Genomic DNA, 72,089 nt, shown 5'->3' with positions numbered 1-72,089 from the left:
TAAAGGACTACTGTGATTACATTGGGCATACCTGACTAATCCAGGATAATCGCTCCATTTCAAAATCCTTAATTTAATTATGTCTGCAAAGCCTGTTTTGCTATACAAGGTAACATGCTCAAGTTCCAGGGTTTAGGACCTTGTTATTCTTTGGAACCATTATTCAGCCTACCACCCCTTCACACTGCTCTCAGGAATACTTCAGGGAACTCTTAAATCTAATAAGGTTACCATCCACCCACAAACAGTGGTAGTCAGAGAGGGCTGATTGCCAAAGAAGATTCACAGGATCTAAAATAATAATGCTGTTCATCTACAGATTATTGCAGGAAAAGGGTGCAATGGAACAGTAATATCAAAGTAAGCATATGCTTCCTGGTCAAAGTCTGCCTCACAATTAGGGGTTCAGGGAGATTGAGCACAAGCTCAAACTGTCTTCCCTCTGCAGAACCACATCCATGTGTTCTCCCTCAGATCAGGAACCACCACCAAGTGTATTGTATTAGTCCATTTTCATGCTGCTGATAAAGACATACCTGACACTGGGCAATTTAAAAAAGAAAAAGGTTTAATGGACTCACGGTTCCACATGGCTGAGGAGGCCTCACAGTCATGGTGGAAGGAGAAGAGGAGCAAGTCATGTCTTACATGGAGGCAGTAGGCAAAGAGAGAGAAAGAGTTTGTGCAGTGGAACATCCTTTTTTAAAACCATCAGATCTCATGAGACTTACTCATTATCTTGAGAACAGCATGTGCGAGACCTGCCCCCATGATTCAATTATCTCCAGGCAGGTCCCTCCCACACCACGTGGGAATTCAAGATGAGATGCTGGTGGGGACATTACCAAACCATATCATACATGAAGCATTACAGGAAATGCTTATGATTTTATGATTCCTTAGCACCAATTTTGGGTATAGGTTTGACATTCTTATATCAGCACAGGGCTTAGTCACCCTTGACAGTTTCCATTTCTCTAACTCTTCCCAGTTCCTCAGGGTGGTTGGTCCAGATATCTGCCTTATAAAACCTCCTCCCAGTAACCACCTCCAAATGGGATAGCTGAATACAACCTATTTGATGTGGCCACTGACCCCCAACCCCTGCATGGACCATGCCGATATGCCACAGTAACCACTTCGCAGTCAGGGCCAGACCTCCTGGAACTCATACCTGCTTGCTTTAAACCCAGCAATTAGAATTGCCTGAGGGGAACCTCTTTAGGTAATGCCCTGGACCCCTGCAGAGGTTTTGTTTTGGCCCACAGACTCCTAGCTCTCTCTCTCTTTCTTTCTACCTGTTGGTTTAAGGTGCATGTCCTGGCCATTCCCCAACTTCCTGTTGGTCCTGTGAGGGATGCTCCCCTTTTCTCTCCAAAGCTGTGAGTAGTACAACTGCTTTCATTATTCCATGTGATTTGTTGTTCAGCATCTCATGTGTGACTGAAACACCTAAACCTATGTCTTTTCTGGGTCAGGGGTATCCTAGAAAGTGGCTATCTTGGCTTATGTCCACGCTGAAGTGAGAGACCTCAAAACCAAATTAGAGGAAAATAAAATAAGCACCTTGAAACAAGGGCACCCAAAATTGAATCTTGGCTAAGGCTTCTTATACCCTACTGGTTACATAGGCATACTCTTGGAACATAACCAGCCCCAATGTCATCAATAAACAACGCTAATAACCTGGTATAAACTGCCTCAAGTTACTGTGGGACCCATGCTTATAAGTAACACTACTAATTTTATGTCATGATCATGGTTCAGTACTATGAAGATAAAACTTCTACTCAGCAAATATCTCATGGCTAATCCCAAGCCTACAAAAATGAATCCTCAAATCCCAAACCTGCTGCCATGTGTGACACACCATAAACAGACTCAGTGACCAATCCCAGGAAGACAGGAAAAGTGATTATTCATATCCCCTAAAAGACCATCTGAAGCAATTTAATATGGCTGTTTTCCCACTTCAGGTCATCCACCATTTCCAGGACTTTGATTTCAAATTATCTGTACATTCTATAATGTAACTCAATTTCCCACCCCTCCCCAGAGCTTTCCTCTGCCCTCATAGGAGCTCAGTATGACATTAGTAAATTTATCTATATTCTAAATATCTTCTAGGAATGTTCTCTTCACTTTCTTATTGTATCTGAAATATGGATATATCTTAAAAACTTTGTCCCTACCCAGCAGTCCTCTCAAATGGGGCTATTTTTTCTCTTATGAATGGAAGGATCTAGAGGTAGGAAAAGTTTGTTTTTAAGTTTTCATTGTCACTTTTGATCAATGTCAAACTCTCCATACTAAAAAATTCTAGCTTCAAGTACCTTCTATTTTCATTCTTCTTGCAGTGTTTTTCCCATATCCTGATTAGGCTCACTTTACTTACCCTAACTCTTCCCTCCCTTCCCCACCCTTATCCTCCCCAGCCCCCTTCTCCACAAACTCACTACGTGGTCTCATTCAGTACTAAATTTGTATTCTTTTTCCAAACTTCACATCTTCAATTTCCTATATTACATTTCTGCTTAAATGTCTATTGAGCATCTCAAACATTACTTGCTTAAACAGAACTTTTGATCTCCCTCCCCACCCCCAGCCAAATAAATAACTGTCCTCCCTGAGATTTCCCCATTTTAGAAAGTGCTACTACTACTTAACAAACTCCTTGGGCTGAAAAGCCTAGTCATCCTTGGTTCCTCATTCTTCATCTCCCACATCTATCAGGAAGCACTATTTGCTTTATCTCCAAGACACATTCTGTAACCATGGCCTTCTCTCCATCACCACTGCTGCTACTGTAGTGAGATCCACCATCTGTCTTCTCTACATTAGTGCAACAGCATTTTAACAATCTTACTATAATGACTTCCAGTCTTGACCTCTCAGAATCAATTCGCCACACATTTAGTAAAATTACTTTTCTAAAATTAAAATCAGATCATTCATTCCTCACTTATAATTTTTCAATGGATTCACATTACACTCAGAATAAAACCCAAACGATTTTCTAAGTCCTACAGGTCACAATATGCCTGGATGCCTGTGTAAATTGACCAGGCTCATCTCTTGCTACTTTTCAGCATACTTAGTCCATGGGTCTTCTTGCTGTGCTTCAAATGTATCATGTATGTTTCTGCCTCAGAATCTTTTCATTTGCTCCTCTCTCTTCCTGGGATGTTCTTCCTCCAGAGATTTGCATGATTGGATCTCTCATTTGGTTTGGGTTTCTACCTGTTGGTTTAAGGTGCATGTCCTGGCCATTCCCCAACTTCCTGTTGGTCCTGTGAGGCATGCTCCCCTTTTCTCTCCAAAGCTGTGAGTAGTAAAACTGCTTTCATTATTCCATATACAGAACTTGAACATTTAATTATTAAAAAGTGAACAGAAACAGGAAACTGAAAATGCTTTTGGAAAATTTTATTTAAATTATGATGGGTTGTCAAGGGAAACTAATGGGTCTGAATTATGAGACAATAGGAAAATTTTCTTTTAGTGCTGCCAAGCACATTACTTGTCAGGAACAGTGCTAAGTGCTTTCCATACAAGGTATGCATTATCTTATTTGCACTCATAACCTGTTTTTCCTCGTCTTCCTCCCAGTAAATGGCCAGATTATCCACTAAAGCCAGATTTGGGGGGCATCCTAGAATTCTCTCTTTCTTTACCCCAGTACCCCATCTTTCATCAAGTTTTATTTATCCCGTACCCAAAAGACCTGCCTGTCTTACCTCTAAAACACCGTATATGAAAAACGTGTGCCTCATTCTCCTCCAGTGCTACTGTCCTAGCTCATGGCCCTACCTTCTCTTTCTCATCTGATATGATTTGCCTCCTAACTCATCTTTCCACTTTTACTCTTGTTCCTCTGCTGTTCATACTCCAGACAGAAGCTAGATTATTAAAAAACGTAGGTCAGATAAAGCCCTTCTCAGGCTTGATACTTTCTACAGCCTTGTTTCACTCTCGCAATAAAATGCATACTCTTCTAGGATCTGAAAGTCCTGCCTGGTCTGACTTTGACTTCTTTGTCTAACTCACCTTGTGCTTCTTCCACCTGCCCCCTGCTATTCAGCACCCTGGCCCTTGTATAGAACTCACTATTTCTAGGGCTTTGGTGTTCACCATTCTTCCTGCCTGAATCTCTTTCCTCAGTGGGTGCCTCCTCACACCCAACGTTTCAGATTCAATGACAGCTAAGAGACTTTTCATGACCCCACTGTCTAAAGTAGTCTCTCCAATTATTTTCTATCAAAACTTAAAAAAAATATTTTCAGAGTATTATGGCATTTATTTGTTGCCTTTTTCTTGTGTACTTCCCATCTGGAAGGTAAACTCCTAAAAGATAGGGATCTTGTTTGTGCGTCTAAGCTCCCAGCAGGGCACCTGGTGTAGAAGTTTGCCAAATGCATTGACTCTTCCTTTCACAAAAAATTTCTCTAGAACATGTGATGCTGTTTGATAGCATTGTAACCATAGTCAAACTTCTTTCAAAATTGTAGTCAATTCACTCGAATCCTATTGTTGCTTTATCAATTAAGTTTATGTAATATTCTATATTCTTCAATATGTCACATGAACATACCAACAATATTAACGATATCTTCACCCAGAGTAGATCCCATCTCAAGAAAATTTACTCTGCACATCCACAAGAAGCAACTTCTCGTCTTTTAAAGCTTTATCATGAGATTGTAACAATTGATTCACATATTTAGGCTCTACTTCTAATTTTGGTTCTCTTGATATTTCTACCACATCTGCAATTACTTCTTCTACTGAAGTCTTTATCACCTCAAAGTCATCCATGAGGGTTGGAATTAACTTCTCCCAAACTCCTGTTAATTTGATATTTTGACCTCCTCCCATGTATTGCAAATGTTCTTAATGACATCTAGAATGGTGAATCTTTCCATAACGTTTTCAATTTACTTTGCTCAGATCCATAAGAAGAATACCTACATATGGCAGCTATAGCCTTATGAAATGTGTTTCTTTCTTTCTTTTTTGAGATGGAGTTTTACTCTTGTTGCCCAGGCTGGAGTACAATGGCATGATCTTGGCTCACCGCGACCTCCGCATCCTGGGTTCAAGGATTCTCCTGCCTCAGCCTCCTGAGTAGCTAGGATTACAGGCATGTGCCATCACGCCCAGCTAATTTTGTATTTTTAGTAGAGACGGGTTTTTCCATGTTGGTCAGGCTGGTCTCGAACTCCTGGCCTTAGGTGATCTGCCCACCTCTGCCTCCCAAAGTGCTGTGATTGTAGATGTGAGCCACCGCACCCAGCGAAATGTGTTTCTTATGTAATGTGACTTGGAAGTTAAAATTACTCCTTGATCCCTAGACTGCAGAATGGATCTTTTGTTAGCAGGCATGTAAAAAGCATTAATCTCCTTGTACACCTCTATTGAAACTCTTGGGTGACTAAGTGCATTGTCAATGAGCAGTAATAGTTTAAAAATAATCTTTTTTTTTTCTTGAGTAGTAGGTCTCAATAGTGAGCTTAAGATATCAAGTAAACCATGATATAAGATATCCTGTTAACCGTCATATAAACAGATGTGCTGTCATCTGAGCTTTGTTGTTCTGCACAGGCAGAATTTATTTAGCATCATTCTTATGAGTCCTGGGATTTTCCAAATGACAAATGATATTGGCTTCAACTTAAAGTTTACAGCTGTGTTAGCCCCTATTAAGAGAATCAGCTTGTCTTTTGAAAGTTTGAGGCCAGGCATTGACTCCTCCTCTCTAGCTATATAGAGCCTAGATAGCATCTTCTTCTAAGAGATCACTAATTTTTTTCAACTGAAATTATGTTGTTTAGTGTAGCCACCCTCATCAATGATCTTAGCTGAATCTTCTGGATAACTTGCTGTCCTTCTTCATCAGCACTTGCTGCTCCACCTTGTACATTTATGTTATGGAGATGGCTTCTTTCCTTAAATCTAATGAACCAGCCTCTGGTGGCTATAAACCTTTCTCCTGCAGCTTATTCACCTCTTTCAGTCTTCATAGAAATGAAGAGATGTAGGACTTTGTTCGGGATTAGGCTTGGGCTTAAGGCAATATGTAGCGGGTTTCATCTATCTAAACCACTAACACTTCCACCACATCAGCAATAGCCTGTTTCACTTTCTTATTATTCATGTATTCATTGAAGTAGCACTTTCAATTTCCTTTACAAACTTTTCTTTTATATTCACATTTTGGCTTACCGTTTGGCCTGTCTTGGCTTTTGACATGCCTTCCTCACAAATCTTAATCATTTCTAGCTTTTGATTTAAAGGGAGAGACATGGCCCTTTCTTTCATTCAAACGTTCACTGGCCATTGTAGAATTATTATTATTATTGTTTGAGATGGAGTCTTGCTCTGTCGCCCAGTGCAGTCCTGCAATCTCGGCTCACTGCAACCTCCACCTCCTGGTTTCTGGCTTCCCACACCTGATTAATTTTTGTATTTTTAGTAGAGACATGGTTTCATCATGTTGGCTAGGTTGGTCTTGAACTCCTGACCTCAGGGGATCTGGCTGTCTTGGCCTCCCAAAGTGCTGGGATTATAGGCATGAGCCATTGCACTCAGCCCCATTGTAGGATTATTAATTGGATTGATTTCAATATTGTGTCTCAGGGACTAAGGGGGCTTGAGGAGAGGGAGAGAGACAGGAAACAGGTAGTTGAACACACACAAGATTTATCAGTTAAGTTTGCTATCTTCTATAGGCACAGTTCATGGATCTCCAAAACAATTACAACAGTAGTGTCAAAGGTCACTGATCACCAATCATTGTAATCAATAAAATAATAAGAAGAAAGCTTAAAATATTGCAAGAATTATTAAAGCGTGACACAGTGACACAAGATGAGCATATGCTAATGGAAAAATAACATCCATGGATTTGCTCAATGTAGGGGTGCCATAAACCTTCAATTTATAAAAAACACAGTATTTGCGAAGTACAATAAAATGAAGCACAGTGAAAGGAGGTGTGCCCATATTTGCACCGTTCCATTCTGGAGCACACACCTTCTGAGTCATCTGAGAGGGAACATGGGGGCCATTTTGAGCATAAGTTCATATTAAGCAGAAAGATGAATGTCAGAATCCATTTCTATGAGTAGTATGTGCCTTTTAGTTAACATTTAGGAAAATATATTCAACTCTGAGCAGGGCTTATGCTAAAATCAGAGCTTAGAAGGAGAGTGTTTTAAGGCAGATGTCTCTAGAATGGCGATGAGAGGTTGTTGCAGCCCAGCTACAAGATGACCTAACTGCAGTGGGTGCAAGGTGGAATTGCAGATACATCATGATAATGGTCAGTAACAAGGAGACCTTATCTATATGCCTAATTCTCATACTAAGTTCTCCTTCAACATTTCTGAGTGACCTCACTTAGGTAACACCTATTCTGGATATCAGTAAATGGCGAAAACAATCTTGCCATCTCTAATCTGCTTTGTTAAGACATTAGATATTGATTGAGAAAGTGCTTTTCTTGCTTTTTGAGAAGTGTGTTAACTTCTTTAGATCTCAGTTTCCTGATCTGTAAAATGACTGTATAGTGTTTTATAAGATAAAGGGTGCAAAACATTTAAAATTCTCATACTAAGTGCTCGATACATAGCAATCAAATACATTTCTTACATTGCCTCTCTCAACTTCTTTGCTCTTTTCCCACAAAGATAACTAAACTAAAGATGTTGACCATGTCTCAGCTTGAAATGACCTGGATGATTAAGGCTTGCCCTGGGGCTCCTGTTCAGGAGTCCACTTCTAGGTAATGGTACACAGAAGTACTAATTTGGTTGTAATATCCAGGACTCCAGTTCATAGAGAAATCAGTATCATCTCACCTGCCCTTGGTAAGCAAGCTCCAGAGATCTATTCTATTACCTCCCTTTATTAACAAAACATGCAAGATTCAGTGCCATGAGCTGTTAAAGCAATAGGATTTGCTTCAGGTGCTGGAACATTGCTTTTCTAGGAGCACTTTCATTTTGCTTCAATTGCGTATAGGAAAATTCCCAAGGAGAAGACCACCTTGCTTGCCCTAGTGCCTGATAGCTACTGGGGAAAGTGTCCAGAGTTTAGAATTGGTTTTCTTCCAACTCCCAGCTCAGCCTCTGATGAATGGTATTTCATGGTCATATTGCTGTCCTCTTTCTGGGCTTCAGTTTCTCCAGATGAAATATAATAAAGTCAAAGCAGTGTAATCACCTCCTCATTCACAATAACCCTCCCTAAAGACCTTAGCTCAGGACTAGTTCCAGGACAGGGACTGGGACAGGAGTGGGATGAAAGGTGCAGAGGGCCACAGAGGAAAAGCAGAGCAATGAAGAACTTAGAACTTTCGTTTCCTTCCTCTTTAGCGTGAGGGGCTGATTTTTTGTTTGTTTTGTTTAATTAAGGAAAGCAGTGAGTCTAGGAGATATACCTGCTGCTTAATGAGTTTTTGAGACTCTGGGTCCCAGGAAAGCTGCTTTGGGATCTATACTGCAAAATAGAAGACAGAATTGGATGACAGCCCCTCCCAACCCCTTCCTCTGGGTTCCAGAATGCAGCTCTGACACCTGGAGAACCCAGGAAGCCACCAGGGCTGCAGTGCTTGGTAGATGGCACTACCCGCCAAGAGAGGTGTTTCCTTCCCTGAAAAGGGACAATTGGAACTACCCTAAGCACATGTGAAATATCCCTGAAAAAACTAAATAAATATAGAAGGCTTTGAGTCAGGATTCTAATATAATTCAGGAGGAAATTCAAAAACATTGCAACATAGGCATTGGTGTTCTTTTGTCTTACTTGTGTACACCTGCTGGTGAAGCCTGGAAATATTCAGGGCACAATTTTTAAAACTTTTTATTTTGAATAACTGGAAACAGGCACACAAACAATAATGTAATGAACCTGACTCCCTCACACCTCTCTCATATTTAACAGTTAGTAACGAATGGTTAGCCTTGCTTTATCTATACCTTCATGTGTTTCGTTGCCTCTAAGTCATCTTAAGAGCAAATCCAGACATCATATTATTTACTTGTAAGTATTTCTATATCTATGTGTGTGTGTACATACAGACAAACAAATCCAGACATCATATTGTTTTTAAATGTTACTGTATATATGTATAAATGTATACACACATATGTATATATGTACATGTATATATGCACATATATATGTAAAAATGAAGACTACTATTTTCATTATGTCCATAATACTAGAATTATAGATTTAGCAGATGAAAGACATAGGATATATTGCATGGAACGTACTTATACAACAACTTATATGTTGTTTATTTGAAATACAAGTTTAACTGAATATTCTGTATTTGATCTAACACGCCTACAAAATACTTTTACTTTAAGAAATAACAATTCCATAATGTCATCACATATTCAGTCAATATTCTAATTTCTGATTTTCTCATAATTGCCATAAATATTTTGTTTTACTTGTAGATTGTTTTACTCATGATCCAATGAAGGCCCACACATTACAGTTGGTTGATATAATTTTTAAGTCTTTTTTTAATCTGCAGATTCACTACCCATGACTATTTTTTTCCTTTGCAATTTATTTTTTGATGAAACCAGACCATTTATCCTACGGTCTCCTATTTATTGATTAGATTACCCTGTGATATGTTAAACATAGATCTCAATTTCATGGCTTCTTTTATAAACCTGCAGCTGGGTCTAGAGGATTAACATTTAGATTTGAACTTTTATTTGTTCTAAGAACCTTTCATAAGAGGTGTTGTGCTTTTCCTTCAGGAGGTACATGATGTCTGATGACTCTGTTTTGTTGTCATTGGCTTTGAAAAACAATTCCTAGATTCATTAATTAATTAGGAGTTGTAAAATGGTGACATTTTAATTTTGAATTCTATTATTACTTTTCCATTATTAGCTGAACTACAAAATAATGATACTACCAGAGGCAAGAGATCCAGAAACCAAGCAAAAAGCAGAAGTCAAGAGGCCAAAAACGAGTCCCAATTTTCAACAGTTTCATAGATCTGGGTGGGAAAACATTGGATTTTTGAGCCCCGGAGGCAGAGTAGTAAAAATTTGCTGATTAATAATCCAAAAGATCACACTAGATATGATCTAAATTTTAATGCCAAAAAAGATAAAATAAAACCACATGGCCCGATATAAGTAATTAAACTTTTCTGATACTAACTTTAACAAATCCATAAAACAAGGTAAAAAGCACATGCTGTTTGTAGAGACAATGAATATTAAATTAGTATGTTTACATCTTAAGTAAATATGTATTAAATATTAAATATTTAATCAATAATAGTTATTTTTGTCACGATTGCACCTGTCTGTGATTCTGGGACAGGGCACTGTAGAGGGGGGAGCTGTACAGTGTGTACAGAGTGTACAGTGTAGACAGGGTGTTGCAGAGGTGGAGGGCTGGGCCAAAAGCCTGTGTGGAGGCTTATCACAAATTCTTAGCTAAGGATTGAACTGCACATACATGTGAAGACATTTTATGAGATTTTCCAGAGAGTAGCAGCTATGGATTTGCAAGTAGACCAGACAGCCTAGCAATTTGTCAAGGTTAGGGAATATTAAAGTTTTTGTCTACCAGAATGGACAGAAACTCTTAATACCTCATGAACACCATAGATATTTAGCTGAGATACCACAAGGGGCTTGCCTAAGGAGCAAGTATCAGATTCAACAGAAAGGTATGTTTTAGGTCCACCTTAAAACTGAAATTAAGGCCTGATAAGATTTATAGGAGATGCGGAGTTTGAAGGTCAAGTCCTAGCAAGTTAGAGGGAATACCGTCATTACTACTAGATGATTCACTGCTTCCTGCAGTCCAACTCTCTGTCCTGGCCCCCAAGCAACCCCCACTCTGCTTTTTGATACTGTAGAAAGATTGCTTTTCATATAAATGAAATTACTCTCTGTGTGGGGGGGGTGCATTTATATACATATGGTTTTAAACATGTGAATTTTTTCATGTGTTTGATGTGTTGAATCTGTTACACCTATTATATAATTAGTGCTCAAATTAGTCTATACTGGGGCAGTGAAAACGTCTTTAAATCAGTTATCTGTCCTTTTGACACAGCTCTAGTTATCTTTCATAGCTTATTTGCTTTGTGGCATGATGAGTACTCTAAGCTCCTCTTACATATTTTCTCTCCCAGAATTGTTCTGTTTTATTTTGGTGTAAAAGGAATTTAAACACCAACACAATAAAAAATAGGCAAAATACTTGAAAGGACACTTCACGAAGGAAGATACACACGTGGATAAATGAGCATTGGAAAAGTTGGCCTATATCAGGAGTTGGCAAACTTTTTATGAAAAGGGCAAGGTGGTAAAGGGTTTATATTTTGCAGGCAATACAGTTTCTCTTTCAACTACTAACTCTGTCATTGTCTAGCTGTTGGTAAAAAATGAGTGAGCATGGATGCATTCCAGTAAAAGTATTTAAGGATGCTGGAATTTGAATTTCTTCTAATTTTCCATTTGTGGTTTTGATGGTGTGGCTTTGAGAAGACCACTGTTCCTAAGAACAACTATAAAAGCCAGATAAAATATTTCTAGAGGGCTTCCTGTTCCCAGAAGCCATTGTCCTCGGCTATCCAGACATCCCTAATAATCTTGCTTCCTTCTGCAATGTTAGTAATGCCTTAAGCTGACAGTTGCTATTTTGCAGAACAGTTTTCCTCTGCTTAGCTGGTCACTTGCCTCTGAACCTGGGCTGATTTGAGAAACAGGTGTGAGAGCATGAACAGAGGTGCACCTGGGGCAGTTCCCTAATAAAACTGGTTTGTATAGTCAAAAAAAAAATCAGCTAATAAGCTTAGACCAACCAACCAATAACCAAACAAGTACAATGAAATGGAACAATATCAACAGAAACAGAACACTTCTGAAGCCACTGGATACTAGCTACGTAGCCAGTATGTGAGGGACAGATACCAGAGGAAAGAGACATGAATTACGCTGCGGCCACCTTTCCATATGTTACTCCCCACTTATGGCATTTGCTGATTTTTGGCCTGGGAAAGACTTTGAGGAGCCAGGGAAAGGGCAGTGGCTAACAGCAGGAAAACCAGAAGACCTTTGGGCAATGCAGTGGGGCTGGGGAGACATAATGAGAGTGGCCAGGACTCAGGGGCCAAAATGGTAGAATGAAGGGAGGTTCAGATGAGTGAGCCTGCCTCGGCACAGTTTTGTTCCCTGGAGCAAGTGCCTTTACACCCTCAGGGAAAGGACTAAGAGGCCAAGCAGAAAGCTACTGAAAAGCAGAGAGGAGTTTTCTGTAGTCTCATGAAGGCAAGCACCCAAAACTTGTTGTTCAAGGCTTCCAAGGAAGACAGAGCCTCAAAAGCACTTCAGTCTTTCCACTGGGACCTGCTGGAGGGCTCTTTCCTTAGCATGAATCTAATCCAGAAGTAGAGGGAGATGCACAGCACTGGGTCGGCTCAGGCGCTGGTGGAAGTGATGGGGCCCCCTGCTGCCTACAGGACTTCTGCAGTTTATAAACTCCTGAGAAATACTCATTTGAATATATCCTGAGATTACTCTGTTTATCCCTTTGCCAGTTTTGTAACAGTAAACGGACACAATATCATGTTATATTAAAATTTTAATTATAACTCTGTAATACACCTATTCTTAGCCCCATCTCATAAACTCTGGTGAAGAACAGAAAAACACTGTGGGAATCTGCACATAAAATGATGGAATTGGGCTGGGTGTGGTGTCTCAAGCCTGTCATCCCAGCACTTTGGGAGGCCAAGACTGGTGGAAGGCTTGAGTTCAGGAGTTCAAGACCAGGCTGGGCAACATAGTGAAACCCTGTCACTACAAAAAACTAGCCAGGCATGGTGACGTGTGCCTATAGTCCCAGCTACTTGGTGGGGCTCAAGTGGGAGGGTCACTTGATCCTGGGAGGTTGAAGCTGCGGTGAGCCGAGATTGCACCATTGCACTCCAGCCTGAGTCACAGATGGAGACACTGTCTAAAAAAAAAAAAAAAAAAAAACAAAAAAAAAAACAAAACAACAACAACAACAACAAAACCAAGATGAACACATCTAGGGTTAAGGAGAGCAAAGCATTAGACTTTCCTTCTTTGAGTCTGCGCCTTTAACTTTCTACTTTCTGACTGACCTCAGTCATGTCACTTAGCCGCCAATCATCAGAGACATTATTTACTTTCCATTTTCTTTCACTGTGTTGGGGCTTAATCAGCTAAGACCTGAAAAGGTATTTGAATCAGCTAAGGCCTGAAAAGGTATTCTGAAAAGGTATCAGTAGAATGGGACTGAGTTTGCCTGGAATGACATATTCAATTTCTAAGATGACACTTAGATATGCTTGATTTATAGCCAGGCGTATCTAGAATATTTCCAGGTTGATGCCTTTCAAAAGCAGCTCAAGCCTGGACTCCTGTAGGAGTGACAGTTTGCCATGGTCCAATGCAGTGCAGAAGTACACATAGCAAAATTTATGTAGAATTTAAAACATGTACAGCTCCATTTCTGGATGACTCTTTGGTGTCATCTCTCTCCCTGGCTCTATGTGTGCAGACGCCCACTCCCACGTCTGCTCTCTACTAGAAATCCCTCTCCAACAACACCCTCTGGTCTAACACTTCATCTAATGTCCTTCTTATCTCTGGCTCATGCTTCCTTAGTCCTATTTCCCTGCATAGAGGCTCAATTTAGATTTAGATTCTCCTAAGACAACCTCTCTTTTGTGTTGATCAAAATCCACCTTCCTTCTCACTTCTTAGCAGTAGCCTTAAGCATTCACCCTGTGCTCATGTTTCTGTCTGGTCATTTTATTTTTACAAGGTATTGTGGGTTCCTGCTCCTCTGTTCTTGCCCACCACTCAGTATTCCCAAGCATTCTGTCCTGGCCCTCTTTTATTCTCTCTACACTTCCATTCCATTGTTTTAGTTCATCCTGTACACTGAAGGTGCCATATCCATATCCCCAGCCCAGATTTTTCTTCTGTGCCTTAGGACAAAATATTTAATTGCCTGAATCCCCATTTGTAGGTTACACAGGCAATTCCAGCTCAACATACCCCAAACTAAGCTCCTCATCTCTTCTCAAATCTGTAACCTGTTTTACATAATTCTCACTCGTGTACACTTCAGAAATCTACTCATTCCTTTGCCTTTACTCCAGTCCAGTTCTTTATTTTGGCTCTCCAATGAAGTCCCCATACTGCAGGGAATTTATCTTTCTAAATGAAAACGCAGTCATGTTATCAACATCACTGGTGCACACCACTCTTATGATGTGAAGCTCCAGGGTACATCTCCTGCACCTACTCAATCTAATGTCATCCTGATTTTCTCCTCTAAGGAAGACCCAGGAAAGTAAGACCTCAAGGAGATAAAAACATCTTTTCCCTACCTACCTATGCCTTGGTCTTCACCTTTATTTTATTTCGTTGTAGTCAAGAATCCATGATTTTCCTGGTGATTAACATGAAAAAGCCATTTTTTTCAAGTGAAACCTTAGTTGCCTTGAGACACCTCAGAAGAAACATCACAAGACAACTGTACGTTGTTTCATGTAAGAGACACTAACATGTAGTAATGAAGGACCATTTGTTTAGAAAAATTTTTCATCTGTGACATCCAAATAGGCTAGAGGCTTCTTTTGGGCATATGTGTGCCTGTGCACACACACACACACACACACACACACACACACGCCACACACACAGCACACTTTATATTTGTCACTTCATAGGAACACCTAATATTTTGCCTAGGAAGAAAATGAGTTCCCTGTTTACTCAGAAACTTAGAACAAATTCCAAGCACTATTATTGGAAGACAGGGATGAGATGAAAGGGATTTGATTGGAAATACACCCCCGCTACCTCTTTTTCTTTGCTCAATAGAACTGTCTCTCTCTTTTTTAATGTAATGAAGTCAGTAGGGATCTGCAATTGTTACTCTCAACCATTTCACACCTTTCTTATCTTCCCTGATACTTGTATTGCCAACTGCCTTCCAATCCCAGAACCATAGTTTTTCCCACAATTTAGTCCAACCTGTAATAAGCTCATTTGTTTCTTTCCTGCTGACTAGAAATAGGAGAAATAGACTAATTACTTATATCAAAATGACTACTGGGTTAGGGGTTGTTACAATTAATTTTGTATGTCAATTTGACTGACTAGGAGTCATTTTGAATGACAGCCCCTATTTTGATAGGAACTATAACCTGGATTTTGGAAAAGTCTGGATTCATTTATTTGGCAAGCTAGCATCTGCAAACATTAGATGCTATCCAAACATCAGAGACAATGTCCTTCTGAGTATAATGAAAAGAGTTTTGACACATATTTTCACCTGCCAGAGATCAGCTTAGTTTCCCTTACATGATGTTTTTTTTTGGATAAGTCACTTCCAAAAATTGAATAGCTGTAACTTTCAAAGTTATAGTTTACACCTTGATGTCCAGGAAATACCAGATAGCTGGGATGTTAAAAAGAGACTCTTTCTATTCTGCTAGATCTGGAGATGAGGGTCAATGGCACTGGAAAATGATGATTACGGTTTGTGCAGTGATGTTCAATCCAATGTCAACGACTGGAGAGAGGAGAAGCTGTTTCCTTGGGAAAGAGCTATTCTTTCTTTTAGGGTTTATATGGAACAAACATTTTGTTAATGAGATGGAAAACTGTGCATATGGTCCTTGCAGAAGCTGAGTCATTTTCTAACTTGGAAAAACTTTGTTGATGTAATCAACTCCCTGGTAAAAGTCAGTCTGCTTAGGGGAAGTCCTGGGCTTTTGGAGGCCTTCCTGCCTCTACGAATACTTTCTATTTTGTTGTTTGTATTTATTTATTTATTAATATTTTACTTTAAGTTCCAGGATACATGTGCAGAATGTGCAGATTTGTTGCATACGTACAGGTGTGCCATGCTGGTTTGCTGTACCTATTGATCCATCCTCTAAGTTCCCTCCACTCATACTCCACCCCCACAAAAAGGTCCTGGTGTGTGTTGTTCCCCTCCCTGTGTCCATTTGTTCTCATCATTCAACTCCCACTTATGAGTGAGAACATGCGGTGTTTGGTTTTCTCTACTTGTGTTAGTTTGCTGAGGATGATGGCTTGCAGCTTCATCCATACCCCTGAAGAGGACACGATCTCATTCCTTTTCATGGCTGAGCACTTTCAAATTAGCACTCATTTTCTGGAGGATATTATGGCCATTCAAACAATCTAAATTTCTATGAAAGTGACACTTAGACTTTTGCAAGGTCAGGGTCTTTACATGAAAGAACAGATATTTACTGAGGTAAAAGGAAGGACAGAAGAAAGGAAGGAAAGACTGAGGCAGAAAGGAAAGAAGGAAAGAAGAAGGAAAAAATTCCGGTTGTCTAATATTTTAAGAATTTCATAGGCTCATTTGAGTATTTTGAAAGTAATTTAATCCTCTCTTTTGAGAAAGTATTGTTACCTTCTTTCAAAAAACAAAACTCATGCCGCTCAGAGAGGTGAACTAACCTTTCAAATGGCAGAGAACTAATACATGGTAGGGTCCATTAAGAGCCCATGCTCTTGCCCTGCTGTTGGCTGTTTCACAAAGGAAAGCTTTCTACCCCTGTTTCTCACCACAACATCCCTGATCAACACATCAGATCTGGGAGACAGTGAGGTAACAGATGTTGCAGTCTAAGCTGGGCCTAAAACCTAACTACTTGAGGCTGTATTTTTCTTCTGCTCATTTTGACTGGAACTCAGCAGGAATGACATTTCCTATTTTCTTCCAGACACACTTTCATGAAATATTTTTTGAAACATAAAAGAAAATGGATGATGTGAGATTGCAAGAATGTGTTCAATATTACAGTTTGTCTTTGTTGAAATAAGGGGTGCCACTATCTGACTCAACTGTAGACTTCTAAGCCATCTTCTTTTTCTTCTCTAATAAACCTGGCAAAGTCTGGATCATGAGCTGAACACCGTTTCACCTCCATTATTAGAGGACATTTTACTACTTCTGCAATATTCTTAGCACATGGCTTCTTTCTGAATGTTCTGCATGCTCTCCAAGGAATATATAATACGAGCTGGGCTCAGTAGCGCCTGCCTGTAATTCCAGCACTTTGGGATGCTGAGGCTGGCAGATCACTTGAGCTCAGGAGTTTGAGACCAGCCGGGGCAACATGGCAAAGCCCCATCTCTACCAAAAATGCAAAAATTAGCCTAGTGTGGTGGTGCATGTCTTTGGTCCCAGCTACTCTGTAGGATCACTGGAGCCCAGGAGTTTGAGTTCACAGTGCAGCCTGGGTGCAGAGTGAGACCTTGTCTCAAAATAAATAAATAAAATAAAATAAAATAAAGAAAAGGAAACGAATTTACAACATAAGTGAATTAAACATTTCCTGTTTTCATTTTAATAAGGTCACTCCTTTAATAAGGATACTCTGCAAAACCTCTGCCCAAGGAATTTCCCTTTAAGTTTTAGAAAGAATCAACATTATATAGTAAAATTTTCTAATGGCAAAGGACATATTCAATATATGCTGAATAATAGCATTGACAGTTCACTACATTTAGCATCTGTTCTCACCTTCCCACAGCACTGCTCTCCTTCAGGTCACCCATGATCTTTATCCTGCGAAACCCAATATACAGTTTTTAGCCCTCTTCTTGGTTAATGGCTCTCATGGCAGAGCCTTCTCCTAGGTTTTCTTCTGTGTCCTCCAACCTCTTTTAGTGGCCTCCATACTGCTGCCCCAGCTTCTTGTGAGTTGATGATCTTCAGGGTTTTCCCCTTGAGACTATCCTAATTACATTTTTCATAAATATTCTCATCTCAACCTCAGGGTTTACTTGTAAGGTATATGCTGATAATTTTCAAATTGACTTTTAGACACAGAGGAAATATCTACACTTAGCATGTTCACTTAAACTTGTTAAAAACTTTCAAAACCACTGTGCCATGTTTTCCGTATCTCAGGAAGTGCCACTGCAACCCACACTGTTACCTGTTACCTAAGCTAGGAAGCTAAGAATCCTACTTGCCTCTTCCTTCTCTCTTATTCTCTTGCCCTAGAGGCTCTGTTGATTCTTCCTCCTAAATAGGTTTAAAGCCTGCCTTCCTTAAGCCTCAGTGACTACTGTACCTGTTACTTAAATGCCATTTGTTATGAGTCTCTCGCCATCTATCAATATGCTCTTCATTTGACCAATCTGGAGGATTACTTGACATGCAAAGAAGCAGTATAACTCTCCTGTCAATTTATCAGTCTTCAACACCAGTAGAATAAAGTCTAACAGCACAGCAAAGTAGAATAAAGATTAAAGTAGAATAAAGTAAAATAAAGTCTACACGTGACAGAATCTTTTATTATCTCCTACTCTACCTTCCCAGTCCCCTGCTCATCCACACTCTGCTTTTCACTTTGTGCTCCCCAGACTCCCCTGTTTATTATACACACTCTATAGACCAATGCCATTTCTTGCTGTCTCCTCCCTTTTCTTGTATTATTTCATCTCAGGACCTCCTTTGTCTTTCCACATAAGAACAAACAAATAAACAAAACAAACCCAGCATTTTTTTTTCTTCCCAACTCCTTTTTATTTTTCAAAATTCAGTTCAGGGGATTTTTCTTTCTGATATGTTTTCCATGATCCTCTCTACTTTCCAGAATAGGCTAGATGCTCACTTCTCTGTTCTTGCAACACATGAGAATTCCATATTTTCATAGATCACATTGAGCTGTATTATCTCTCTCTAATATTCAAATATCTTGTAAAGCATGGCAATATTTTTTTCTTCATTTCCTAATACTTAACAAAGTGCCTGTCAATGAACAGGCACTCAATAACATTAAGTTAAATAATATACTTTAATAAACAAATTGATTAAACTGAAATGATTTAATTCATACCAAAAGAGATGAAAGAGAGAGATTTGAGGGGAAACAAGCTTATCAATTAATTTTCAATGATAACATAATTCATTTTGTGACTGGAGATTAGAGAATGTCCTGATTCTCATCATTTAAAAAAATTTCTTCTGTCTGGTCAAGAGTGATAGAAGATAAATTTGTTTGTGACATTGACACAGCATTTGAAAGAGGGTGCAGATCCCTGTAGTAGGGAACATAAAGGCTAGGTTAAAGTACTTAAAACTCTATCTGTTTAAGCTGAGAAGCAAACTGGATCTTTTGCTCAAGAAGAAAAGTAGTTTATTGAAAAGAGAAGAGGAAGACAGGAGGTTTCCTCAAAGATCACCATAGTTGACTCATTTGTTACCTGGTAGGTAGGGGAGCCTTTATCGTTCCTGGCTCATTGACTACCTAAAGCAGTCAAACTTTCACCCTCTCAGGACTACTGGTGATGCTTTACCACTGCTAACGCTTTTTCAGATTGAAGTGCTGTGCCATAATACCAGCCAATTCCAGCCTCACCATCGTGGTTCTTAAAACTAATCTATGCCACATATTTGGCTTTTTGATTTATTTTTAGTCTGAAAATGGCATCTCTTTTTTATTTTTATTTTTTATTTTATTTTATTTATTTATTTTTTTGAGACAGAGTCTTGCTCTGTCACCCAGGCTGACCTGCAGTGGCCCAATCATAGCTCACTGCAGCCTTGACCCTCCTGGGACTACAGGTATGCCCCCAGGCACAGCTAATTTTTAATTTTTTGGTAGAGACAGAGGTTTCACTATGTTGCCCAGGCTAGTCTCGAACTCCTGGCCTTAAGTGATCCTTCTGCTGGGTTTACCGGCATGAGCCACACAATGCTCAGCCCATCTTTTATCTCAAAACCCACTCAAAATGGGGCAAGTTGTTTCATGGAACTTCTATACTTCTTACCATCCGCTGTATGGTAATATACCTGGTATTATTGAATGTTGAAAAGAATTCCCCAAAAGTTGACTCAAAAAGTTTTCTGAAACTATCTGCCTCAACTTCACCTGGCCTACACACCTTAGTAAGGCAGTTTGGCCACTAAATGTGGCTATCCCATGAAAGAGGTCATCTCCTATAGTCTGGTCAAACGCTGGTGGTATGAACAAACAGAACAGGTTGGGCTGACTCCCTTCAGGTAATGCCTCAGATAGAAAAAATTTAACTAAACTTAGAATCTGAAAACCTACCCACTGAAATGCTGTGTTAGAGGCATCAACCTGTGCTCCTGACCAATAAAAATCCCCACTGGCAAGTCACAACAATTCTAAATAATACTTTTTTTTCTTCAACTTTTATTTTAAGTTCAGGGTACATGCACAGGATATGCAGGTTGGTTACACAGGTAAACATGTGCCATGGTGGTTTGCTGCACAGATCATCCCATCACCTAGGTATAATAGGAAGCCCAGCATCCATTAGCTATTCTTCCTGGTGCCCCACCTTTCCCCACCTGCTCAACACACACATGGACACGTAGGGAGGAACAGTAACACTTTTTTCTCTGGGCACCATGCCTACACTTGAGATTTTACTTGCATAAAAAACAGAAAATATCTAGTCTCCATCCTAAAGACACAGTAATTGCCCCTTACAGGGGTGGTCATAAGTAAGTGAACTGAAATTGTTTAACAAAATGATTTCTACTAGTAAATCATTTAAACCTTAGATGACTTTAGAGATCTCTGCAAAATGGGGGTTCCTTTGGCTACTTGAAGAAGCTTTCTGGAAGAATAACTGACTCATTGATTTTGTAGATCCTGCAAAAAAAATAAGTAACTTTTTCTTCAATGGGCAACATATGGTTAAAAAGTTGGTATGAATTTTTTTCTTAACTTTAGGTAAAATGATCAATGACAGCAAACTTGAAATGAAAAGACATTCAGGTCAATACCAATCCATTAGTTAAGGTTGTTATGGATGATAGGATTGCCTTAGACTTCCACTTTCAGACCAAAGCAGAATCTGTGTAATCACTAATACGTCATAGATTTAATAGCGAAGGCCAAGTAGAAATGTCAATACAAGAACTGAAGGAGAAAGCAAGCTGATTTTTAAAGATAGATTCTAATGCTTTATGGAATTTGTTTAGGTGGTTGAATTCTGGATCCTGGGGATAGGAAGGGAGGAGACATCGTTGAGGTTAATACTCTAGGTTGACCTCATCTTGCTAATCGGAGTCCTATTCATAGTAATCTTAATTAAATACTGCATGAGACAAATTAAATGGAGTTGATCTCATGCCAGTCATTCAGATTAATCAGAGTAGCTGAGTAGTGATGAATTCATGAGGGAAATTAAGTCGATGTCAAGATAGTACAGAAATGAAGGAAGAGTAGATCTTGTTGAGAGACAATTCTTTATGGGTCTCTTGCATTTATGTGTGTCTGATAAGCAATTATCCTAACAGCTTTTGTTTTGAACCACCTTTTCAAAGTTGTTCCTACAGTAATAATGTCTCTTTCCAGGACAAAGGTCAGGCAGGTTTGCTTCGGAACCACTATAAAAGATTTGGGTTTCCAAAGCTCAGAGTTTCTTTCCTATGATGCAACTGCCGCACATGCAGGCATCAACTGGCTCTTTTCACATCAACCTGTGGGAGATGGGACTTAAGAACTGGATAAGAAAATAATGACATTTTGGCTATACTGCTATTGCTGTATCAGGTTGCCCTTTATATCTGACCCAAGAGTTTCATATCTGTCACAGCATCTGTAAAACTGTAACAAGATAACATCTTGATTTGCAAGTAGGGAAAAATTTGAGACTCTCAGCAGTTCTTAACAGTTTATAAAATCTCATACCATTCATAGTTTCTGATAAAAAAATTTTTAAGGAACACTTATTTGAAAGCTTTGGAATGCTACTAAAGTTATAAAAAATTTCAGGCCCAAGATCTAAGAAAGAAAGAAAACCATGGAGAGGTGAGATCAGTGTTTTAGCTCCTTTCCTTTCGGAATGGTTTCTGATCCATTTGCCTTCGTTCAATGCCTTAAGGAAAAACAGAACAAAATTAATTTATCTTCAATGTGGTGGTACATGTAAGTCTTTGAACATATCCTCCATGAATGTCCTCAGGCTCCTCTTTTTTCTCATTCTGTTTGTGGTTCTTCATAGAAAATGGTTTGGAGTCCATTCTCTCTATCCTGCTTTGTCCTTCCTGAAGTAAATTCCAGTTCATCAATATCTCATGCAGAATGTGGCATTTAGAAAGGAGGAAGATTCTTCTAGTGAAATAATTGATGCTTATGTAAGTATAACAATGTGTTACTGGTGAAATGAATCAACATAGTAAATTCTGGTATAAACATACAACAAAATATCAAGCAATAATAAAAATGGTATTATCAAATAATCTCTCCCTCTCTCTCTCTCTCTCTTTACTGGGTTGCATAGTGCTCCCCTTTTCCCCCCTCCCCCTGCCCCCAATCAATGTTTACTTGGAGCTCCAAAATGTGATTTTATTTGGGAATAGGGCCTTTGTATATATTAGTTAAGATCAGGTCACTCTGGATTAGGGTGGGCTCTAAATACAATGACTGGTATCCCTTTAAGAAGGCCACGTGAAGATACATAACCACAGGGAGAATGCCATGTGATGATAGAAACAGAGACAGAAGTGATGTATCTATAAATCAAGGAGTGCCAAGGATTTCTGGCAACCATGAGAAGCTAGTGAGAGGCAGGGAAGGATTCTGCCAACATTTTATTTTGAACTTCTGGCCTCTAGAATGGTGAGAGAATACATTTTGTTGTTTTAAGCCACACAGTTAATGGTAATTTGTTGTGGCAGGCATGGGAATCAAACGCATCTATCTATATTAAATTTCTATTGCTGCTTTAAAAAATACCAGAGGCTAGTGGCTTAAGATAACATAAATTTATTACATGACAGTTCTACAAATCAGAAGTCCAAATATGTTGGCAGGGCTGCATGCCTTCCAGAGGTTCTAGAGGAGGGTCTGTTCCTTGCCTTTACCAGCTTCTAGCGGCTTCCCTCATTCCTTAATTCATGACCCCGTTAGCATCAGTCTAAACTCTGCTTCTGTCTTCGCATCCTCTTCTCTGATTTTGACCTTTCTGCCTGCCTCGCATAAGGACCCTTGTGATTAGATTGGGCCTACCCAATGCAATCCAGGATTTTCTTTTCCTCCCTTCCTCCCTTCCCTCCCTCCCCTCCCTTCCCTCCCTCCCCCACTCCCTTCCTCCCTCTATCCCTCCCTCCATCCCTCCTTCCATTCCTCCCTTCCTTCTTTCCTTCCTACCTTCCTCTTTTCCTCCCTCCCTCCCTACCTTCCATTTTGACTGAGTCTCGTTCTGTCACCCACGCTGGAGTGCAGTTGTGCGATCTAGGCTCACTGCAATCTCTGCCTCCAAGGTTCAAGAGATTCCTGTTCCTTGGCCTCCTGAGTATCTGGAATTATAGGTATATGTCACCAAGCCCAGCTAATTTCTGTATTTTTAGTAGAGTCAGGGTTTCACCATGTCAGCCAGTCTGGTCTTCCTGACCTCAAGTGATCCACTCACCTTGACCTCCTACAGTGCTAGGATTACAGGGTTGAGTCACCATGCCCAGCCCAGGATCATCTTTCCAAGTCAGGTTTCTACTCACATCTGCCACATCAATTTGACCATGTAAGGTAACATATGTACAGCTTCTGGGATGAAACATGAAAATCTTTTCAAGGCCATGTCTGTCCATCTATCTATCTATCTATCTGTCTAGATGTCTATCTATCTATCTACCCATATATCTCTAGCTAGCTATTTGTACACATGCATATGAGAATGAAAATGACAGTAGGAAGACAACATCCCCAAATGTCAATGTGATTATTCCTGTATAAGTTGTTTTTATTCATGTTTTTAGTAAATACATAAAATATATGTTGTGCCATTTTACATGCCATACATGAAATAATGTTGCATCAGTATCTTGAATACTAATTAAAATGTTGATCAGAATGCCACAGAGAGTAATCCATATTCTTGTTGACTTACAATTACACTTGCAGAAATTTTAGATCCAGTTGGGGGTCTAGACTTTGGAAATGATGCTTGGGCCATGGATTGTGAGACACACTTTCCGGTCAGAAAGTTCAGCTTCTCCTTTTGATTCAGCTTCATTGGATACATGTGCTGTTTTACTGGACAGCTGATTTGTCTTTTGCTCATTTCACCAGAGCATTGATACCTGCTTGTTGTCATTCTTCTTTCAGACACAGGGCATGCAGACATGACTAACAGGTTATTCCCTCACTCTAGAAGCACACAGTATAGAGGAGAGACAGACAGAGAGCAAAGATGACAACATAATATAGTAAGTGTAACAATAGATCTAGGAGTATGAAAACATCAGTGTTCACATGTCAGGACACTGGTGGAGACTTAGTGACGAATGAGTGATGTTAGGTTTATTTTAAGTGAAAAGAAAACTAAAAGGTCTTAAAGACATGAACACATTTTTACAGCCATAATGCTGACTCCTAGAGCTGCCAAAGCTTTAGGGGAGCTCAAATGCCACAATTCCACGATTCACTAGTTAGACACACATGTAAAGGGTATGCCATTGCCTGGGCTGACTCAAACCTGGGACTTGTCTGAGGGTCTCCTCCTTCCAGACCTTCTCCCTAACCTTCCTGTGGTTAGTGATTAAGAAACATTTCTTTCCCAAGATGTCTGCAGGGGAAGAACAAATTGGCAAAGGGTCAAGTATCACACCTGTTTGGTTATGCTTCACGTGGGCCTGGCTCTCAGAGTAATTGTTAATGCAGCAAGTATTGATGCCTGGGATTGCAAATCCTCCTCTACTTCATGGAGCATCTTTCCACCCTGGGACTTCCTCTCCTCCTGCTGAAAGAGTGTGAAGTTCCCTGGTGCAGGTGCAGCTCGGCATGTTGAAGGAAATGGCCCATGTATCCTAATTCTTTGAATATATGTCAGGAGTCAATTGAAGATTCAGGAAAATACATGTTACTCATTTACCTCTGCTGTGCAGCGTAGTAGTTAACCAGGAAATAGCCTGCCTGGGTTCTAATCCTAACTTGGGCATGTTTATTAGTCTCTTCATGCTTTGGTTCAAGTATAAACTAGCAACAGGATTGTTATGAAGATTAAATCATTCAATGCATGTTAAGTGATTAACAGTTTGGCAGGAAAAACCCAATACAGACAATCTGTAAACTTCCTAATATTTAACCCATTCATTAAATCATGACTGAATGATTGATTTTTTTTTCCCCTGGATGGCCGTGTTGCTGACCATGAAGGTGACAGACATTTTTAGCCCTGGGGTGAGATGTCTCAGACAATTGACTTCATGTTGTCAGGGAGCCAATCAGCAATGTAGATGCTGTACATTTTTTGAATGTTAAGCATTTGCTTGTCCATCTCCTTCATGGGCATGGGGACCCTGAAAATGACAGCCATCATTAGGTAGCAACCATGGTGGGGATTGCAGGAAGCCATCATGTTCTTCGCATGAAACATCTGCTGGGTGAGCTTAGCCTCCATCAAGGCCCAGTACTGGGGCTACCCTGGCTGGTCAGCAGGGTAAAGCCAGGCATGAAGAAGTACAGGCAGGGAAATGAGACCATGTTCTCAGCCAGTTTTTGTAAGTCAGCATTTAGCTGGCTGGGGAAGCACAGGCAGGTGGTGACCCCACTCATGGTAGGAGAAACCAGGTGGCTCAGGTTACCATAGGTGGGTGTGGGCAGCTTTAGAGTTCTGAAGCAGACGTCATAGATAGCTTCATTATCAATGCAAAATGTATGTGTTTGTTTTTTATGTGGACTGAGAGAGCGGCAGGCTAAGTCTCCATTAGCAGCCAGTTTCCACTAATCTTTTACTATAATTCTGACGAATGTCTAAGTTCAAGTTTAAAGAACTGGAGAATCTGGTGCCTGAGTACAAGGGCTGCAATGCAAAATAAACCCATTAAGACCCACCTGAATTTCTTAGCTCCTGAAGTCTGATAGAATAATAAGAGTATTCTTACACATATACCTCATCCCAGGGCCCAGATACGATTAAGATAGTTTCCAAGGCTCTAGCCTTTTTAAACCCTAAAGATTAGATACAGATGGAATGAAACACTTCCATTTGTAAGTACACTCCTACGCATAGGCATAGAGCTTCAAATGTACATAAGCACTGGAGAAAAACTTGTAACTTTGAGTTGTTCTGATGAGTTGCTCTGACCTTCTCCCTGTAACTGGTTGCAGAAATAAACTCCCTGCTTTCCCAGTCTGTCTATATCTTGTTATTGATCGGCAAGAACAAGCAGCTGGACTTCATTCATCCGGGAACACCACCACTGTGTTGGACAGCTTGGGCAAGGGCAAAATGCTGAATGTGTTCATGATTTGTCTGGGTACTCCTCCCAGATCCTGCTGATGAGAAGAGTATCCACCCCAGACCCAGTGCCCCCACCCAGGGAGTAGGTCAGCTGGAAACCCTGCAGGCAATCACAGCTCTCAGCCTCCTTCCTCATGATGACCATCACTGACTCCACTGGCTCTGTGCCTTCTGCAGTAGCAGTGGACCAGTGGTGTGCTTTGGCCCAGTTGTTCTCTGTACCATGCTGACCAAAGATGAAGTTGTCTGGCTTGAAGATCCGCCTGAAGGGCACAGAGTCCATGGTGCCCGGCTCCAGATCCATAAGCACAGCGTGAACACGGCTGAGTCCCAGAGGTCAGTGTGTCAAGGGGGTCCCTGCCTGGAAGGGCGTGACAGCCCAGGCCTCCCCTCCCCTCCCCTGACAGGCCTCTGGGTCCCTGGGAGAATTGTCTCCTCACTGCAAGCCATCCAGCTTTGCCATGTTACAGGCGGGGAGCCCAGGGTCAACAAAGCAGGGCCACCGCCCCAGCTGCTGCTGCCACAGCGGAGGTGGTGGAGGCAACCGTGGCAATGTGAGTGGCAGGAGAAAGGCCAGAGGGAAGAGTACTTACTATGAGCAAGAAACACATAGTGCTTGGCATTTAATGAGAAAAAGGGCGTCCAAGACTAGAGTTCAAGTTTTCCACAATTACCTGTCTAGGTAGGAAAATAAGACACATACCCCAGAGACAATGAAGGAGCCAAGTTAGGTGTCTTATAATAGAAGAAATTGAATCAGAGGGGCAAAGTGACCTTGCCATGACATTAACATCCCTTCCAATTATTAGCTTCTCTTTGTCTCCAGGGCTGTATTCAAAGAGCGACATAACAGACAACAGAACTACAAGGACTTCAGAGAATGGAGAGCCAGTGGTGTTGTGTGGGAAGTGCAGTTGAGGGTTCCTAGGAAGCATTTGGGCAACAAGTTCAAGGGCTCTGAAACACTACTGACGTATTTCAACTTCTTGATTACCTTTGTAATTTTCAATTTTGTGATTACAACATACTTTGTAAAGTATGTTGTTCTAGGCTTTCCAGATGAAATACAAATGTATAAATAAATATATTCCATATGTTTATATAAAGGGAGATAGAGAGGGAGAGAAGAGATCTGCTATATGTGTTCCATTTTCCTTTTCTTTTTTCATTTTGTTCCTTCTTTTGATGTTATTGCTGTGTACATGTGTACGAGTGTGTATGTGTGTAAACTTTTGCTTTACTTGTAGAACATTTTGAAAGTTCATAACATAATCTTAGACTTTAATGTGGTTAACCCAATAATCATAAATAATACACATAAATCTGTATTTTTGAGGTATCTACTTTTATTAATATGCTGAAGTGTTGCTTTGAAAATGAGAAAATGAATGTAATTACATTGCCTTTTAATTTTCTAATTAAAAACATTGATTTCCCACTTTCTGATATTTATATTTCTAATATCATTAGAGTTTTTAATGTTTTTGCATGTTTTTGTACCCACAATTCTCATATTACTTTTAGCCTTGGTTCTTTGTTTAAATAGACTCAATGTAAGTTATCAGTTCATTTATACAATGATGTCAAATTTCTGAGTTCTTTTGTTTGATTAATCCTCAAGTTCAATGGATATTTCTTGGCTTTATAGCTCTGTATCAGTTTTCTGAAAACACAGTGCACCTTATCAAACTTCATATGTAGATTTTTTATATCTTTAAAAAGTATTTTTTCATTATATATTTGAATGTATGTTCTGTCTCATTTATTTCATTTTCTGTTTTTTAAAAACCAATCATATGAAAGTTGGATGTCCTTTGTCTTTTTAACATAGGCATCATTTTCTCTGTAATAATTTCAATCTCTTTATACTTTTTCCACTATTTTCGCATGATATTTTCTTGTTAATGCTTTTTTATTTTGACTTTGTTTTAAGCAATATCTGTTCCAATATTGCTACTTTTGAGTCTTTATTATTATCTTCCATTTTTTTCCTGAGGTATGGAATACATTTTATCAACTTCTATGATATTGAAAATTTTTATTAAATCTGTTTTTTCTTTTACCCTGGGTAAATACCTAAGAATGAGATTTCTGAGATATAGTGTACAGGAATGCTCAAATGCCAAAACATTTATTTTTTCAAAGTGGTCACACAAAATGTACATTTCAGAGAAATGTGTAAGAGATCAAATCAATTTTTATCCTCTCTACATTTGTATTATACAACAAATTTTTTTTTTCAAATTTTGTTCCATTTCAACTTTTATTTTAGACACAGTGGGTACATGTGCCAATTTGTTACATGGCAATAATGCATGATGCTGAGGTTTGGATTATGGACCCTGTCACCCAGGTAGTGAGCATAGTACCTGAAAGGTAGTTTTTTAAACCTATTTCTACCCAACCCTCTATCCTCTAGTAGTCCACACTATCTATCATATTTATGTCCATATGTGCCCAATGTTTAGCTCCAACTTATAAATAATAATACACAATATTTAGTTTTCTTTTCCTGCATTAATTCACTTAGGAGAGTGGCCTCCATTTCCATCCAAGTTGCCACAAAAGACATTATTTTATTCTTTCTTATATCTGTGTAGTAGTCCATGGTGTATATGTACCACATTTCCTTTATCCATTCTACCACTGATGAGTACCTGGGTTGATTCCATGTCTTTGCTATTGTGCATAGTGCAGTGATGAACATACAAGTGCATGTGTCCTTTTGGTAGAATAATTTATTCTCTTTTGGGTATATACCGAGTAACAGAATTGCAGGGCCAATTGGTAGTTCTGTTTTAAGTTATTTGAGAAATTTCCAAACTGCTTTCCACAGTGGCTGAACTAATTTAAATTCCCACAAGCAGTGTATAAGTTTTCCCGTTTCTCTACAGGCTCGCTAGCACCTATTATGTTTGACTTTTTCATAACAGCCATCTTGAGTGGTGTGAAATAGTATCTCATGGTTGTTTTGATTTGTATTTCTCTGAGGATTAGTGATGATGACCATTTTTCATATGTTTGCTTGGCCACTTAACATGTCTTCTTTTGAGAAATGTCTGTTCATATTCTTTGCCCATTTTTTAATGTAGCCATTTGTTTTCACCTCTGTTGGTTTGTTTAAGTACCCTATAGATTCTGGATATTAGGACTTTGTCAGATACATAGTTTGCAAATATCTTCTACCATTCTGTAGGTTGTCTGTTTGCCTTGTTGATAGTTTATTTTGATGTGCAGAAGCTCTTTAGTTTAATTATGTCCTACTTGTCAGTTTTTGTCTTTATTGCAATTGCTTTTGGGCACTTAGCCGAAAATTTTTTCCAAGGCCAGTATCAAGAAGAGGATTTTCTATGTTATCTTCCAGAATTTTTATCATTTGAGGTCTTACATTTAAATCTTTAACCCATTTTGTGTTAATTTTTATATATTGTGAAAGGTGGGGTTCAGCTTCAATCTTCTGCATATGACTAGCCCGTTATCCCAGCACCATTCATTGAATAGGGAGTCCTTTCCCCATAACTTGTTTTTGTCAGCCTTGCCAAACGTCAGATGGTTCTAAGTGTGCAGCTTTGTTTCTGAGTTACCTAACCTGTTCTGTTGGTTTATGTGTTCTTTTTGTACCAGTCCTAAGCTGTTTTGGTTACTGTAGATTTATCGTATAGTTTTAAGCCAGTAATGGGATGCCTCTGGCTTTGTTTTTTTTTTTTTTTTTGCTTAGGATTACTTTGGCTATTTAGGCACCTTTTTGGTTCCATGTTACTTTTAGAGTGATTTTCTCTAATTGAATAACACTTATGTTTTCTATTTCAAGCTTTGTTTGACATTTAAGTCAAACAAATTTGTGTCCCTACCCAAATCACATTTTGAGTTGTAATCTGAACTGCAATCCCCACATGTTGATGGAGGGGCCTCCTGGGAGGTGATTAGATCACGGGGACAGTTCCCCCATGCCGTTCTTGTGATAGTGAGTGAGTTCTCACAAGTTCTGATGATTTTACTAGAGGCATTCCTCCCTTCACTCTGCATTTCATTCTCCTGCCACCATGTGAAGAAGGAAGCGTTTGCTTCCCCTTGTAAGATTCCTGAGGCCTCTGCGGCCATACAGAGCTGTGAGTCAATTAAACCTCTTTCTTTTATGAATTACCCAGCCTTGGATATTTCTTTATAGCAATGTGAGAATGGACTAATGCACCATCTGACATTGATTTTTGTATGTGGCATGATGTAGCCTGTTTTTTCTGCATCTGCATCAATATGTTTTTAAAATCGGCTCCACCTCCATTTTTTAAATAGGCCCTGTTTCTCACACACATCAGTCATGTCATCTATGTCTGATATAAAAGCTCAATATTTTCTCCCATTGATCCAGATCTCTATTCTTACACAAATACCACACTGTCTTAATTACTTTGGCTTTATAATAAGATCTAATGTCAGACGGGAGCATTTCTTTCACTTTTCACTTTTTGTTTCCTTCCATAGCTTCTTCCTCTTTTCTCCCCGCTCACTGTCATGGCCAGTCTTAGTTTTTTGCTCTTGCATATATATTTTGGGATAATCAACTTGAAAAACTATACTCAGAACAAAATACTGCTGGCTTTTGATAGAAGTTTTAGTTATTAATTAGGAAGATCTATTTGTACTTCTTTACATCTTATTCATGAACATGAAATCTCAATTTATTTTGGTTCTCTTTTACTTTAGTCAATACATTTATAATTTTTTTGTATTCAGATCTTATACTTTTTTAAATGTTTATTCCTAGGTACTTTGCGGTTTTTGTTAATGTATAAAAATATAGCTTTTAAAATTTATATTTTCTCTTGTTTGTTCTGAGTGTATAGAAATTAATGATAATAATTTTCCTTTAATTATTTTAGATTTTTAATGTCACTGATGACAGTTTTATCTTCTTTCTAATAATTTTTATTTAAGTCATTTTTCTTGTCTTGTTGAACTGGCCAAGCTTTCCAATGCAATTTTGAATTATAGTGAAAACGATGGCAATTCTTGTCTTGCTTCTGATGCTAAAGAGAATGCTTCTAACAATTTATTATTTAAAATATTATATTCTATATTTAAATATATACATGAAATAATTCCAGGTTATAAAATACACTACACCTAGTGTATTAATATTTTTTGCTAGTATGTTTTAATCATGAGTCAGTGTTGACTTTTGCAGAGTTCTTAGTCTGCAGCCAGTGAAATAATCAGATAGGTTTTCTCCTTCACTCTGCTGATGTGACAAGATATATTTATAGATTTTTGCCTATTAAATGAATTATGAGAAAAAACTAGCTTGGTAAACATACATTTATATTTGGTTTGCTAATGTTTTGCTTAAATTTTTATATCTACATATACATAATTATATGTCTATAATTTTTCTTTCATATGCTGTCATTGTCAGGTTTGAGATTATTTTAACCTCTTTTTAAGTCTCTAGATCAATGATTCTTAACTGTACATGATTTTGCCCCCAAGGGTCATTTGGTAATCTCTAGAGACTGTTTTTAGATTGTCTCTACTGAAGGGCAGATGCTACTGGCATCTAGTATGTAAAAGCCAGGGATGCTACTAAGTATTCTATATTGTACAGAACAGCCCTTCATAACAAAGCATAGTGTCAACTCTGAGAAATCCTGGTCTAGATTGCTTGTAATAGTCTTGGATTGATCAAGTTTTTAAAGTTTGGTAGAATTCGCCTGTAAAATCATCTGGATTTTGTTATAGAAAGCATCCAAATTAATAAGATAATTCTAATTTGCATTTTCATTTAAGTAAATTGAGGTGCTGTGATATTAAGTCAAATCTGAGAAATCTTGGTCTTGGATCACTTTAATAAGCCTGGATTGATCTAGCCTTTAAAATCTGGTAGAATTTGCCTGTAAAATCATCTGGATTTTTAATATAAGGCATCCAAATTAATAAAATAATCCTAATTTGTATTGTTTATTTAAGTAAATTGAGGTGCTGTGATATTAAGTTAATGTTAGGATAGCATTTAGACATCAAATTGTTGCATGTCTTGCATTCATTTACTCACCTATTCATTTGTCAAATTTTTTTTTCACCTGTTTTGTATATGCAAGTATCTGTGTTAGATGCCAGGGGAATGCACAAGTGAAGCACACCCTGTCCTTAAATAGTCAGTTTAGGATATCAAGTAGGTAGTTAAATGACTGTCATTCAAAACAGAAATTAGTAAATACTATAGGAAAAATATAAACAAGATTCTTTAAGGTAGAGGGATACAGAGAGAAAAACAGAAATATTTCAAATCCTGACCAGGAAATCAGAGAAGAAATTCGATAAAGTATTTTGTATAGGTAAGCCCAGAGGGGAGTAGGTGAGCTGGCTTTTCAGAGAATATGAAAAGTCATTTTGCAGAAGGCTTGAGAAAGTAACTATGGGTAATCACATTATAAGGAGAGGCTGAAGCTTAATTATGGAATGCCTCATATAGCAGGCTAAGAGTTTAAATTTCATCCTGTGATCTACAGAGAAGAAAGCCTCTAAAGTTACCTATATAGAGAAGTTTAATGATATGAGTTGTGATTTAACCAAAACTGTTTCAAAAACCTTTTAAATCCGTACAGTTATAGACTGAGTATCACTTCAAACAGTGAGAGTGTCTTCCAGATCACATTCTACGTACATTCTGGCTCCCTAACCTGAGGTCTGTCCCTGATTCTGACCTGGCACTTTTGTGGCAGTTTGTGTTTGATGATTGCAATTTGTTCAACTCCATCTAATATTCTTCTGATCTCCTGCCTGCCACTGAAATTGATGTGTTTGGTCACATTTCACAAATGAGGAAGTCAAAATTCTGTGAACTAGTGTGGTCCCTGCTGTCTTCCAGTCTGTGTGGGCAGAGTGAAAATTGGATTTTGTGACCAAAAAACAGGGCAAGCAGCTGCTGAGCCCCAGGGGACCATACAACCTGCCAGAATCTTTGCTCTCCCAATCCAAGCATGACCAAGACCACTTTTTATTGTGTGTGAGATCAACTATGCATGAAATTCAATAGTTTCCAAAGATAAATCTGGTTAGCCAAATACATCCAAGACTAAGAGAATAAGAATGGATCTTTTTTAAAATCAATAGTTACAAGCAAATTAAAACAGATAGTAACTCCTTAAAAGTTACTTCAATTAAACATTCTTTTGTCATGGCCTTTCTCAGAGTGATGATTCATCAGTGATCACTCACTTCAGTGAGTTTCTTGACAAAGTGAAGAAGAAATAACAGATACAGTGTGAGATTGCAAAATCCATTTCTTCCTGATAAATGCACTGAGTTTTCACTTATCCAGGTTATGTAACAACAGGCAAAATATGTTGAGCTCTTTGGTTTCCAAGGAGAAAGAAACACAAGCATCTCATTTTTGCATGGCAAGACCACAGAAACATATGAACACACACAAATATGTACAAATATATACACATACATATGTATACATAATGCATAAACAACTTGCACACACTTGTATATTATTCTGAAATACATTGCAAACAAAACTCATATGTGTAACTTTGTGTATATATACCCTTATGTAAATAAACAAATATAGGCACACACATGTGACTCATCCATGCAGACACATATGAAGGCACGTACAGAAAATAAATACAACATAAATCCATAATGCACTCCTTTGAAGTTTTAAAAGAAGAAGAGAATATGTAACATTAAAAATGAATGTGTAATCACTTTGCTGTTAACTGCAAAAGGATTAATGAACAGGTTGTTAAAAGGGTATCTGTCAAACTCATATAAAGAATTTGAAGCAGTTTCTGGGACTAACATTGGCTATAGAAATGATTTGATTAAGAATACATTACATAATCTCTGTATCATTTTAGTGAGATAACTTATTGTGACAACATTAAGTTAAGGGTCTGTTGAAAATAATGAAGGTGAGAAAGATGCAGGCTGGTAACCAGTGACTATGAGACCTGGCAATTTAAGACTGAAACCTCAAAAAAGATCAAACTTTCAGGAAGCCTGTCCAATACTCTATGAGATATTGAAGTTGATAGCTGTAAAGAAGAATATGAAAACAGTAATGACTGATTGTCATCTTACAACTCTCATTGTGATGGGTAAATATGGGAGAGTAAAGTGCTCTGAAAAATATGAGCAATAGTTTCCCCATGTTGAAATAGTTGGCAAGTTCTTCACTCCATGTTATAGTAATAAAAATAGTTCCGGTTTTGTACAACACGCAGAAGAGAGGGAGATAAGATGATGGCACCATTAATCTTAACCCTATGGTGCACTTGGGTGTGTTCAAGTTGCTTTCATATGTTATATCATGGTACCTTTTTTTTTTTTTTTTTTTGAGACAGTTTCCCTCTTGTTGCCCAGGCTGGAATGCAATGGTGTGATCTCGGCTTACTGCAACATCTGCCTCCTGGGTTCAAGTGATTCTCCTGCCTCAGCCTCCCGAGTAGCTAGGATTACAGGTATGTACCATAACACCCGGTAAATTTTGTATTTTTAGTAGAGATGGTGTTTCTCCATATTAGTCAGGCTGGTCTTGAACTCCTGACCTCAGGTGATCCGCTGCCCTCAGCCTCCCAAAGTGCTGAGATTACAGGTGTGAGCCACCATGTCCGGCCTTCATGATACTTTTGAGATCTAATTTCCATACTTATACATAGTTCTTCTTTAAAAGAAAATTTAATATAAACTCATAAATTTTGAAATCTGTCACTCTCCTTCCACTCTGTCTGGACTCTAAAACAAAAATGGTATACAATAGATTATTTTTTTTGATAGCAATTGAATGATGTTGTTTTCCCCTGTGTTTAAACAAACATGTCTTCACTTAGAGTACCATGTAGTAGAGGTAAAAAAACATAAAAGACATGCATCTTTCTGTTTTATATGTCTCCAGGAATTTTGAGTTTTGGCATGGGGTCCTCTGGAAGCTAGCTAGTCTTAGCCTATTTGAAATCTCTAAGTTTTCAATACAAGGACAAAGACCACAGTAGTAACATGTATTACATATATAAGATTCTCCCTGCTCCCTATTCTCCATATAGTTCTGGGACGTTACAGTCTTCTTCTGACAGATGGATGAAATTAATGGCAAAGCATTTGGGGAGCTATTGGCACTGGGAGTTTATAAGTATGAAAACTTTCTGGGTGAGAATTGGTCTGGGACATTGTGTAATCCTAAAGGATAGAGAAATGGCAAAATGCTAATCACATTTCTTTGGATTTACCCAAAGATTTTTATTTTACTTTCTGTTACTCCCATAAGGAGTAACAGAGGCCGACCGAGGTGGGCAAGTCACTTGAGGTAGAGAGTTCGAGACCAGCCTGACCAACATGGAGAAACATCCTGTAACAGAAAGCAAAATCCCTTTCCATGATGATGGAAAGGGAAAGTGGGAGTTTAATTTAGTCTAATAATTATTCCGTTGGAGATAAGCAAAGAGACTAAAATTATCCCAAATTCTCCAGAGGAGAAATGTTGAACAAATCCATAGAAGAGATGATGCGTCATTCCCATAGAAAGGCCATGCTAGGACCCAATGGGAGATAAGGAATGAATCAGAAGACTTAGTCCAGCCTGTTAAGAAGCTTGTGGTGCAGGTGCAGGGGACAGCAGAAGGTATCCCAGACAACAAGTATATGCTCTAGAAGCTCTAGAAAACAGGAGAGCAATCCTGGGTAGTTTGGGAAGGTTTGCTGAAGGATGTAAAAACTGGAAACAGAACAGTGGGCAACATTTATCAGAGAGAGGTAAGCATATCCTAGAATGTTCGTAAGAAAATGAAGGGGGAATTTTGTCTGGCTCCCATATCAGTATGAGAGTATTTAAAAATACAAAAATAACAATGGGTATCGTGCATCAGTTATGCACCAATTTTATGTCAGACACTGCAATAAGTGTCTGAAGTATTTTATGCTGCATAAGCCTCATAACAACTCTATGAAAACATAAACTGCTATTCTTACAACACATTGAAAACATGATGCTTCATGGGTTTAGTGGCTCACACCTGTAATCTCAGCACTTTGTAAGCCAAGACAGGAGGATCCCTTGAGCCCAGGAGCTCAAGTTTGCAGTGAGCTGTGATCACATCACTGCACTCCAACCTGGGCTACAGAGAAAGAGACTCTATATTAAAGAGAGTGAGAGAAAAAAAGAACATGATGTTTGACCTGTGGAACTACCCCATGATCACACATGTTAACTTACAGACATTAAGAGGACCATGGCCGGCAGTTGTGGCTCATGCCTGTAATCCCAGCACTTTGGGAGGCCAAGATGGGTGAGTTATCTGAGGTTGGGAGTTCGAGACCAGCCTGAACTACATGGAGAAACCCTGCCTCTACTAAAAATACAAAAAATCAGCTGGGTGTGGTGGCATATGCCAGTAGTCCCAGCTACTCGGGAGGCTGAGGCAGGAAAATCACTCCAATCCGGGAGGTGGAGATTGAAGTAAACTGAGATCGTGCCATTGAACTCCAGCCTGGGCAATAAGAGTGAAACTCCATCTCAAATAAACAAACAAACAAACAAAAGGATCATAGCTGATAACTCAGATTTTTTAAAATAATCAAAACTGTTTAATAGTGGAATGTGTCAGCCAAAATCTTTGGCCATTTGGAGTACCTAGGCCAGGAAAACTGATGCTTAGCCCTAGCTGGGGACTTGCTGTACTAGTGAGATTTTGAAATAGACAATATTTAAGGCCAATTTTTAAGATTCTTTAATAATAAAATATATGAATAAATAAACACAAGTAAATTTTTATCTCAGCCTTGTCATGAATATCCTCTGAAATATACTTCCTCTGCTCAGTGGTGTTTTAAAGACCATTTCTCTGGAAAATGTTGGTGTAGTGCAATTTACATTTATAAATTCTACCTCCATGTAGCTTGTGGCTAATTTGCCTGCAGATCTTAAATCTGGCAGAATTTTATGAGCTGAGACTCTTTATGCAAGTGTAATTAAGAGACATTCTACAATTTTAGGTTCTAAATGATGGCTTAAGGGTAAACAGGTTTTTTTTTTTTTTTTTTAAGGTAAAGAAAAAGTGCAAATTAAAAGAAAATTACCCTTCATCTGATGTAAAAGAAATACATTCTAAAGTGGAAAATTTTGGAAACACAGAAAAATAAAGATGCTAAAATAAAAAGTCCCTTAAACCCAACAAATACAGATGACCAGTCTTAGCAATTCAGCTTAGTCACAACACTTCTGCACATTTTTCCCAGTTCTTTCTTATAGGCTGTAATAATATTTTCTATGACATGAGTTCTAAAGCTTTTTGACCTTAGAACCCCTTTACAACTTATAAATTATTGAGGAGTCCAAAGGTTTTGTTTATGTGTTTTGTTGATATTTACTATTGTATGTTAAACTGGAGAAAAAGTATATTTTAAAAATTTGTTTAAAATTGCAATAATAAATGTATTACATGTTAATTAACCCAAGCAACATACTTTGGTAAAAGACAATAAAACTTAGTGAACATAGTGGCATTGTTTCACAAATCTTTTTGATATCTGACTTAGCAGAACAGCTGGATTCTCACATCTGCTTCTGCATTAAACTCATGATATATTGCTCTGCATAAAGTTCATGAAGAAAATCGAGCCTCATGTAAATGTAAAATGGAAAAGAGGGGAGTAGGTAAATAGCCTTTTCAGATAATTGTGATATTAACCTGTAGCCTCTAAAAACTTCACTGTATCCTCACGAAAGAATGAGGTTGAGAAGGCCAGTAATGTACTTAGGATTATCGTGAAAATGATTTTGACTTCATAGACCCATTAAAAGAGCTTTGGGGACTCCCAGAGGCCTCTGTACTAGATTTTGAGAACCCCTGTTATGTATATATTCTTTGTTGGTGACTTCACAATATATTTTAAACGTCTTTAAAAATAATTCAGATAAAATGATAGATTGAAGCCATCTCCATGTCATTTGGTCATTAGGTTGTTTTCTTTCTTATACTAACGAAAATAAGACTGAAATAGCTATCTTTTATCTATAATTCTGCATTTAAATGTTATACCATAGTTTCTTAAGATGGATTACTAGGGGTTTGAGATCGTGTTTTATGGTAATTAATAGGTTGTGCCAACTTGACTTTAAGAAAGATTATACCAACTAGTATTCCACAAATAGGACATGAGAGCAGATATTTCATCAACTTCTCTGCAGCATGGAGTATACTGCATCAAGTTATCTTTGCTGTGTTGTTAGGGAAAAAAGTAATTTTTTCAAATCCTTTGCATAATGATGAGGTTGACCATTTTTCATGCTGATTCATCACTAATATTCTATATGGAAGAGTATTACAACCATCAGCTCCCTAGCTTAGTGTTGGTCATTCATTCTGTTACTTTGTTTATTTATTTTAGAGACAGGGGCTTTCTCTGTCACCTAGGCTGGAGTGCAGTGGTGCAATCATGTTCCATTGCAGCCTCGACTTCTGGGCTCAAGCAGTCATTCCACCTCAGCCTCCAGAGTAGCTGGGACCACATGCGTGCACCAGCACATCTGGCTAATATTTTATTTTTTGTAGATACAGGGTCTCACTGTGTTGCCCAGGCTAGGCTTGAATTCCTGGATGCAAGCAATCTTCCTGCTTCAGTCTCCCAAAGTGCTGGGATTACAGATATGAGTCACTGTGCCTGGCTTCATTCTGTTACCTTGAAAGATGTTTATAGATCTGACCAAATACTGAAACAATTTTCCTTGATAGCATAATATCGTAAGCATGAGTCTATGTGTATTGGCATTCTAAGGTTGCTGTAAAAATAAGTATGGGTGGTTTACAAACAGAAATTTATCACCTCACTGTTTTGAAAGCCAGGAGTCTGAGATCAAGGTGTTGACAGTGTTACTTTCTTCTGAGGGCTGTGAGGAAGAATGTGTTCTATGTCTCTTACGTAATTTATGGTGTGTGTGTTTTTTTCCTGGCAATCTTAGGCATTCCTTAACATATAAAAGCACCACCTTGATCACTGCCTTCAGCTTTACATATAATTACACCCATGTGTATGTCTGTGTACACATTTTCCCTTTTTATGAAAACACTGGTCATATTGGAGTAGAAGGCCATTCTACTCCGGGTGATGATCTCATCATAACCTAACTAATTACATCTACATTGACTTTATTTTGAAATAAGGTCACATTCTGAAGTACTGGGAGTAAAGACTTGAACATATGAATTTTCAAGTCTTGAAAATTCTTGGGGACACAGTTTAACCCATAAGACTGTGCTTCACAGACAGACACATCTACTGAATGAAAAATTCAAAGATTCTGTTTGAACCCTAATATCTACCCTCATTCCCTGTAGAAAACTTTATGTATTTTTGTTGATTATCTAGTTGGGCACAATAGTAACATAATTATCCTCATCATTGTCATCATCATTGATTACATTTGTCCAGAATTTTACTGATTAAGAAGCACTCCTCTGTGCTTGATATTTCTCGATCTTCTTGGCTATTTAAGGAAGGCAAAGTTGAGATTATGATTCCTATTTTAAAGAAATCTGAGGCTCAGGTAGATTTCTTTGCCCAAGGTCACTGGGAGTGATAACCATCCTCACCTTGTGTTTGACCAGAGCCTGCAGGGCAGGCTTCAATCACCATCATTATAGATGAGAGACAGTCAAAATGCTCTTTGATGAACAAAAACCAGACATAGCATACACAGTGATAAGTTGTTTAACACAAGTGAATTAATGAACACAATGTTGGTGAATTCTAGCTTAAGTAAGAAAATTCGGTTTCCTGGAACAATTGCTTTTAGTCTTTTAAGAGAATAGTTACAATATCTCATAACATACAGCATATGTTTTGTAATCTTTGTGGACAGAAGTTACATTTACAAGTTTTATAATCAGGCAGTTTATAACCCTCTGGAGGTCTTCTCATTAATTATCAGCAGATATAGCACAAAAATGTGAAAGCAAAATAATTAGAGGATATATTTAACATTATAAAAAATCTTGGCTCCATTAGGGCTAATTTCTAACACTACTGTTGGTTCATTGTATTCTTATGGTCACAGAAATGAAAATGTTCTGTTAAGTTCCACTTATTTTTTATTCTATTTAGAAAGATGATATCAGCAATTGTTCTGTTCTCTAAATACTCATATTAAAAACTTCTCATCTCTACAATTGTCATTTGCATTTCCTATATCAAGATCAGTAAAAATTGGAAGCTTATAAATTTTGACACTAGTAACAGAATCAGATATTAGTAACTCCATTGGGAGTTATCATAGCAACCCTGCAGTGTCCAAAAACAGCTTACCTATCCGCTTTTAGAGAAATGGATAAACACATTGTAAACTTATTATTTAATTAATGGTATGGAGCAGTGAAAAGGAATGTGTCAATATGACTGAATCTTAGAAACAGAATATTGATTGAAAAAAGCAAGTCTTGGAATAATGCATGCAATATGAATCTGTTTTTATAATGCTGAAAATATGCAAAGCATGACTATATATTGTCTAAGAATATACATCACAGTGTTACTAAACTATAAAGAAAACTCTGATAATAATAAAACACAGCCTAGGTGCACCCAGTGCATTCATAATGTCCCATTTTATAACATCAATTTTGAATCTAGGAAGTTTGTTTTGTTGTCTGTATAACTTTGTTCTTATATGTACTTACTTAATATTTTACAAAAACAGATCTTAAATGGTAGATCTGACATGTAGACACTATTTCTGCACTTCAGGTCCAATCTTGTGCCCCCCTAGATGAGTAAGCAGGAAGAAGGTAAAGGACGGCTGTTTGAATTCAGCATCCCTGCAGAGGTCAAAATTAGTACCTACTACATGCCTCTACCCTGCTGGGCACTTTCAGGCAGAAATAAATCAGGCCCAGTTCTTGCCCTTGTGGCACTTAGTGAAGCCATTCAGGAGACAATATTCACCTCAAGAAATAACTAAGGTCATGGGGCAGATTGTGCGTTCCTCATTCTTTGTCTGGGTTCTTGCAACAATCTCCTGATTTGTAAAGAAAAACCAGTTCCTTCCACTTGTTATTCGTCTAACACAGAAAGTGCTTTTTCTAGAGTCTCTGATCATGAGAATTGCGAACAAATGGAGTTTTCCATCATGCTCCCTATGCTTGTATTATAATGCCAAGCTCTGTGTCTTAGCCTGCAAGAGCATTCACACTCTGGCTCCTACGCCACCAGGTTTGGCTCTCTCCAGCTCTACCAAACACCCACCCTGGCACCCTGCCTCAGACCATTTGTTCCTGCTTGCAAATCCTTATATTTGGCAGGCTTGCTTTTTCCGCTGGGTCTTTGCACATGCTTCTCCCTCTAGATTGAGGCACTATTCCTATTAGCTATCTAATGAGCAATGCCTAGCTCCTTACACTCAGTGTAAAAAATCTTTCCTTAACTGGGGTAATTACTCCTCACTTGCACACTTAAAGACCCCTATACTTTCCTCTATCAACACATGCATTCCACAATGAACAGTGATACTCTGTTTGTTTCTGAATTCCTGATAACTCCGTGAGATCCTTGAGGTATATGAATCTCAGGGTATTATATAAGAGATAATATTAGAACAAGTAAAAGCAATTTGCCATGAGGCAGTATTTCCAAATAAAACATGACAGATTCATCTAAGTATTATAAGGTATTTACAGGGTAGGATTGATGCCTTCTTAGAGGAAGTAAGATTTGAACTGGTCTTTGAAGGGTAGACTTGGATCAGCAGGAAAAAAAATATTCTCAGTGGAGAACCATGAAGAGAAGCACAAAAGCCCACAAGGAAGAATTTGTAAGTTTTTTTGGAAACAAGGAAAGCACAAGATTGACTAAGTAGGAAGTTTGTATTACAGTATTGTGAAAAATAAACTTGAAAAGGAAAATCGGACTAAGGTAGGACAATAGTTGGAGATCAATCTTACATAAAATGGGAAGGACTGGGAAGGACTGAGATCATCAGAGTGATTTGATGAAACTCTGGTCAACACTGAGTTAACCAGAGCAAAATTGAAACTGGAAATGCCAAATCTAAGATTGTCTTTCTGTCTCTGATTACAAATACATAGTAAGTCCAAAACAGTACCTGCCTTTGTCTTCCTCTAGGAGGATGTTTGGCAAATTAGCAGCAATAGGAGAGACTGACTCATTCCAATTATTCTTCTGAAAATGAAAGACATAAAGGAAGTAAATCCACTTAAGAGCTCAGGGAAATTGTGAAGTGCCTGTCAGATTACAATAATTATATGGCAGCCTTTTGTGAGCTGTGATGGAGGACAGTCTAGGTAAAGGGGAAAAAAAGCAAAGTAAAATGTTTTCCTCCATTAGCAGTTTCTAGAAACAGACTGTGTGATTGTGGTGTTTATGTGCTCCACATGAGTTTCCATAATGGAAGAAATGTTCTCAGAAAAGGAAACCTTCCCAAGGACAAGCTAGAGAACATGACCTGCCTCGTCCCAACGCTCCATCCTCCCAAGTCCTCTCAGTACTCCAAGTACTAAGTCCAAGTAAATCAAGTCTAAGTAAACTAAGTCTAAGTAAATCAAGGAAGTAACTACATCTAAGTAAATCAAGTCCAAGATTTATTTGGGAGCTGGGAGTGTGGGTTTCTGCATGCAGGGCAATACTCTTGAGAACTTATGAGACCCAGGCAATAACAAACTACTCTGACTCCAAGGCAGAGATCAAGATATCATTTTAATTACTGAAATTAGATTGATGTTGGAGAATGTAGCTTAGGCAGGCTCTTACTATAATAATGAGCTACTGGACACCATAGAAAACCCTGAGACCTTCTGGACTAGAAATTTATAGCATGGGGAAGAAGAGTAGAATGCATATTTTCAGAAAGTCATGGGTTTCCAACGAGGAAAAGGAACAGAGAGAGTTAGCTTCTCATTCCCATTTTTTTTCTACTTTACAGTTGAGTAAAGTCACTCATCCTCCCTGGGGGATATATGATTAAAGGAAGGGAGAGAGGTTGGGAGAGTTAGAATCCAGAGACCTCTCCAAAGAGAAGATAATATGACTATAAAGGTGTGAGCCTAGCTAACAAACTTCTGAAATTTCTGTGTTCTCTATGCAGCTGGAGGAAGCCATTTTAATATCTGGAAGACCAAAGCCAGTGTCTTTGTGAGTGTCACTGAATTTGATTAAGGAGGCAAAAAAGATTCAGAGGGGTCAGCGTAGTCAACTGTATATTAGGGGAGGTCAGGAAAAGTTTCATAAAAGAGAAGACATTTGGTGTTAAAGCCTAAATTAGTAAAGTGAACATTTTGAACAGAATGTACAAAAACATGGGTTTTAAAATGGCATGCCATGTCTGGAAAATTCCAAGTATCCTATGTAAATCCTATGTAAACCAAGTATCTTATGTAGTGAGTGAAAAAATGTTGAGACTGCTTAAGTTCACAGGTGGGCCCAGCCTTAATCTCGTTCTGTTAAAACTGGAGAAGCCCCTGAAGGGGGTTAAAAATCATTTGCTCCCTGAGGTTCTCTGACACTTCCGTGAGACCTTGAACCCTGATCTTTTGTTTGTTTCCATCTTTAGCACAGCTCAGCTTCCACTCTGACCATCACTGTAAAGCAGTTTATTTCAATTTCACTTTCCAGGTCTTATTCAATGGTACCCAATAAATTATTATATAATTTAATTGAATTGTCTGACCTTTCACTAAAAATCAAGTGAGTTTGGGGAAGGCATGAGGATGCTACAAACATGACCCTTACTTTCAAAGAGCCTGCCTTCTACTGTGTATGAAGACAGGGAGGTACAAAAACAGGTCTGGAGCAAGTCAGAGATGGGGCCCTAAAAGAGGAGTAAATGAGGGGCTTTTGGAGCACAGAGAAGGAAATACTAAATATTTGCCAGAAGAGGTGGAGTTACGGAGGGCTGCACAGAGGAGATAACCATAGGCATAACAGAACAGGGGTAGTTTCATGACAGCTGTTGTCCTGTTAATCTTTACCTTCATTTATGGATACTTCAACTTTGCTTGGCAAATGCTTATGATACACTGGAACTCATCCATAGCTAATGGTATACATGGGGAGTGATGAAAGGTTGGAGATGACAGCTGTGGAGAGACGGGACACAGGGACGCAAACACAAGTGATTTATTTCTGAGGTCAAATTGAGGAAAGAGTTGCAATTTGAAGGTGAGGGAGGAGGAAGAGCAAAGAAATGTTGCTGGAGCTTCTGACTCTGGTGACCGTGTGGAGATTATCCAATCTCTTAGGATAACGACTTGCAGCCACCTTAAGCACGCTGTTCGTCCTCTGAGGGTAACTCTGTGAAAAACTTTGAAATAAAACAAAACTATTACTGGGTGAATTCAGTGGGAAAGTAGGGATTCTTGTCTTGGCTGCTGATTTTATTCAGTCTTTGTGCTTTTCCACGTCTTTGTCTCTTTTTTCAGTGTCTTAAATTACAGATACCTAGTGCAAATGATTCCATTTATGGATACACAAAAACATTTTGTCTACTGATAAAGGCAATTGATTTATCATTTCATTCCCTTGGAAAGTCCAGTTTTTATCCATTTTAAAGTATATTTTAGCTTTCCTGTGTATGTGTACATGCACACATACATGTGTAGACATATAAATACATATATACATATTTGAATTCTCCTTTGAATCAGTTGCAACATCTTAGGGGTCATCTCATTAGTGAGTTAAGTAAAATCTTTGATTCATGCTAAGTTTATTCTTATGTGAGAGTCATGATTTTACCCTTAAAAATTACTCTTTAACTGTCCTCTTTAAATTGGACCTATTTGCATGTGGGTTCAAGGATCTAGATCCTTTCTTCTAACCCTCACATTTCCAATGACAGGAGAAAAGCTCCCTAGTTCCCTAGTTCATAGTCCAAATCCAAATTTGTGCTGGCTAATCCAGAAAACTGTCAGGCAAGTAACTGGTCATTTCTTTCTTCTTGGAGAAGTGTCTAAGGTAGGTGACTATTTCTTACTCTGTTCTCCGCAAGGAGGAACATGTGTGTAAGGCGGTGGCCTGAGATACATCTTCTTGCCTTGCCTCTAGCTTTTTAAATGTCAGTTGCTTATTTTAGACAAATAATATGCTCTGGCTGACTTCTGATGTGCTCACATCTCATACTCTGTCCAAAAATGTATTAGTTATGCCTAAAGGAAAAGAAATTTCAAAACCAATGCAATGGCTCACTGGGGAAGGAGTCTTAAGTAGAAGTTTTACCTTCATAAAAAATAAAATCCAGAAGGCAGCTCAATGGGTAGAAAAAAATCTTAGTTGAGGGCATTCAATATTCCCATCGGATACTCCATCCTGTAGTAGATTCGACTGTCTTCCCCTCAGTTGCCTTGCACAACCTGTACATATCCCTGTCCTAAGGGCTATAAGGCTTGATTGTATTTATTTCTTAATGAGTGTGTCTCTCTTGCTAAAATGTGAGGCTCTTTAAAGCAGGAAGCTAATTTGATCTTTCTGCAATATCATTCAAAAATTTGGAACACAGTAGCTTTCTAATATGTATTTCTGCCTCTCTGGGCAGCTCTTACAATTTAAAAAGCCCTTTCATAGTTTTCAAAAGAAGGTATACAAATGGGCAACAAGCCTATGAGGAAATTCTCAACATCTGAAGTCATTAGAGAAATGTACGTTAAAACCACAATGAGATACCATGTTATACCAGTCAGACTGCCAGTTGTACCAGTCAGAAGGATTATTATTAAAAATTCAAAAAAGTAACCGATGTTGGGGAAGATGCAGAGAAAATGGAATGCTTCTAAACTGTTGGTGGGAATATAAATTTGTAGAACGTCTATGGAAAACAGTATGGAGATTTCACAAAGAACAAAAAATAGAACTACCACTTGATCTAGGAATTCTAATACTGGCTATATACACCCCCCAGAAAGAAATTATTATATCAAAAAGATTCTTGCACTCATGTGTTTATTGCAGCACTATTCACAATAGAAAAGATATACATTCAAATTAAGTGAACATCAATGGAGGATTAGATAGAGAAAATGTGATATAGATATATGTACATATCACACACACACACACACACACACACACACACACACTGTGGAATACTACTCAATCACGAAAATAATGAAGTCATGCATTTTGTAGCAACATGGATGGAACTGGAGATCATTATCTTAAGTAAAATAACTCGGAAACGGAAAGTCAAGTACAGAATGTTCTCATTTATAGGTCAGCGCTAAATAATGTGTACTCCTGGACATGCAGAGGAGAATAATAGACATTGGAATCTCAGAAGGCTAGGAGGGTGGGCGCAGGGTGAGGGATGAGAAATGACCTATTGAATGTAATGACACCAGTTGGGTGATGCTTATACTAAGAGCTCGGACTTCATCACCACACAATATATCAATGTAACAAAACTGCACTCCGGACCCTCTCAATCTACAAAAATAAATAAATAAGTGTAAAATAAATACAGCAAAGACCTTTTATGTTTAGAGCCAGAGTCTACCTCTTCGTCATTTCCACCCTTATGCACAGGTGTGTTCTTTGGAGTTATACAGATCAAATTTATTATTCTCTCAACGTCATGGAGACAAGGCACACACATAAGCTGCTAAAAGAGAAGGGAGTTAGAACAGTGGTCTTCAACCAGTTTGGCACCAGAGACCAACTTTGTGAAAGATTATTTTTTCCATGGACTGGAGAGGGGGATGGCTTTGGGATGATTCAAGTGCATTTCATTTATTGTGCACTTCATTTCCATTATTATTACACTGTAATATATAAATATAGAATGAAATAGTTTAACAGTACCTAATATAGAATCAGTGGGAGCTTGTTTACCTGCAACTAGATGGTCCTATCTGGGGGTGATGGGAGACAGGGACAAATCATCAGGCATTAGATTCTCATAAGGAGCATGCAACATAGATCCCTCACATGCACAGATCACAATAGGGCTCGTGCTCCTATGAGAATCTAATGCCTGCGCTGATCTGACAAGAAGCGGAGCTAGGTGGTTATGCAAGAAAGGGGGAGTGGCTGTAAGTAAAGATGAAGCTTCGCTTACCCACTGCTTACCTTCTGATGAGCAGACCACTTCCTAACAGACAATGGAATGGTCCATGGCCCAGGGGTTGGGAACCCCTGAGTTAGAATAATGGAAGCCACTAAATTAGTTTTTCCATAAATCCTCCAAGAATCATAGTGATAGAAAGAAGAATAAGTAAAATCACTTTAGACCATGCCTGCAGCATGACTGTAGGATAGAGAATATTAAAGCTTCCATTTATATTTTAGTTGGGAAATAAACTTCTGAAAGTTACAGATGGCCTCGGGAGCCCAAGCCAGAGCTGAGCGTCATATAGGAATGCATAGAAGAAAGAAACCTAGCAGGATCCTGGATGTGACAGAACCAGACAGCATCAACAAGTGTTTACAATCAGAAAAAGGCCCCACTTTACATGATGACAGATGTAAAGACTGCAAATCGGAGTTTCTGAGGAGTTAAGAACTCTAGAATCTCAGTGTCTAGGTGGAAGGGACAGACGTGTTCAAGGCACTGTTCTAAATACTCTGCATCATCCTAGTAAGTTGAAAAAGTTCAAGGAACTCATGGAGAGGTCTAAAAATATGGTAGAGAGAATGTGCTGTGGGCACACGGGAAAAGTCACTGTCTTCTTGGGGCTATACAAGAAGAGGGCTTTGAGCGAGGTCTGGAAGGAGACACAGGACCACCTACTCACCAGGAGGGGGGCCCAGTCCTGCATATTCCCTCATGGACTCTCAACCCAGTGCCTGGGCACTACCTTGGTCACTTACGTCTTCAGATCCTCTTTAGCCCAGGGACACCTGTCACTGTTAGTACTCTTTGCAATAATCTGTCCTCATGCCTTGGGTTAACTGTTGTTCTTGAATTTTGGAGGTTTTAGCTTGCTGCAAATATAATGTTGCTAAAAAAAATATGGTACAAACAAGTCAACATTTTAGACAAATCATAGAAGCCCACAGATTTTAGATTTTTGGTGCTCAAAAAGAAGTAAGGGCCCAACTTTAGAGCAAGCTATCAAGCAAAGAGAGTAAAAAGGCTCTTTTAGCTTTCCAGCTTGTGTTGTACTTTTCGGGTGTCTTTTCTCTACTGGGACCCACTCGGTACTTGTGCTAACATGTTATTTTTGAATATTGTTAAAGAAATATGCAAAGTATCCTTTGCTCAGGGAATAACTGTGGGAAACAAACATTTATAGAGGTAATGCGCAGAGTCTGGCATTGTGGTAGGTGCTTTGTGTACATTTCATCAGATATTCCCTAGTTGAGTGTCGTGGATCCTGGAATACCAGGAAGTAGTTGCAGGTGTGTTGAGATATTTATGCCCTTCATGTCTGATATGGTTGAAAAGGGCCTAGGGCAGCCAGACAGAGCCTCCAGGCCAGATAAATCAGGCTACAGAGAGCCTGTATTTTCTGTGTGCCATGTACAACATGAAAACATCTGGGAAGCATGGCCTTGTTAATATCAGTTGTTTCTCATTGTAAACTATAAGTTATCACTTTCACTATTTTAGATATAAAGAAACTGAGGCTCAGGGGAGTGAATAAATTTGTGTCCAATCCCATAGACAATGAGTAGCAGAACCAAGGTTGCAGTTGGGCTCACTGGTATCAGGGTTGACCTTTCTCTCTGCACCCTCTTCAGTTCATGGATAGCCTCAGCTCCATGGCTCAGCACATCTCTGCATTACGTTTGCAGACCCACAGAGGGCAAGCACTCAGATTTGGAAGCTGAAGTAACACATGAGCTGGAAAGATCTCCAGATAGCATAAAGTTCTAGAACTTTCTTTTTTTTTTCTGAGATGGAGTTCTGCTCTGTCATCCAGACTCTGAAATGTAGTAGTGTGATCTAGGCTTACCGCAACCTCCACCACCCTGGTTCAAGCAATTTCCCTGCCTCAGCCTCCTGAGTAGTTGGGATTACAAGCACATGCAACCACGCCTGGCTAATTTTTTTTTGTTTTTAGTAGAGATGGGGTTTCACCATGTTGGCCAGACTGGCCTTGAACTCCTGACAGCAGTCAGTCTGCCTGCCTGGGACTCCCAAAGTGCTGGGATTACAGGTGTGAGCCACCACACCTGGCTAAGTTCTGGAACTTTCTACTGGACAATACAGTTTGAAAGCAGCACACTACAGGGAAGAGATTGGAGAAGTGGTATGGGTTCAAATCATGAATGTCTTGAACATTCATGGTTTTGGAGGCTGGCGATGAGGCATAGAGAATGGAGGAGCCATTAAAAATATTTTTTCCTTTAATTTCCCCTTTATTTCTTACTGCTTGTGTAGCTCAAAAGTAATTAGAGATCCCCTATTTCTAGGTGGATATGGAGTCACTTCCATGGGAACGTCCAGGCTATATGAGCTCAGTGGGTGTCCCTGTTTAATGCCAAAACCTCAGTTCCTCCAGGGCATCCTCAGAAATGTTCCACTGTTGTAGGAAATTAGGTCAGTCTGCATCCTCAGCAGCTGGACCAGGGCCCATCCTGCTACCGTTGCCTGTCCCTAAGCTACTGCTTTCTGCTTCACTGAGGCTGCTGCCTGTGACACTGGTTGCTCTAAGCTGGGAGGTGGGCCTAATGAAGCTGTGTCTGAGCTACTGCTTCTTAATCCTGATCCAGCTGATTCCCCTGTTGTCACTTGCCTCTGTGCTTTCCTGGTAGCCTTCTGACCACCTTTATTCCCCAATGTCTTCCTACTCCAGACCACTGCCTGCTGCTTTCTTGGACTGCTTTCATCTTTGGCTTATGGCTGTAAGTAGTACCTTCACCCACTTGCTTGGGTTCATGCCATCAATACAGCTGCTGTCGCTATTGGTTCCTGGCAGGGCAAGGAACCACTCTTCTTTTCTACTTTTCTTTACTACTTTAGGTTCTCTACTTTACTTTAGGTGCTTACTCTTTTCTACTTTAAGTTCTTGCCATCTAGGAAGATTGCCCAGCTGTCAAGTGTTGGTTCAAGCTGTTCAGATGTTTTCTCAGGTAACACCCACCATGTGGCACTATTGCTACCCCCCAATCTTCAGGCCTTGTCACCAAGCCTGGCTCATTACAGCAGACTTCTTCTTCCCTCAGGGTAAATTCTCCCCATAAGAATCCCTATTTCTTCTTGATATGTCACTCCACTGGGTTACTCCTACCCAATTTACCAGATGTGCTTGTAGCTATGTTGGCACCCGAATCTTGGCACTGCTAGTTCTTTTCCAAGGCGGCTATTCAGCATCCACATCAACAGTGATTAACAGGAGTGGGGAAGTCATGTGACTCATATGCATATTTCCTCTTATTTTAAAACATGTCATTTTTATTGTAGAGATTTTATCAAATTCAGTAAAAAAATAAGATGATAAATACCACTTGTAATTTTTCCACCCGTACGTAAATAAAGTTAATGTTTGCTCAATGTCATTTATATTTATTACATTCCCTGTGCCTGGCATCGTGCTAAGCACAGCAATAAAAACAAAACAAAATACTCTCTGCCAACACTTACAGGAGTATACCACGTATACTACCATGGAGCCTCTGCTCTCCTTCATGTTACTATTTCATAAAGCCTATTTTTTTTAATCCTTTACTGAAGATGACAGAGTCTTCTGACATTTTTCTCCTGGTTTCTGAATTAAACCACATGCAGACACATGCCTTTCTCAGAATTTTCCAGGTGTCTTTCATTCCCCTGCATTGTAGCATTTTTCTCCTGTACTCCATTTTTCTCCTCTCTTTATTTGTTCTCAGACGGTGACTCAGCTAACTGTCATCCTCAGTATTTGTCAACAAATAGGATGAACGGACTGCCTTCGGCTCTCTTCTGCCCACTTATGTGCTGTTAGAGCCTTTCCCTTGTGTTTGCTCTTAGGGGAGATGACACCTCACCCCCCACACTCCAGGACTCATTTTCCAGTCATTACTAGCTTAGTGCCCTGTGCTTTGTGGAGTTGGCAGCCTTCCCTAACCCCAGTGACTGGTGCACTGCCCTCTTGAATTATTGGAAAATGCAGGTGTGGGGGAACACATCTCAATCATACCGTTTCCAGGCTGTCTCTTTCCAGTCTCCATGAAAGATTTTCTTTGTGGAGCCTATTCCTCCCCGTATGCAAAGTGCCCCAGCTAGCACCCCTGTGTTCCAAAAGTTGCAGCAAACAAATGTGGAAAGGATAACAGAGGCTGCTGCCTCATGAATCAGCACCCAAGGGGCAGATAGGCAGCTGCTCAGCTTTCAGATTGGTTTGGCCAGTAGAGAGCCTTTGAATTTGGGGCTAGATATTGAGAGAAGTAAAAGTGATTTTCTTTCTTTAGATATTGTCTGTTTCATAAAAGAAAGTCCGGGTTCTTCCCTAACTGATTCTAAACTTATTAGAGTTCGTAGAAATTTCTCCCATGTCTATTATTAGGTTGTCAGTCCATCTGTCTGTCCTAACAGTCTCTGCTGTCAATTTCAGTTTCTTCTTTCCTTTCCCTTTATTCATATTTTGATTGAAAGTTAGGAGGGACCTTCTTATTTCACTGAAGGCACTGGACTAATCTTCACAACAATCATGATAGTTGCATTATTGAACACCTATGTACCTGATACTTTTCTTGCTGCTTTATGTAGGTTATTGCTTTGATTCCAACCCTATGAGGTAGCTGTTATTATTTCCATCTTACAGGTAAAGAATATAAGGTGAAGAGGTTATTTAAAAATTTGCTCAAAGGACACTGAACTTGAAAGGTGCACAGCCTAGCTTCAAACCTAGGGCTCTCTTACAGTAAAGCCCTTGACGTTTCCCTAGTCTCTTAACATCTTTAAGGTTAATTATCATATTGTGTTATTTTGTAACACTTGTCTAAAAATGAATCACATGCCAAACTTCCATCGATATCTGCAACTGGTCTACTGCAGGTAAAGGATGAAAACAGTCTGGTACTTTAGTGCGATTCAGCGTCTTCCCTCCCTCCCGCTCCTCTCTTTTCTTTCCTTCCTTTTTTCATTCTTCCTTTCCTCTGTCTCTCTCCCTTCCTCCCTTCTTCTCCCTCTCCTTTTTTTCCTTCTTCTTTCCCTTCTTTTCCCTCCCTCCCTTCCTTTCTTCCTTCCTTCCTTCTTTCTTTTTGTTTATTTTTCCTTTCTTTCACTCTCTAACCCTGCTTCATCCTTTTCCTCCAGACTCTCGTGCTACAATGAGCTCCAGACCCAATAATGTCTGCTTTTTACATGCATTACATGTATAGAATTCCTAGCACAGTAGGGTTGATTGGAAATAAGTAAGACTGAAAACATTGAAGTGAAAGTGGCTTCTCTGCCATCTCAAAACGGAGTGTAGACTTATTCACAATCAGGAATAATTAACTGATAGCATTTTCATGTGTTGATGAGGAGACAGAGACAAGTTACCTCCAAGAGTAAGCCAGATCCCAACAAAACTTTTAAACACAGTAGCTGAGCTCTCTGGTGGGGCTGGTCGGTGCCCTACAATAGCAACGGTGGAATGTATGCCACACTCGGGATGAACCTTTAGGCCACTCCTATCTCTCAAGGCGAAATGAAATCCATTCCCCCAGCAATGGCCCTGACAGATGAACTGAGAAGGTGTGAGATTACTCAGACTCTAGTCCTTCCTTCCATATTTTAAAGTGTGATTGATAAAGCCCACAAACTTAAATCACAAATATACAAACCACCCATCTCCTTCATGACCTCATTAAAATTGTGCTTTTATTAGTAATTTTACTCATATTAAAGCATATAAATAGCATTGCCTATTTTGGACTACAGCCTGGCTTTAAATTAAATATTTTAGATCCAATGATGAAGCTTATCTTTGCACTTGAGCAAGTAATGTCAGACAAAGAAAAATTGTTTACTGCTTTGTACATAATTTTTTTTCCTCAAGTGGGCCTTTACATTTGTTCAAGTTCTTAGTATTTACACATTTGGAGTGTGGTCAGCGCCACAAGTTTTCCCATTTCTGCATTAATATATCCATAAGATTCACTTCATCTAGATTGTCTACGTGCACAAATACATGGGTAGATAGATTATCATATTAGATATTCATAAAATTTGGTCCACAACCCATCACTACGTGATGAATATCCACTGCTTGCCTTGGCTGAGCAGAGTGGAGTCTGTCTACACATTAATTTATAGTGACAACTCACAAGAGTTCCCTTAGTGAATCTGTCATTTATCTTCCCAATAAGCAAATCAGATTGTCAGACCTGATAGCTGAAATGTATAACAATATCTGTCAAAAATCTGAAGTTACTGCCCTCAAATAGATTTTGCAGAAACACAAAGGCATTTAATCCTAGTGGCCACTAGGAGAATAAGGGTTTTAGATAGTGTCTCAGACAGAAGCTCTGTGCTTCATGGATGAGCTTAGAGATAACACAGCCTGTGACACATAAATGCTACCAATATCATAAGGAATAAAACTTTCTTCCCTTTTTAAATAGCTTTGTTTAGACATGATTCACATACCATAAAATTTATTAACTTAAAGTATACAGTATAGTGGTTTTAGAGTACTTAAGGAGTTAAGTATCCACAAGTACTATCTAATTTTTTGTTCATTATGTTTCGTGTTTTGAACATTGTTTAGTGATTCTTAGGATTTCCTATATATGAAAACCGGTCATACAAAAATAGAGAAAATTTTGTTGCTTTCTTTCAAATCTGGATGGTCTTTTTCTTCTTTTCCTGTTTAATTTCCCTGGTTAAAATTTCCAGTGCCATATTGATTAGAAGTGGTGAGCGTAGTAATGCTAATCTTGCTTTGCATTTAGAGGAAAAGAATTGCCTTTTCTCATTAAGGATGATTTTATCTGTGGGTTTTTCATAGATACCCTTTATCAGGTTAAGAAATTTCACTTTGATTCCTAGTTTGCTAAATGCTTTTATCACAAAAGAGTGTTGGAATTTGTCAAATTATTTTCTGCATTCATCAAGATGAGCAGATGACCGTATGACTTTTATGCTTTATTCTAGTGGAAGAGTATTATATTAATTAATTTTTTAATGTTAACTGTATTTCTGGGATAAATCCTCTTTGGTCATGATTTTATAATCTTTTCTATATGCTTCTGGATTTCAATCTGTTAGCATTACTTGAATATTTCTCTATCTACTATATATTTATAAGAGGTATTGGTTCACAGTTCTCTTGGGATGTCTTCATCAGCTTGTGGCATCAGCTATACTGGCCTCTTAGAATGTTTAGGAAGTGTCACTTCCTCCTATTTTTTTTGGAAGCGTTTGTGAAGGGTTAGTGTTAGTTCTTTAAACATTTGACAGAATTATCTAGTAAAGCCACCTGGTCCTAGGCTTTTCTTTGTGGAAAATATTTTGATTACTAATTTAATGTCTTTACTCCTTATAGGTATATCCAGAATATCTATTCCTTTTAAATTTAGTTGCAGTAGTTTTTGTATTTCTAGGATTAATTTTTTAAAAAACCTGTTATATAATTGGTTGACACACGGTTGCTCATAGCGTTTTCTTATTTTTTTTTCCTGTAAGGTTTGTAGTAGTGTTCCCTCTTTTATTCATTATTTTTGTAACTAAAGTGTTCTATCACCTTTTACTGATCAGTCTAGCTAAAAGTTTTTATTTTGCAACTCAAAAAAACATGATTTTATTGATTTTTTCTATTGATTTCTATTATCAATACATTGATCCATTTATTTATAATAGGTTGATTCATTTATTTCCACTCTATTATTTCTTCTTCTTGTTTTGAATGTAATTTTTTTTCTAGTTTCTTACATTGGAAGATTATGTTATAGATATGTGATTTTTTTCAGTTTTTAATACAGGGATCTAAAAGTATAAATTTCCCTCTGAACACTGCTTTAACTGCATCTTGTACATTTTGATATATTGTTGGTGTCCTTTTTTTAAATCATTAAAATGATTTTCTAATTTTCCTTATGAATAATTCTTTGACCATTGTTTTATTAGCAGCTTGTTTGATTTCTAAATATCTGTGAATTTTCCAAATTTTCTTTGCCATTTATTTTTGTTATTGTCTTTTTTTTTTTTTTTTTTATTATACTTTAAGTTCTGGGATAAATGTGGAGGGCATGCAGGTTTGTTACATAGGCATACATATGCCACGGTGGTTTGCAGCACCCGTCAACCCATCATCTACATTAGGTCTTTCTCCTAATGCTGTCCCTTCCCTAGGCCCCCACTCCCCTGACAGGCCCTGGTGTGTGATATTCCCTCCCTGTGACCATGTGTTCTCATTGTTCCGCTCTCACTTATGAGTGAGAACATGCACTGTTTGGTTTTCTGTTCCTGTGTTAGTTTGCTGAGAATGATGGTTTCCAGCTTCATCCATGTCCTTGCAAAGGACATGAACTTGTCATTTATTTTTAATTTAATTTCATTGTGATTAGAGAACATACTTTGTATGATGTCAACACTTTTTCAATGTATTGAGGCTTGTTTTATGGCCTAGCATAAAGTCTATTCTGCAAAATATCTTATGGGCCCTGGAGAACAGTATATATTTTACTGCTTAGATGGAGAGTCTATTAGATCTTGTTGGTTTATAGTGTTGTTCAAATTATCTGTATCTTATTTTGCTTCTTTCACATTGTTGTATACATCATTAGAGGAGGATATTATAACTTTCCAACCCTTATTATTGAATTTTCGATTTCTCCTTTCAATTCTGTTAGTTTTTGTTTCATGTATTCTTTATTTCTGCTCTCAGGTACACATGGAAACTCTCCCGTGGGTTTTTGTTTATTTATTTTTCCACAAAATACCCTATGATCTAGTTATCAGAGGAGATCGTAGTTTAGAAGACAAAATAAGAGATAAAGTGTTTCACTGAAATCATACTCTGTGTCAGTCACTATGTTTAAATATTTGTACATACATTTTCTTAGTAAATGCTATAGAAAATCCTTTGCTGTCAGTGTTATTGCCTCATTTCAAATGACAATATGAAGTTTTTTAGTAGGTAGTAAAATCATACAACCAGTAATTGGTAAATTAGGGATTTAAATTCTATTTATTTAACTTTTAATATCTGAGTTTTTTCTAACACAACTGGCTGCCTCATAGCCTGAAGAATAAAAACTAAAAAAAAAAAAAATCGCTAGCATATTGACAAATACAGAACATGATAAAAAAGCAGACAATATTGTAATGCTTTGTCTAACCAATACATTGTTGATAAGCTCCCAGAGCCAAAAAATGATTTCACATCATCTTTTGCCACTAGCACTACTAAACCACAAGTCTGAGCAAATGAGAACCTGCCAATTATTCATAGTATTCAAAGCACAGTATTCTTATTAACTTCATATAACTGTCATAAAACAATACAAGGACACAGTGGCCTGGTGAAAACAAGAGATTTTGGATCAACCAAATTTGTATTAGAATTTTAACTCTTGCTATTAGCTCTACAATCTTCAGCAAGTTCAATACTACTTTAAGCTTCAAATTTCTCCTCAGTGAAATGGAGAAAATTATAACTAAATCTTTGCTGAGGGAATTAATGTAAATCTTCTATAATACAACCATAATAATTACAGGAGTTAGATATGGTATAAATTTACAGAACCTTTTAAAAATTACTAGTTAAAACTTTTTAAAGCTCTTGCTTTATCTAATTGATATGTATCGATCCAGTTTGCTAAATTAGCTTTCATATTTTTATCAGTTAATCCATTTATTTTTGTAAGTGCACATTGATTTATTCAAGAACTGTTGAGTAAAATCTTCATAGAAGTTGTATAGTTTACTTTTGTTTCTTGGCTATTTTTCTCTTTTAAAATTATCCATTTAATTAATTTCTGCACTTTTTATTTCCTTCCCTTCTACTTACTTTCGCTTTTCCTTTCTTTTCTTTTTCTACTTTCTTAAAATGCAATCTAAGATACTGATTTCATATGTTTCCTCATTTCTTTAAATTCGTTTATTTTTAATTTTTGTGGGCACATAGTACATGTATATATTTAGGGTTACAGGAGATATTTTGATACAGGGAGAGATGGCATAGTTTGCGTTTGAAATAAATGCATTAGATATTCATGGAAATAAAATAATATTTCATGTGGGATATAACTCTAGAAAGAGCATGAAACTTGAAGTGGCCTTCAATATTATGAAATATGCAAGAAAGGTTTTAGAAGTTTGAGAATAAAATGTGAAGAACATTATCTGAAATAAGGGCAAGTAATTGGCAAGGCTTGACCCTAAAATATATTATCTTCTGTACTTTATGTTCAGGCATACAGGGATCTACTGGGAACATGTACAAAAGATAGTGACCAGGTTAGGCTTGTGTTTTAGAACAGGGGTCCCCAGTTAAGAACCGGGCTGCACAGCAGGAGGGGAGCAGTAGGTGAGGGAAGCATCATCTACATTTATAGCAGCTCCCCATTACTGGCATTACTATGTTGTGAACTGTGCATGCAAGGGATCTAGGTTGCATGCTCCTTATGAGATTACGAGAATCGAATTCCTGAGGATCTCAGGTGGAGTCCAGGCAGTGATACCTGTGCTGGGGAGCAGCTGCAAATATAGATTAACATTAGCAGAGAGGTTTGACTGCACAGAGACCATACTAAATCAATCGTTTGCAGACCCACATCAAAATTCTATCATTGAGTAGCAAATGACAATTAAACTGCGTCTGGTGGCAGGCTTCATAGTGGCAAGTGAGTTGATGTACTTTAATCGTACAGCTGCATCTGATCGCAGGCTTTAAGTTAGAATTCAACATTTATTTTAGTCCATGCATGGCCTGCCCATTATTTTATTTACCACTTTTATCCATGCCTCTTTCCTGCCCTGAGCACTTGTCTCAGTCACAGTTTTGGTAAGCCCACCAGCTAACCCTAGCCATAATGAGTTAAAAAAAAGAAATCACTGGAGAGCTTCTTTGTAAAACAGAAAAGACCCAGTGATGACACAGCGGGAGACTCTAAGACTGCCAACAAAAGGAAAGCTGCTTGATATGGTTAGACCTTGTGTCCCCACCCAAATATCATCTTGAATCATAATTCCCATAATACCTGTAATCCCCATAACCCCCACAGGTCAAAGAGAGACCAGGTGGAGGTAATCGAGTCATGGGGCAGTTTCCCCATGCTGTTCTTGTGATAGTGAATGAGTCCTCATGAAATTTGATGGTTTTATAAGATTCTCCTCCCCCTCTTCATTGGGCACTTCTCCTTTGTGCTTCCTTGTGAAGAAGGTGCCTTGTTTCCCCTTTGCCTTGCACCATGATTGTAAGTTTCCTGAGATGTCCCCAGCCATGTGGAACTGTGAGCCATTTAAATCTCTTTCCTTCATAAATTACCCAGTCTTGGGAAGTTCTTTATAGCTGTATGACAATGTACTAATATGCTGCATTTAGAAGAAAACACCAAGAGTCCTACTTAAATTATGGGTTTACTGTGACTGGTTATTCACATTGTCCAATCCTGCTTTGTATAATATGTGGTGACTGGCTATGCAACAAAGCCATGAAACCTTTAAAACTGCTTTACCACATGGAAACCCATCACCCTCATTTAAAGATAAGTTTGGAGTTAAAAAAATGTGAATATGAAGAACAGAACCAATTACTGAAGGCCACCACTTCATCAAATGTGTCTGCACTGGATGCCTCCTTCTGAGTAGCTAACGGCATTGCTAAAGCTAAGAAGCCCTTTACTATTGGCGAAGAGTTGATTCTGCCTGCTACTAAGGACATTTGTCATAAACTTTTAGAGTGACTGCAGTTCAGAAGGTGGCACGCGTTCCTCTTTGCTAGCACTATAACTAGAAGAATTGATGAAATAGCAGAGGATGTTGAGGCGCAATTGCTAGAGATGATTTATCATGGTATGTACCAGATTGACAAGTCTACTGATGTTGACAACAAGGCAACAATGTTTGTTTTTGTGTCACATTTTTCAGGAGGATGTGCATGAGGATATGTTATGTGTACTTTCGTGGCCAACCAACATCACAGCATTGAGTCTTTGAATGATTATATCTCAGGAAAACTGAATTGGTCATTCTGTGCTGGTAAATGCACAAAGTGGCTGCCATGACTGAATGGCATTCTGGTTTCACTACTTGTGTCAAAGAGTTCGCTTCTGAATGTGAGTTTATGTATTGTGTTATACACAGAGAAATGTCAGATAGCTGAAAAATGTCACCTGAACCTAACAATATTTTGCTGAATGTAATTAAAATTAACCAGATTAAAATGCATGCCCTTAACTCACATCTATTTGCGCAACTCTGTAAGGAGATGGACGCAGAGCACATACATCTTCTCTTAGAAGTGAAATGGTTTTCTAAAGGTATTATCACTGGACAGAGAATTTGAGTCATAAGAACTGCTCCAGATATTTCTCTTATAAAAACTGTCACCATTGGCAGCACATTTCAGTGACACAGAATGGGTCACAAAACTTGCTGACTTGTGTGATATATTCAACCTGTTTAACAAATTCAATCTGTCACTGCAAGGAAGAATGACAATTGTGTTGAAATTGGCAGATAAAGTGGCTGCATTAAAAACCAAACTGGAATTATGAGGGCAACAAGTGAACATTGGGATTTTTGACACGTTTCAAACATTAGAAGAGATTTTGAAAGAGACCGAGCCAGGACTTTCTTTCTCCCAGCTGGTGCATGATCGCCAATCTTAGCTTTACAAAAGAATTTGAGTTTTACTTCCCAGCCACAAAAGACCACCAAACTGGGAAGGAATGAATCCCACAATCCATTTGTGAATAAGCCAGGTAAATTGACTTTGCCCATGCTAGAAGAGGATCCACTACTAAAGATCGCAAGTGACAGTGGCCTTAAAAGTATGTTAGAGACAACTTCAACTCTCCATACATTCTGGATTAGCATAAAGGTGGAATATCCTGAAATTGCTACAAAAGCACTGAAAAGCCTGCTTCCATTTCCAACATCCTGTTTGTGAAGTAGGGTTTTCTACAGTGACAGCAACCAAAATGAGATTATGGAGTAGGCTAAATATAAGCAACACATTTTGAGAGTCCCTGTCTCCCATCACCCATTATTATTACAATGTAATAATAGTAGAAATAAAGTGCACATTAAACATAATGTGCTTGAATCATCCTGAAAGCAACCCACCCCCACCCCAGTTCATGGAAAAATTGTCTTCCAAGAAACCAGACCCTGGTGCCAAAAGGGTTGGAGACTGCTGTTTTAGAAAATCAACAGAACACATAGCTATACTCATGGAACTCAAGATAATGAGTGAATTTTTCGCAGGAGGAAGGCTGATGAGGAATCACAGTGGCAATGGAACTCGTACTAGGGAAACCACTATTGGGTAAGCCTCCAAATAATGCTTACATAATGGATAAGCACACAACCTAGGAACGACCAATATATTAGGAAAACCAAAGCTATGAAAGTGAGCCCACAAACTCAGTACATGGAAAAAATTACCCTTGAAGAAAAAAGGTAATAGATGAATAGGTACATTACAGTGAAACTTAGTAGCATCAGAGAGAATGAGAAACCATAATCCCAAAATACATATAGAGGTTAAAACAAGTAAGAGTGAATTATGACAAAGACCCAATTGGGGACTTTAAAAATAATATATATATATTTGAAATAAAATGAAAAAATAAAGAAATGAGATTAATTGCATAATGGTAATTAATGAAGAGCAAATTAGTGAACTGAACTACTGAGTTGCATCATCCTTCTAAGATATAAAGAAATAAAGAGATGAAAATAATGACTAATTGTCATTTTAAAATTGTATTATGCTTTTCATGTTGTAAACATGCTTCTTTTCTATTTTCATATGGTTATATTCATTACTTTTTTATTTTTTAATGGAATATGAGTCACAGGAAAGTTTTCCCCATTCCTGTGCTATACAAGAGTGAATTCGCGTTTTTAAAAGCATTTGCATGGTTTTAATTTTTATGTTTAATCTCTGATCCATGCATGATTTACTTCTTTATGATGTGAGAAACATGGTTATCTAATTTCCCAACATTATTTATTTTTTTCTTTTCGCTCTTTCTCTTTCTTTCTTTCTTATTTTATTTTTATTTTTTAATACAGATTCTTGCTCTGTTATCTAGGCTGGAACACAGTGGCTCCATCTTGGCTCACTTCAACGTCTGCCTCCTGGGCTCAAGTGATCCTCCCATCTCAGCTTCCCAAGTAGCTAGGACTACAGGCATGTGCCACCACGCATGGCTAATTTTTGTATTTTTTGTAGAGATGGGATCTCACTATGTTGCCCAGGCTGGTCTCAAACTCCCTATCTCAATGTATCAACTTGACTTGGTTTCCCAAAGTAATGAGATGAGATGATAGGCATGAACCACCATGTCCAGCCTCCAACATGATGAAAACCTCAATCTTTTTCACACTGATTTGAGATGGTGATTTTATTAATGGTAAATTTAAAAGGAGAAACTAAAAGGCAGTAACATAACAAAGACATACAATTTAGGAAGAAATGCCAAATTGACAGAGCAGACGTCTTGACGGCAACAGAAGATACAGGAAAATAGATAAATAATACTTCTGAACTGCAGAGAGAAATACATTTTGAACTTAGAAAATTTTACCCAGCTAATTAAATACTCAAGAATAAGGGAAAAATACACACATAGTTGGACAAATAAAAACACTCACAAATGAAACACATCATAAAAAAGAAAATAAAACTAACAAAGAAAGACAAAAATTCAAGAAAAATGTTAAAGAAAAAAAATCAAGATCAAATGTAGATGACCAGGTGATGGATGCAGTAAACCACTATGGCACATGTATACCTATGTAACAAACCTGCATGTTCTGCACTTGTACCCCAGAACTTAAAGTATAATTTAAAAATAAATAAATAAATGAAATGTTCTATACATTGTCTGTATAGAACAATAACTAAATATAAAAATAAAAAAGAAGGTAGAATTAATACACTAAAAAAATGATAACTTGTAGGAGGGATGTGGACAACTATGTTCCATACACTATTGGGGAAAAAGTTAAACTATTAATTAATTTTATACTTTCAAAAGTTGACATGTTGAAATTTTTAAAATACTAAATTTTAAAGAACTAAGTAATAAAAATATGCCAATAGATGCATAATTTTCAAATCAATAGCTGCAAAACCCCCACAAAAATATCACTCCAAAACAATACAAAACTTAGGAGAAATAAAAGCAAAAAAAGCAATAAAAATAGGAAATAGAAGGCAGGAGTTAATAATAATAAAAGGAGAAAATAATACAGTGGTCAACAGTGAAAACATAAAAGTGATTTACAAAACAAAAATACTAGATCTTTTAAAAAGACAGAGAAACAAAGTTCTGTCACAACTGATTTTGAAAAAGAGGTACTAATAAACAATAATGAGTTAAAAAGAAGTGTATACATTTATAAAACTTGAGATTAAAATGATAAAGGAATAAATGATAAAATGAATAATTTTCTTGAACATTTTGTTACCAGTGGTGACTCAGGAAGAGGTAGACAATAGGAATTGACCAGCAAACATTTAACACATTGAAACAATGATAATATCTCTCACCCAGAAAATGAGTTCTATTTTATTTATAACATAATGTTATTAACTCTTCAAAAAAAAATAATCTGTAGTTTATATATGCTTTCCCCCAAGAATAGATGTGGTTTATATACGCTTATTATCAATGTCTGACAAGGCAATAAAGCAAAAGGAAAATTATGGGTGAATCATTCTAAAGAGCGTAAATATACTTTGACAGAAAGACCAAATATATTACAGGAATGTAAAGATTTTACAGCTTCACAATATCTGTCAAAAAAAAAAAGAACACAGGCTCATCTCAATAGATACAGAAAAAATATTTTATAAATGTTTATGTTTAAAAAATGGCTCTGAAAACTAGATGGATATTCCTGTCATCAGATGAAAGGTGTCCCACAAATTGCACAGAAAAAACTGGTGATAAAATTTTAAAAGCATTTCCATTAACATTATGGGAAATATTTGCCAACATTTGCTGCAGCTTTTCAAGACTGAGAGGTTATAAACACTGATTGTACAGAAGAAATAAGATTAAGGATTAAAGAGAAAGAGCAAAAAATTATTGTTACTTGCCAAATTTCCTACACAGAAAATTCACAATTCTACAGACAAAATGCTACACTTAAATAAGAATCTTTAGCTAGTTTTCTAAATAAAAGATTAATAGCAAAAGTTTATTAGCAATTTTTGCATTTATAATAATTAATGTAAAATACTACTCAATACCACAATGGCATGAATAATCCTCTTATTAATTAGTTAACAATAAAATTTCAATCTGAAAAATGACTTTCTAAAATTCATACACAAAAATGGGGGAAAATCAGGCTTATTCTAAGACAATTTTCAAAAATAATACTGGAATAATTTCCAGAAAAATAATACTGGAAGACTTGTTAGAATAGCATAATGATACTTATCTTAAAGGGATAGTCCCTAAGACAGTGTGTTTTTGGCACAAGGGTGAACAAATAAACCAAAAGAACAGAACAGGTTATCAAAAAACCAACCTACGCCTGCATAGGAATTTGATACGTAACAGAGTTTAGTTATGGAAAAGAAAAGTTTTGGGAAGCACAGGTAATTCAATAAATACAAGTTTTGGAACACCAGCATTATCAAAGTCAACTGTAAATTGCCCCTTCCCTGAATCTCTAAAATAAGTCATTCTGTATTCATAAATTAATAGCTCGTTGTAGTTTTTCACCCATGTCTCTATCATCATTCCAGGAGTTTATTTTCTGATAAACTGGGATGTGTATAGTAAATACACGTCCAAGTGGATATGGCATGTGAAAGGGTTTTAAAGTCAGAATACGTGCTTAATTTTTGGTCCTGTTTCTCACAATTTCCCTGGGCCATGGGTTTCTTATTTCAATAATGGGAACATAAATATTCTCCTTCTGTATCGATAGATGTGGAGTAAAAATGATCAAATGAATGTGAAAATATTCTGTAAATAGTAAACTCTACATGTGTTAATTCTTTGCTGCTATATTCTTTTCACAGCCTAGGATATAGTAGATGCCAAGCGTGATGCAGATGTTCCACAAGGCATTTTAAGATTGGAGAGTACTAAAACCACTCAGAGATACCTCAAGTGAGACACACATCTTTGTTTGCACACGTGTTCCTCAGGCCAGAATCCACTCTTTTACATTAGGGGGTGAAACTGACAGAACTGAAACAACCAGTCATCCAGGGTCTCCATATCTTCAGAAATGTTTTATTTTCTTCCTCATGACAAAATATACCTGAATAATACAGTCAGGCTGATGAATTTAGGATTAGGTTACTCACAAAGTCAAAGCCTCATAACTGTCTCTAACCAGGACTACTGCAGCAGATTCCTGTCTAGGGCAGGTTCTGCTTGGCTCCTAGCCATTAGGCTCTCCCAAGCTCCTTCCCAAGCTTTTCCCAGTCTCCAATCCATTTTTGGCCTCACAATGAAATAAACAACCTAATGCCAAGTCTACACTGTCTAGTCTGTACTTGACCTTGATTACACACTTGGTGAGAGGGCTGTGACCTTATTCAAGATTCACTTTGTGCCAGGTCTGATGAGCCGCCAAAATCTTCTGTAATTGTGGAAGATGAGTATGAGTGAATGTGACACTGTTGGGACTGCCTCTCCTCCTGGAACGCCACCGTCTCTCTTTTTCCTGCAAGTAAGAGGCTCTATTTCCCTTCATGGAGTTTTAAACCACCCTAACTGGCTTGTCAAAACCCCCAGACTTTATCTGTTTTCTCTCACACATGTTTTGAAATGGCCCTTTTCTCTTTCTTTATAATGTTAGGAGTTTTGGTACAGGCTACAACATTAATAAATAAAGTGAGCATTTGGCTCAGCCACCAAAGCTGCAAATCAGATCAACTGTTTTGTGCCACATATGCCTCCACCTTGACAGCCACAGACACTTATGGTTCAGGGCACCTCTCCATATTCTTTGCCCTCCCAGCTTGGGCACTGAGGCATGCCAGCAGCAGGCAAAAGCTGAGCCCAACATCAATAAAGGGGACAGGAGAAAGCAGCAGAAGTAGCTGTGACCCCCACCGGGCCAACAGACAGGTGCTTCTTTCCTGCCACACCCATGAAACCTTCTCTCCCCTGGCCAAGGTATTCAACTCTGTTCAGGCGAAAAATATAAGGATTAGGGGTGTTCACTTGCACTAAACAAGGGGTTCTTCCCTGAGAATTTGCCCCTTTTTGCTCCTTAAATTGTTTTTGTCTTTTTTTCCTCTTCTAAGTGAGAGGGCTCCCCTGTCCCCCACTCTGTTTCTAATAAAGAAGTTAATGGAAGAATGGCCCCCTCTGGCTGGCAACTGCAAATTTGGCAGGGCACATTTGGCACTAAACAGATACAAACAGCCTCTAAAATGTCCTTTCAGTCCCAAACTCGACTCCAAGCTTCAGGCAGAAGCCCTAGAAAGAAAACACAGATCTGAGAGTTCCAAAGCCAGGCAACAGGCACAGTGTAAATGGGCAGGACCAATTCCTGCCAACGGCACCCCACCCCACAGAAGGAGGCCATGCTTCATGGCATAAACAGGCCCAGGGAACTCAAGGTTTGCTGACAGCAGGGAGAAATGGAGGCATGGGTGAAGGCAGTTAATTCCTATTCTCCAGATTTTCCCTGCTTCATTGGTGCATACCGCAATGGTACCTCTGGCTGGCTCAGGAATAAGGGGTGGAGAGTGAAAGGAGGATGCTTGTTTCTGTCTCCATCACACCCTGAGTTTTCACTGAAAGAAGGAAGGGAATGAAAGAGGGATGCCTCTATTCCCTGTCTTTCAGAATGCACAACCAGCTCTCTTCGCCACCTCCAGCTTATACTCCTCTGGACTGTATCCTGAACCACTGAGACTGCTTTGACCCTGAGAATCTGGAGGAATGGCACCTCATAGCCTCTGCACAAAGGTTTGGCCAAATTATGATTTACATGAAAAACTGGTTTGGCCCCAGGAAGGAACCTTTCATTTCGATACCATTTGGCAGTTGGAACTTTTCTGTAGAGGTGAGGACAGATGGTCTGAGGCCCCATATGTGCATGCTTTCAATACCGTGCAAGGCAATCCAGACCTTGTCAACAGTGTAGGATTAATCCAGCCCTCCTGTTTGCCATCTCAGGGAAGGCTGCAAGTGGCAAATCCAGGGAAGTAAAGATATGAGTCCCAGAGGCACCCCCAAAAGAAGCCAGCTCCTTCCAGCCTGCTTCTCTGGGTCCACCCCACCCTCCCTATGTAGCTTCAGCCTCTCACTTGCCCCCTCCTAGAAATTGTCACCCTAAACAAGCGCCAGTCTTACTCTTGCCTCTCCAACAGATTCCCAGTGAATTTGGGCCCAGTAAGGCTCAGATCCTCTTTTCCCTACAGGACTTAAAGCAAATTAAGGGAGATCTTGGCAGTTTTCTCAGAAATTGTCACACTAAACAAGTGCCAGTCTTACTCTTGCCTCTCCAACAGATTCCCAGTGAATTTGGGCCTAGTAAGGCTCAGATCCTCTTTTCCCTACAGGACTTAAAGCAAATTAAGGGAGATCTTGGCAGTTTTCTGATGACCCTGATAGATATATATAGTTTCCAGAATTGTACTTAAACATTTGAACTCTCCTAGAGAGATATTATGTTATTTTGAATCAGACCCTGATGGATACTGATAAGCTGGCTGCTCTGCAAGCATCAGAGAGATTTGGGGATGAGCTTTGTATCACATATAGCATCAGGGAAGGGGGGAAATATTATCCAACTGGAAGAGAAGCAATACCAGTGAATGATGCTAAATGGGATCCTTTCAGGTGTGCATAATAGAGGGCTTATGTGGGACTAAGATCAAGCCCCTCAATTATATCAAGTTGTCCGTGATTAACCAGAGATTTGATGAAAATCCCACTGCCTTCCCAGCAAGGCTAAGAAAGTCCTTGGTAAAGCATACCTCTCTATTTCCTGATTCAGTCGAGGGACAGCTAATCCTAAAGGACAAATTTATTATTCGGGCTTCCCCTGATATCAGAAGAAAGTTGCAGAAACAGGCCCTGGGACCAGAAAATACATTAAAGGACCTCCAGAAAGTGACTACCTAGGTCCTTTATAATAGAGACAGGGAAGCCCAGGAAAGAGAGAGGAGATACAGGTATTCCCAGGGTGCACATCTTAACTGCTAAAGATATGGCAAGAACAGTTATCTTTCTTATAAAAGTTTATCCACTCCCATACAAGGTTTCATTTCTTTCCCCAGGGTGAAAAAACTCGGAGTACAATGTTGTTAGTATATTTTACTTCTTGTCTCCATAATCTTCGGCACTAAATTCTTTCCTTGTATAATACACATGTTTAACCCATGCATACTTAACCTTATAAAACATTTTTTCTCTTATGCCTAGAAACTACCAAACTCCAAATGATCAGGCAACCAGAGCCTTAGACGATGGCTCCCCTTCTTAGATAGACCTCTAGGAGGAATCTAACTGCTGTTTCCCCCAAAACAACACCCCCGCTGTCAGCAGAAAGCAACTAATATTGGTCATCTTCCATATTCTAATGGCAGTTTCTTCAGAGGGGGAAAATGATATGGGAGTGCTGGGAAGAGAAGAGCATGGTCCTATCAAAAAATACAGAGGAGGGGGAAGGGAGGTGCTGGGTAGAGGAGGGCATGGTCCCTGGGTACAGTTCCCTCCCCACTGACCTAAGTGAGGACAGGCACTCCTGCTTTCTCTCCCAAATGTTGCATTTTCCAAGACCACCCTGGCCTGCCATGCTCTCATCCTAGACCTATACAAACCTGAAACCCTAGTGGGTAGACAAACAGGCAGCCAGACATCGAGAGGAGTACTTCAGCGGAAGACATAAGCGGCTGGTTGTCGAGAGGAACATGCTGGCAGAAGGGCACGCTGATGGATGCTGGCATTCTAGCAGGCCATTGACCGACAGGATGAGGTGGAGTTTGGCTGGGACAGTAGGAGGAGACCTGGGGCTGCTGAGCAGCTCAACTGCATGGAAAAACCATCTCCCTTCTAGCTCTCCCATTGGCTGAAAGCTACTTCTACTCAATAATACTTTGCAAGCCCATGTGTGATCCAATTCTTCCAGTACAACAAGGCAAGAATCAGGGATACAGAAAGCCCTCTGTCCTTGTGACAAGGTAGTGGGCCTAATGGAGCTGGTTAACACAAACAGCCTGTAGTATTCTTTAACACAGTCCCACTGAAGCTTCAGGAGCTGTAAACATTCACCCCTAGACACTGTCATGGGGTCGGAGTCCCACAGTCTGCCTATCTATGTGCTCCCCTAGATGTTTGAGCATTGAGGCACTGAAGAGGCAAGCCACACCCATACCATGTGCTCTGTGAACAGGAAAAGGGAGGCTTTCCTATTTCAATACATTCAATTTCCACCAAAATTCAGTAACAAGCCAAGAGCTATCTCTCAAAAGGAGAATAGTTATCTGCAGAAGACGTCAGAGCCTTGTTCCAAAATCCTAGAGGCCTCTGCTATGATTCACCTATGGAGGCCTGCCAAAGGCTCTAAACAGCATCCCTATCTGCCATTAACACCTCAAGCACCATTGGATCTGCTGGGTCATATGGCCCAAGTGTCAAAGCAGCTTGCACAGCCGCCTGGACTTATTGCAGAGCCTTCTCCTGTTCTCATCCCCACTCAAAACTGGCAGCCTTTTGCATCACTCAATAAATGGGCTACAGTAACATACTCAAATGAGGAATGTGTTGCCTCCACAATACAAATAAGCCCACTAGGTGTTGTGCCTCTTTCTTGGTTGTAGAAGGGGCCAAATGCAGCAACTTATCCTTTATCTTAGAAGGGCTATCTTGACAGGCCCTACACCAATGAAGCCCTAGAAATTTTACTGAGGTAGAAGGTCCCTGAGATTTAGTTGGATTTATTTCCCATCCTCTGGCATGCACATGTCTCACCAAGAAGCCCAGTGTGTTTGCCACTTCTTGGTCACTGGACCTAATCAGCATACTGTCATCAATGTGTAATAGACCAGTGTGATATCTTGCAGAAGCAAAAAGTGATCAAGTTCTCTCAGAACAAAATTATGACACAAAGCCACAAAGTTGATATACTCCTGAGGTAGGAAAGTAAAGGTATATTGTTGGCCTTGACAGCTGAAGGCAGATTGCTTCTGGTGGGCCTTATAAGCAGGAATGGAGAAAAAGGCATTTGCCAAGTTAATAGCTGCATACCAGGTACCACGTGTGTTAATTTGCTCAAGCAATGAAACCACATCTGGTACAGCAGCTGCAATTGGAGTCACCATTTGATTAAGCTTAGGATAATCCATTGTCATTTTCTAAGATCCATTTGTCTTCTGCACAGGCCAAACAGGAGAGCTGAACAGGGATGTGGTAGGAATCATAACCCCTGTGTCTTTCAAGTCCTTGATGGTGGCACTAATCTCCACAATCCCTCCAGGGGGGTTACTATTTTTCTAGGTAGAGGTAGGCAGCTCTCATGGCTTCCATTTGGCCTCTCCCACCATAATCATCCTCACCCTACCAGTCAGGGAGCTGATGTGGGAGTTCTGCCAGCTGCCAAGTATTTCTATGCCCATTATACATTCTGGCACTGGGGAAATTACCACAAGATAAGCCTGGGGACCCACTGTAAGTTGGACCTTAGCTAAAACACTATTAGTTACCTGGACTCCATAAGATTCTATTTTAACTAGAGGACAACAATGATGTTTTGGGTTCCCTGGAATCAGTTTCAGCTCAGACCAGCATCCAGAAGTTGCTGAAATGTTTGACCATTTCTCTTTTCCCAATGCACTGTTACCCTGGTAAAAGGCCTGGGGTCGCCTTGGGAAAGATGGGAGAAAGATAAACTTCATAAATTGTCAGTAATATAGGGGGGTTCCTTCCTTAAGGAAACCTGGTCTTCCCTTTATTCAAGGGGTTCTGGAATTGTAAACTTGCTTAAGTCTGGAAATTGGTTGAAGGGCTGTGATTCTGTTTTAATAACCCATGTTAGTGTTTTGTCCATTGGTCCTAGAAGTTTTCTGCTTATATAAATTAAGTAGAAATGCAGTAGGCTTCCTATCAATTTCACTTCTGGGAACACAGTGATTAGTTAGCTAATGCCAGAGGTCTACACAAGCCAGGTTATTCTAATTGCCACTTTGCCTCTGCTGTCCATTCCAGTAGCTATGCCCGCCTTGCCTTTCATGGTTGAGTGCTGCCATTTGGCCTCTACCATCTCAGAATCCAATTATTTCCATTGTCTTTAAAATTTATCGTTGAGTGACTATGGTTTCCACTGTTAGATCTGACATGCAGAAAAGAGCAGCTACAGGGCTCTTCGAAGATGCAGTTACTGTGCTCACAAACCTGTGTCACAAGACATTGGTCAAGGGTACATCTTCTGGACCCTCCTAGCTGGGATGAGTAGGTCTAAAGTGACTAATCCACTCCACCATCCCAATCTCCCTAACCCTTTGAATCCCTTCCTCTACATTAAACCAAGGGAGATAAGGCATTCTCAGCTCTCTCACAGTGGGCTATCTTTTAATCCATATTTCAGCTAACCAAGCAAATAAACTATCAGAACTATTTTTTAACTCCCTGAGCTGTAACACTAAATGCAAACTCCCTTCTTAGTGGGCCCAAATCAATAAATTCAGTCTGATTCAACTTTATGTTTTTTTCCACCATTATCTTTAATATCCATTCCCATATCTGTTCTTCAGATCTGTTTATATGAATCAGAAAACTCAAACAGTTCTTTCTGAGTGTAGTGCACCTCCTTATGGTCACACTCTCAACCTCACCTCTAGGAGCCCACCGGTACTTTTGTCTAGTTACAGGTCTTTTAGCAAACAGGGGTGTTGGGGGTGGATCCTGAGAAGAATCAATATTATCTTGCCTGGCAACTGCCTCAGGGGAAGCCATCATTGTTGTCTCAGGAAGCTCAGGATTTATCTCCTCAGGCAAAGGTAGAAAGGTTGTTGGCAGCATAGAATGGGAAGGGGTTGTTGTCATTACTGAGGGTGGGGAAGCTGTTTCTTCAGACAAAAAAGCTTCAAAAGAATTTATAAACTCAGTATCTCCAGATTCATGAGTGTCCTCTCACATGTCCCCATTCCACATTGCAAGGTCCCATTCTCTTCCAATTAATGCCCTCATTTTAACAATAGACACCTGGGGAGGCTGCACATGAACCTTTCCTTGCAGGTCAGCCACTCACATGACTAGAGTTTGTGTCTGTTTCTCCACAATTACAGCTTTTCTCTACAGGAGATAAGACTGACTCAGGGTGATCTTAGCAGATTTGAGGCTCAGTATCCTCTTCTGAAGCTGGGAGATATAATCCTTGACTTCATCATTTTCTTTCATCACTTTGTCCACTGAACTTAGGAGCAACCAACCAGCTTCATTATATTCCTTGGTTCTCCACTCCCTCAAGGGTATTATGTATAGAGTCACTAAACTCCTCTGATGAGCAATGAATCAGGAGTGTCAAATGCATTTATTTTTCATAATTCTCTGAAGAGTTCATACCAAAGACTACCAATGTTCTTCAGACTATTAGAATCCTTAGTATTTTTGGGTCTACTCATATTAAGCAATCAACTCCAGGGACCCCAAAACCACCGAAAGAACTCTGTCTTTAATATTCTGTTCTTCTAGAACCACTCCTGGTACCAAAATCTGTATTAGTCAGGGTTATTAAGAGGAACAGGACTAATGGAAAGAGGAGTTCAT

General features: G+C 38.7%; 1 pseudogene; it reads right to left on the bottom strand.

The window, feature by feature from the left end:
* Nucleotides 1-25,284: 25,284 nt before the first annotated feature.
* On the bottom strand, nucleotides 25,285-48,067 carry LOC116561915 (annotated as a pseudogene).
* Between the last annotated feature and the right edge of the window lie 24,022 nt (nucleotides 48,068-72,089).

The sequence above is a fragment of the Sapajus apella genome, unplaced genomic scaffold (assembly GCF_009761245.1).
Source record: "Sapajus apella isolate SASKATOON/1434 unplaced genomic scaffold, GSC_monkey_1.0 scaffold31, whole genome shotgun sequence".
Lineage (NCBI taxonomy): Eukaryota > Metazoa > Chordata > Mammalia > Primates > Cebidae > Sapajus > Sapajus apella.
This window is presented reverse-complemented; position numbering and strand designations above follow the sequence as displayed.